The sequence below is a fragment of the Mus musculus genome, chromosome 7 (assembly GCF_000001635.26).
Source record: "Mus musculus strain C57BL/6J chromosome 7, GRCm38.p6 C57BL/6J".
Taxonomy (NCBI): domain Eukaryota; kingdom Metazoa; phylum Chordata; class Mammalia; order Rodentia; family Muridae; genus Mus; species Mus musculus.
The window spans coordinates 18332030-18404118 of NC_000073.6; the positions used below are offsets into that span (position 1 = coordinate 18332030).

Sequence of the window (72089 nt, forward strand, 5' to 3'; positions counted from 1 at the left end):
CAAGTGATGAGACACATGGACAGGCTGACAAAGACAAAGACCAGAGTCAGAATCAGAGATGTGCAGTGAGACAGAAGGATAAACCAGGGTAGAGGTGAACTGTGGGGGAGGATGGGTGACAGGATAAGGACGTGATAATTGGATAACATTCAAAGGAAGAAAAGACAAGGAGGAAGAACAAAGGAAAAGGGGGGAGGGGAGGGGAAAGGGAGAAAGAACATTGTACATTGTCTGAGATCTCCATTACAGTCAGGAAAACAGGAGCAAAGAGAGGTAAATAAAAAAGACTAGAGCCTGACAAGGTGGCACATGCTGATAATGCTAGCACTTGGGAATGATAAGCAGAAAGAACAGGAAGCCAGGAAATTAAAAAGATAAGAGATAAGAAAGAAACTTGAATAAAATACTGATCACAGTAGTCAGGGAAACTACAGAGCCTAGTAAGACAGAACCGGGTAACCACAGAGAGCCTTTGGCTGAAACATCAATGTGTTTACTGTAAAGAAAAAGAACATTGGGCAAGAGACTGCAAGAAGAAGAAGAAGAAGAAGAAGAAGAAGAAGAAGAAGAAGAAGAAGAAGAAGAAGAAGAAGAAGAAGAAGAAGAAGAAGAAGAAGAAGAAAAAGGAGAAGAAGGAGAAGAAGGAGAAGGAGGAGAAGGAGGAGAAGGAGGAGAAGGAGGAGAAGGAGGAGAAGGAGGAGAAGGAGGAGAAGGAGGAGAAGGAGGAGAAGGAGGAGAAGGAGGAGGAGGAGGAGGAGGAGGAGAAGGAGAAGGAGAAGGAGAAGGAGAAGGAGAAGGAGAAGGAGAAGGAGAAGAGAAGAGGAGGAGGAGGAGGAGGAGGAGGAGGAGGAGGAGGAGAAGGAGAAGGAGAAGGAGAAGGAGAAGGAGAAGGAGAAGGAGAAGGAGAAGGAGAAGGAGAAGGAGAAGGAGAAGGAGAAGGAGAAGGAGAAGGAGAAGGAGAAGGAGAAGGAGAAGAAGGCCAACCCTCGGGACCAAACCCATCCACCTGTTCATGGCTGAGTGTAAAGGGATAGCAAAATGGGTGCTAACACAGAAGCTGGGTCCTTGGAAGAGGCTGGTGGCCTACCTGTCAAAGAAGCTAGATACAGTAGCAGCTGTTGCAGTGTTGGTCCTGCATAACCCATTACCAGACTTTGTTGCTCAGCTCCAATAGAGTCACTTTTGCCCTTCTGCAAGTCTGAACTCAGCTAAGAGTTTGAATCTTTCAGTGTACACTGTTTCCTAAGTAGAAAGTATTTTATTAGCTAATGCCTCTCAAGGGAAGTTTTACTTTAATTCTTTGCTCTCACACAATGAGATTTAAAGTTCTGTGGAGTAGCTGTTGCTCCAGAAAAGATTCAGAGGCAATATCTTTATAATATTTAGGGGTTTAGTTATACTAGAAAATTGTGGTACAGAAAATCTAAGAACAAAAAATTGATTTGCTTAAAATTTTATTTTCAAAAGCTTCCAGGAGATGTTAATTGGCTAAGGCCTCACCTTAAGGTCTTAAAGTGACCTAAACCTTTGTCAGATGTTATCTTGAGAGACACAAATTAACTGGCTAAGAACAAAAGGCTTTGTAGAAAATAAAGGAAGCTTTTATAATTGCTATCAATTATAATCAATGGTAATTAAATGTTAGCTGCTTATTTTAGTTGTGGTTATTAAATGTGCCCACAGTAATTCTTTGGCAAGAGAAAACATTAATGTAAAATCATCTTTCTTTGCCTCAAAGCAAAGTTTTAACATCCTATTAAGGCTGCTGTGGTGCTAATAAATAAATAAATATATAAATTCATATATTTTAGAAACACTATAACAAAAATTGTGTCTTAAAAACCTGACAAAGTGTCTGTTCCTTGTTTTAAACAGCAATTAATTTGGTTACTGCAGAATATTGATATTTGGCCCATTGCATACCATTATTTTAAATAAAATTGATAATCATTATCCTAAAGATAAGTTAAAAATTGTTTTTATGCATGCTTTCGTATCTTCTATAAATTCATTCATGCATGCATCCCATTTACTGTGTTTAAAAACAGCCCTTCTAGGGGAGAAAAGTATATGTGAATTGGATCACATGCTTATTCTTTTGAGTTTCCTCCTGCTTCAGCACAGATAATTAAATTGTGTGCTGTAGATGGTCTTTTAAAATGTTGAATAATCAAGCTTTAATTTGTATATTAATTGTCAATATTATATCTCAGAGCTTATAATTGCTTAAAATTGTTCATCCCTCAGATACTATAAATTCTCAAATTTGCAATGGTTTATGCATATATAACTCATGAGAAAAAATGCTGTTCTTTTAAGAAGACTGGTTTTGGACATTTCAAAATTTGTCCTGGATTGCCTGGACAAGACCCCTTAAGGCAATGCTATGCTGGATTTATATCTCAGGCCTTACATAAAAATGATCTTGTTCTTTATATAATCAAAACAGTAATGGCTTAAGATAATATTTTGGTATTTTTAGAGAATGTGCATGTCAAATTGAAAAAAATTTTGTTCTTGGTGTCCTCAGATTCTACTTTTTCCACATAATGGTATTAATTCTTGAGGACTTATACTTAATAAAGTGCTGCAAATGAATGCTCTTATTTCTGATTAATAAATAAATAAATTATACACATGTGACTATTAATAACTTTTCAAGCCTTCTAGTTACAACCTCTCTTCAAGAGAAACAACTGAAAGTGTAATTAGTCACTGCCCATGTTATATTAAAACTGGCTATAACAGTCAAGTATTTGAGATGTTTTGTCAACAATTTTATAATTCTCAAAGACAAGGTATTAAACTATAGCTTCTTAAAAAACAAAGAAGGGGAGGAATTATATCCCCGTGCACATTATTTAAATCATATTTTTATTTTAATAATTTTGAAATTTGGATGCCAAAGAACTTAATAAATGCCTTATAGTATCTTAAAACTAGACATAATCTAGTCTATGTGAAATGAAAAGGATCTATTTATTGACATATGGTTTGATCCTGAATAGCTACCCTATTAGGGAAAGGGGAAAGCTTAGGTTCTCTCCACAGAATGCTGCAGAAGCATGACAACTGTCAGAATGATTCGTGTGACAAGCTGACCTGTGAGTTCACTGAGTGCCCTGACTGTGGTGACAAGAAAGCTGAATTGGGTATATGTTTTTTACTCACCTTTGCTTGCCTTTGTCCCAGATTGGACAAGCTAAGGTGCCTTGCTTCAACCTTTTTAAACTTTTTGGACATAGAACATTAGAGACCGTGGAATCTGACTTAGAAAGACTAGTCATAAGAAAGAGTTATAATGATTCTTCTCTTTCCTTCATTGTGACCAGTTATTCTAACTCAATCTTGGACTGGTCTAGTAATAATTCCAATATTAGAGATTCCTATTGAAGAGAGCTAAAAATCTTAACTACCTAGCAAAGTTAATTTGGAGCACAGCCTCCACTTTCAGAGAATCTCCTGCTTTTCTGCTAATTCTCAAAGCCAGCTCCCCCACCCTGGGAGGTCAGATTCTGAGCTTGATCATTGCTAATTTGCAACTGAATAAAGTACCTGGGCTTTCACAAAGAAACTTTTATCCTGTTGCTTTTCATTGTCTCAACTTTGTTTTTCAAAAGGTCAGTCAACGCCTCACAGCTTGATTTCAGCAAGCAAGTGTGCAGCCTCGCTTCCAGCAAGCATGGGTGGCAGAAATTAATCAATATGAAGAAGCATATTCGGTATATATTGTGACGTTGATCTGATTTGGGAATAAGGCGTGCTATGAGGGTCGGACAGTCAATTACGGGCAACGAGATTTTGGAGCCATATTAATCTAAGACAGAGGTATATGCTGAGAGGCTGTGGTTTGTTAATAATACACCACAGAGCCTTGTTTGTGCAAAATAAACACAAACAAGCTGCATATATTCTCCTTGATGGATAAGAATGGGTTGGGAAAATCTGAGATCCTAAAACAGGCACGGCCACCAGCTACCATAAGTCCCAGGCAGGACTATGGAGCATAACTAAATTTTATGTCTTGGTCCAGCTATTTTTATTATATATTTAGGGAGGAATTGTAGCCTCCCCCAGCCTGAAGCAGGCTGGTACAAACCTTGTCACCACCGAGGTGGGGCCACCTGTGTGCAGCTTTCCAAATTGGCTGGCTTCTTTTTTAGTGACAACAGACCTGAGATTTTGCTACCTACAGAGAGGCTGAACCTGTCTTCCTGAGACGTTCCTGAATAAGCAACCAGCCTGATGACTGACTGCTCACAGAATGGCTCCAGGCACCAAGAGTAGACTGGTGGGGGGAGGAGGGGATGGGCCTTCTCCCTTATAAGCATGGACCCTTAATAAACTCGTGGGCCTAGAACAGAAACCTGTCTTGGTCTCCGTTAATTTCTCTCACAGTCTAAGTCTCTTTCATCCCAAGCCTGCCTCCCAGGTGTACCCCGTTCATGTAGGCTGTGGGCCAGCATACAACAGATGGGCCTATATTTGTGTCCCAAGTTAGCTAATATTTTGGGGATTGATTACAAATGTCATTGTGCTTAGACTCCCCAGAGTTCAAGACAAGAATAAGCAGAACACTAAAAGAGACCTTAACTAAGTTGACATTAGAGACTTACAGTGACTGGGTGACTCTTCTCCCCTTCATCCTTTATAGCGTACAGAACTACTCATGCTAGATATGACTCACCCCTTTTAAAGTTATGTTTGGCTTTCCTACTGACAGAAATTATTACAGAAGCAGATGATTGCTAACTTTCACATGATCTCGAGGGTATATAATGGGTACATAAATGTGTTTGGCTTAAATTTTCTGCTTTCCATAAAACAGGTCCACCTTCAGAGCTCTAGCAACTTTAGCCAGAGATTGGGCCCTAGTCAAGAGACACTGACAGGGGTCATTATAGCTTCCTAGGAAAGCATCCCAGTGCTACAGATTTGCAGCATGGATCCACCTTACATCTGTTTGCAATTGAAGAAGACCCTGGCCAGCAGGAAAAGAATTCAGCCTCAAAGCAAAGGAAGAATCAGAAAAGCCCTTCATAGCTTTGTTCTCTGGTTTAGTCTCATGAAGACCATTTTAAACAAGAATAGCAAGCTGAGAAAGGAAAAATATAAATATATATTTTTAAGATATTAAAGAGGCACTAGGAAGTGAAATGGAATTGAATCCTATGTTCTAGAAGATAACAGATTAAGGGATTTGGGGACAAGATCCATCCCAGCTAAATTTAGATCCTGGCATAGTGGTACACAACTTTAATCCCATGATACAAAGCAAAACAATCTTTGAGTTCAAGGCCAGCCCAGACAAAGCAGGCTGTAGATGAAGAAAAGCTTAAATCCTGGCATGGTGGTACACACCTTTAATCCCTGCATTACAGGATAAGAGAGCCATTCAGATTTCTGTTTTCAAGGTCATCTACAGTGCCATTTCCAGGAAAGACTAACTGAGGCAGAGAGAGAGTCAGAAAAGAGAAAGCTAGTAATAGAAAAAGGAGACCATGTTCCAACTCCAGCAAGCAGCAGAACATGGCAGGTTTGGCCATGTGGCACTGGCTTTAGTGTGAAAAATAGAAGGGACTATTGATACAATTGATGCAGGTTAGCAGGAATTAAGAAATTAGCAGTGATTAAGAAGAAACCAGCATCACTGAGGTAAAATTTTCAGTTAAGTGTTTTCTGAGAGCACAAAGAAGCTTTGTTCCACAGATAGCCAAGGTTGTACCATGTGCTGCAGATGTAATTGGTAATAGTTAAGAGTCACCCAGGTGGTACTGGTTTTGAAGGCATGAAAGAGTCATGAAGAGCATCTGAGGCTTGTCACTGTGAGAGGCAATAGAAGCCCATTCATAATGGTGCAGCCTCAGTTGCAGTTGTTGGCCCAGGACTGATGGGGTCATGTAAGAATTTGAGGCTTCACACCATGTAGAGAGCCTATGACAGTCTATTGATGGAGCCTAACTGCAGTGCAAGACCCCAATGAATTGGAGATGCCAGTACCATGAGATGATCAGCAAGAACAACAACAGCAGTAGAGTGGATCAACCTGAGCTTAAGTGCTACAGAGGGCAGAGCTGGAATCGTGATGCCAGCCCTTTGGTGGCGCTTAGAAGACCAAGTGTGGATCCCAGTCTTTAAAACAAGAAGCTTCAGTGAAGACCCCAAAATGTTTCAGATGCCACAGTCATGGGAAATATGCTAACAGGGAGTACATCCAGCCCATGAGAAAGAAGTTTGTTGCAGTCAACAAAGAAGGAAAAGGAGTGCAGATATGAAAATCTCTTTGACATCAGACGTGGAGATGCAGAGTTTAGAGTCTGCATGGCGTGTTTCCTGTCTTGTTTTGGAGATTACATTTAAGTGATAGGATGAAATTCAGGAGAAACTTTAACTTTGGACTTTTAACATTTGTTGAGACTCATATAGACTATGGGAACTTTGGAATTTGGTCTAAATGTACTTTTACTTATGCTGTGTATAGGTATAAACCTCATAGACTCATATGTTTAGACAAACCCATGGAGGCCAAAGAGTTGAATGTGATGGTTTAGATACAAGTGGGCCAGGGAGTGATACTATTGGAGGTGTGGCCTTGTTTGAGTAGATGTGTCACATTGGGTGTGGACTTTAATACCATAGCCCTAGCTGCCTGAAAGTGAGTATTCTGCTAGCAGCCTTTAAAGGGAGATGGAGTACTCTCAGCTCTGCTGTACCATGCCTGCCTGGACACTGCCATACTCCTTCCTGAATAATAATGGTCTGAATCTCTGACCTGTAAGCCAGCCACACTTGAATGTTGTCCTTTATAAGACTTGCAATGGGGCACAAGTCCCTTCCTGTCAGCACCAGCACCGGGTAACCTTGGGTGCAGAATCGACAGAAACCCCCACAGTCCCCAGAGGACTCTCCACATGATCTTAGGATCAGTGGAACACAACATCTGTTCCATACCAATTGTGACAGGACTGTGACAGCAGAAACAAGGACACCAGAGCCCTGACTGACCAGAGGCTTGTGTTCCTTCTGATTGGTACTGGTTTACCTTGCTTTTGAACAGACCAGACAATTCCACGGTCCTCAAAGAAGACATCACTTCCCAGCACTGAAACATGACAAGGATCTCAGGATAACAGGATCCCAGGATAACAGGAGCTTGGTCACACCAGTATTACAGGGTCTCAGAGGAAGTTTGAATGCCAAGAACTCTGACACACCCAGAATCTCAGGTTCACAGGAGCCCACAATCAAATGATCACAAAGAAAGCTGGACTCTGAGGAGTTCTGAATCAACTGGGATTATAGGAAGGACAGGCTCCAATCAGATATATTGAGGGCAGCAAGCACTTGAGATAATTAGATGGCAGGAGGCAAACTTAAGAACAGAAGCAACAGAAAACAAGGTTACATGGCATTATCAGAACCAAACTCTCCCACCATAGCAAGTTCTGGATACACCATCAGACCAGAGAAGCAAGGCATGGATCTAAAGTCACTTCTGATGATGATGATGATGATGATGATGATGATGATGATGATGATGATGATGATGATGGAGGACTGTAAAAAGGAAATACAGCAAAACACAGGTAAACAGCTAGAAGCCCTTAAAGAGTAAGCACAAAATCCCTTAAGGAGTTACAGGAAAACACTACCAAACAGGTGATGGAATTGAACAAAACCATCCAGGATCTAAAAATGGAAATAGAAACACTAAAGAAATCACAAAAGGAGAAAACTCTGGAGATAGAAATCTTTGGAAGGAATTCAGAAGACATAGATGCAAACATCAGCAACAGATTACAAGAGATGGAAGAAAGAATCTCAGGTGTGGAAGACTCCATAGAAAACATGGACACAACAATCAAAGAAAATGCAAAATGCAAAAATGTCCTAATTCAAAGCATCCAGGAAATCCAGGACACAAGGAGAAGACCAAATCTAAAATTGATAGCTATGGATGAGAATGAAGATTTTCAACTTAAAGGGCCAGTAAATATCTTCGACAAAATTATAGAAGAAAACTTTCTTACCTAAAGAAAGAGATGCCCATGAACATACAAGAAGCCTACAGAACTCAAAGTAGATTGGACCAGAAAAGAAATTCCTCCCAACACATAATAATCAGAAGAACAAATGCAGTAAAGAAAGATAGAATAATAAAAGCAGTAAGGGAAAAAGATCAAGTAACATATAAAAGCAGACCTATGAGAATTACACCAGACTTCTCACCAGAGACTATGAAAGCCAGACAATCCTAGACAGATGTTATACAGACTCCAAGAGAACACAAATGCCAGCCCAGGCTACTATACCCAGGAAAACTCTCAATTACCATGGATGGAGAAACCAAAGTATTCCATGACAAAACCAAATTCACACAATATCTTTCCATGAACACAGCCCTTCAAAGGATAATAAAGGAAAAATACCAATAAAGGACAGAAATTATGCCCTAGAAAAGGAAAGAAAGTAATCCTTCAACAAACCTAAAAGAAGACAGCAGCAAGAACAGAATCCCAACTTTAACAACAAAAATATCAGGAAGCAACAATTACTTTTTCTTAATATCTCTTAATATCAATGGACTCAATTTTCCAATAAAAAGACATAGACTACCAGACTGACTACTCAAACAGGACACAACATTTTGCTGCTTACAGGAAACCCACCTCAGGGACAAAGACAGACATTGCCTCAGAGTGAAAGCCTGGAAAACAATTTCCCAAGCAAATGGACCAAAGAAAAAAGCTGGAATAGACATTCTAATATTGAATAAAATAGACTTCCAACACAAAGTTATCAAAAAAGACAAGGAGGGGCACTTCATACTCATCAAAGGTAAAATCTTCCAAGAGGAACTCTCAATTCTGAATATCTATGCTCCAAATGCAAAAGCAGCCACATTCAGTAAAGAAACTTTAGTAAAGCACAAAGAGCACACTGCACCTCACACAATAATAGTGGGAGAATTCAACACCCCATTCTCATCAATGGACAGATCTTGGAAACAGAAACTAAACAGAGATAGAGTGAAACTAAGAGAAATTATGAAACAAATGGCTTTAACAGATATCTACAGAACATTTTATCCAAAACCAAAAGGATATACCTTCTTCTCAGCACTTCATGGTACCTCCTATATAATTGACCATATAATTGGTCACAAAACAGGCCTCAACATATACAAAAGTATTGAAATTGTCCCATGCATCCTATCAGATCACCATGGACTAAGTCTGACCTTCAATAACAACATAAATAATGCAAAGCCAACATTCATGTGAAAGCTGAAGAACACTCTCCTCAATTATACCTTGATCAAGAGAGAAATTAAAAAAAAATTAAAGACTTCTTAGAGTTTAATGAAAATGAAGCCACAAAATACCCAAAGTATGGTACACAATGAAAGCATTTCTAAGAGGAAAACTCATAGCTCTGAGTGACTCCAAAAAGAAACTAGAGAGTACATATACTAGTAGTTGGACAGCACACCTAAAAGCTCTAGAACAAAAAGAAGCAAATTCACCCAAGAGGAGTAGAAGGCAGGAAATAATCAAACTCAGGGCCAAAATCAACCTACTAGAAATAAAAAGAATGATTCAAAGAATCAACCAGACCAGGAGTTGGTTCTTTCAGAAAATCAGAAAGATAGATAAACCCTTAGCCAGACTCATTAGAAGGCACAGGGATAGCATACTAATTAACAAAATCAGAAATGAAAATGAAGACATAACAACAGATCCTGAGGAAATCCAAAACACCATCAGATCCTTCTGCAAAAGGCTATACTCAACAAAACTGGAAAACCTGGATGAAATGGAAAAATTTCTACACAGATACCAGGTTCCAAAGTTAAATCAGGATTAGAATAATGACCTAAACAGTCCCATAGCCCCTAAAGAAATAGAAGCAGTCATTAATAGTCTCCCAAACAAAAAATGCCAGGACCAGATTGGTTTAGTGAAGAGTTGTATCAGACCTTCAAAGAAGACCTAATTTCAGTTCTTCTCAAACTATTCCACAAAATAGAAACAGAAGAAATCCAATTCATTCTATGAAGCCACAATTATGCTGATAACTAAACCACATAAAGACCCAACAAAGATAGAGAACTTCAGACCAATTTCCCTTATGAATATTGATGCAAAAAATACTCAATAAAATTCTCGCTAACTGAATCCAAGAACACATCAAAACAATTATCCATCATGATTAAGTAGGCTTCATTCTAGGGATGCAGGGATGATTTAATATATGGAAATCCATCAACATAATCCACTTTATAAACAATCTCAAAGACAAAAACCACATGATCATCTCTTTAGATGCCGAGAAAGCATTTGAAAAAATCTAACACCCCTTCATGATAAAAGTCTTGGAAAGATCCGTAATTCAAGGCCCATACCTAAACATAATAAAAGCAGTCTACAGCAAACCAGTAGCCAACATCAAACTAAATGGAGAGAAGCTGAAAGCAATCCCACTAAAATTAGGGTCTAGACAAGGCTGCCTACTTTTTCCCTACCTATTCAATATAGGACTCAAAGTCCTAGCCAGAGCAATTATACAACAAAAGGAGGTCAAGGGGATACAAATTGGAAAGGAAGAAGTCAAAATATCACTATTTGCAGATGATATGATAATATATATGAATGATCCTCAAAATCCCACCAGAGAATTCATAAACCTGATAAACAGCTTCAGTGAAGTAGCTGGATATAAAATTAACTCAAACAAATCAATGGCCTTTCTCTACACAAAGGATATACAGGCTGAGAAAGAAATTAGGGAAACAACACCTTTCACAATAGTCACAAATAATATAAAATACTTTGGTGTGACTCCAAGGAAGTGAAAGTCTTGCATTGTGAGGAATTGCAGGCTGGTCTCCATTCGAGCTGAGGTCTGAACCCTGATGGTCATAATTCACCTATATGACATGGTAGACGTTTCCTCATGCTCCTCAAACTCTGACCCCTGCCTAAGTTACTCACCACCATAGCCCCCACAAGAGAAGCATGATCATTAGTCATGTAAGCAATGGCCCAAGCTTCTGACCTTCAGGCTAAACTCCTCCCCAGTTACCTAGCAACAGTGAAGACCATAAAAGGGGCTGTTAAGCCCACACCTCTTACTCTTACTCTTACTCCTTTGTTTCTTTACCTCTCACTTCTCTCTCCTCTTCCCTTTCTCTTTGTCTTCTTATTTCCTCTCCTCTCCTCTCTCCCTCTTTCTCTCTTTCTATTTAGCCTTCTCTCCCTCTCCCTCTTCCTCTCTCTCTTCTCTCTTCTCTCTCTTCCTCTTTCTCTTTCTCTCTCTCTCTCTCTCTCTCTCTCTCTCTCTCTCTCTCTCTCTCTCTCTCCTCTTTCTGCCTGCATTTCTATAATAAAGCTCTTAAACTGTAGAGAGTCTCTGCTTCTTCAAGACCCACTGCACACTCTGGTCAATGTTGGAAACTTTTTCCCCTATTCTCTCTCTCCTACAACCCTGGGCCTTTAGCATGGTAGCTCTTGGGGGGGGGGGGGTCGGGGCTTCCCCTTTTCCACTCCCCACTGGGTCAGGCATGCTCACCCTGGGCCCAGTGGAAAAGCATCTGGCAGCTAGCTCGGCCTGTGTCCTCCTTCCCAGTGCACAGGAACACTGGCCACTTTTCCTCCCCAACTACTCCCCAGGCCCTTCCACCACTCCCCCTTTATTTTGTTCCCAACACTGTATGATAAGAACCTCAAGTCTCTGAAGAAAGAAATCAAAGAAGATCTCAGAAGATGGAAAGATCTCCCATGCTCATGGATTGGCAGGATTAATATAGTAAAAATGGCTATCCTACCAAAAGCAATCTACAGATTCAATACAATTCCCATCAAAATCCAACACAATTCTTCACTGAATTAGAAATGGCAATTTGCAAATTCATCTGGAATAACAAAAAACCTAGGATAGTGAAAACTATTCTCAACAATAAAAGAACATTTAGGGCAATCCCTGAACTCAAGCTGTACTACAGAGCAATTGTTGTAAAAATGGCATGGTACTGGTACAGCAACATACAGATAGATCAATAAAATAGAATTGAAGACCCAGAAATGAACCCACACACATATGGTTACTTGATCAATATCCTTAATAATCAGGGAAATGCAACTTTAAACTACCCTGAGATTCCACCTCACACCAGTCAGAATGGCTAACATCAAATATTCAAGTGACAGCAGATGCTGGCAAGGATGTGGAGAAAGAGGGAAAATCTCCCATTGTTGGTGGGATTGCAAGCTGATACAACCACTCTGGAAATCAGTCTGGCAGTTCCTCAGAAAATTAGACACAGTACTACTGGAAGATCCAGCAATTCCTCTCCTGGTCATATGCCCAGAAGATGTTCCAACTGGTAAATGGATGTATCTAGAGGATTTTATCCTGAGTGAGGTAACCCAATCAGAAAAGAACACACATGGTATGCACTCACTGATAAGTGGTTATTAGTTCAGAAACTTAGAATATCCAAGATACAATTTGCAAAACACATGAAACTCAAGAAGAAGGAAGACCAGAGTGGATACTTCACTCCTTCTTATAATGGGGAAAAATATACCCATGTAAGGAGTTACAGAGGCAAAGTTCAGAGCTAAGATGGAAGGAAAGACCATCCAGAGACTGCCACACCCGAGGATCCATCCCATATACAACCACCAAACCCAGACACTATTGCATGTGCCAGAAAGACTTTGATGACAGTACCCTGATATAGCTCTCTGTTGTGAGGCCATGCCAGTGCCTGGCAAATACAGAAGTGGATGCTCATAGTCATCTATTGGATGGAACACAGGGCTCCCAATGGAGGAGCTAGAGAAAGTACCCAAGGAGCTAAAGGGGTCTGCAACCTTATAGCTGTAACAATATGAACTAACCAGTACCCCCAGAGCTTATGTTTCTACCTGCATATGTAGCAGAAGATGGCCTAGTCGGCCATCAATGGGAAGAGAGGCCCCTTGGACTTGCAAACTTTATATGCCACTGAACAATTTAACACCAGGGCCAAAAAGTGGGAGTGGGTGTGTAGGGGAGCAGGGTAGGGGAGAGGGTACAGGGGACATTCAGGATAACATTTGAAATGTAAATGAAGAAAATATCTAATGAATTTTGGGAAAAAAAAGACTTGCAATAGTCATGGTATCTCTTCACAGTAGTAAAACACTAAGATGAGTTCCCTCCATTATTTCAGCAAAGGCTTGAAAGTCTGTACATTAACAACAAATGAAAGATTTTCCCTTTGGGCTGCATTATCTACCAATACTGAGCAGAGCAGTGTGTGGAGGGTACCAGCAGCTTGAAAGAATGAACACAGACAATATGGGACCATGTAATATATTGCAACTATTAAAAACAAAGACATCATTAATTTGAAGGCAGTTGAATGGAACTTGAGAATATCATCCTTAGTGAAGTAACCCAGTACCAAAATGGAATGCATGGTATGTACTCTCTTATAAGTGGACATTAGCCATAAAATACAGAATACACACACTACACTACACAGATCCTAAGAAGATAAACAAGTTAGAAGGCCCAAGAGAGGATACTTGAATCTCACATAGAAGGGAGAAAAATGGTAGTAGGATGCAGATGGAGGGAGGTGACTGTGTAGGAGAAAGAATGTGGGAGAAAATGGAGGGATTCAGGATCAGGTGTGGAGAGGGATGGGAGAGATGGCAAATTGGCCATGACAATAAATGGAAATCTGTATTTTGTGTGTGTGGGTAGGTATGGATATCTCAATACAGAAATGCCCCCACCCTCCTATAGCATAAGAGGAGGGGTCACTCATTCATCACAGTCAGGCTGACTGGGAGACTGGTCTTTGAGCTGACTGGGTTGAAGGCCTCACACTGATACTCTCCAGCATCCTCCTTCCTCACAGTATGTATCCTGAGTTGGCATTTTGATGGGGACAGGGTCATCCTCTCTGTGAGCTGAAGACGCTGATTGTTGAAGAGCCAACGGATGGAGACCCCAGTGTTGTCTGAGAAGCAAGTGAAGACAACTGAGCTCTGTACTCGAACTGTGCTATCTGTGACTCTCATGGCAGGCTGTGTCACAAGCTCTGCAAAGAAACAGAGGTGGGGACCAAATGACATTCATCTTTCAGAAAGATCAACCTGCCCCTCTATAGCTCACACCTGATAAAGCATCCAGGGAGGAGAAATTGGAGCTGTGACTACACTCATATCTTGTGCTTTGCATTTGCCAACTATGTGCTGTGTGACCCTGATTCAGCCATTGAGGTTGATGTGCCTCAGTTTCCCTGCACTAGGGCAACTGTGCATGATCATTGCACTGCCTATGAGTTATAATTAGGTATGAGCAATGAATGTTCTGAACTGGAGGTGGGGAGCTGCTTACATCAGCAGCATATGTTCTACTTACCTTAGGCAGGATTCCTGAGGATAAGGTGGTGCCTGAAGAATGGCCATCTCTGTCCCTAGCCTTGGGGTCATTATTTTCCAGTGAATTTCCTAAGTCCATCAGAACATTTGGCTTCTGTCCTGGCACCTTTCCATTGAACCTCAGGAGAAGGAGGTGCACAGGTGACCTATATGACTGCAGATGTCATGGAAGTAAACAGTTGATCCTACACCATAGGGGACTTGGACACTCAGCCAACCCTTGTTCCCTGTCAGCTCTAACAGCAAGTCCAGTGCTAGCCCTGAGGTGAAATTCTCTGGGGACACTAGAATTGGGTGTGGATCCTTGGCTTCCTGATGCTCCTCTTTCTGACTGAGTAGTGATCTGGACCACTGAGGGAGGGGGAATACAAACTGAAAGGGAAGATAGAAGGGAAAGAGACAAATCCATCAATATTGAAATCTTTATCTTTGGTGAAAAGACTGGGTCCTGTGACCAGAGGAGCTTAGATCAATCACTTAGTGGAGGATGGTGGGAGTGTCTGCACAAGTCAGAGGGATTAAGCAAATGCCCTCCATCCCCTTTGTGGGCCTAACTGTCTGTTGCTTTCTCTGTGGGGAACTCTATCCTCATGTGTCTCCACCCTCACTGTCCTCACAAGTTTGCTCTCCCTCAGAAAGTGTGGGTTGCAGGCAAGAGATCTCTCACTTCTTCTTCTAGTGACCCCAGGTTGTTTTTTTTTTACCTCCCAACCTCCATTTTGGTCCAGCCAGCCTCTGACTTCACTTTGAGATGGCCTTCCTGATCTGTCTTCCAGCCCATTACATCTAGGGCCTTGTTAGAAAAAATATCTAATTTGATATTTCCAGAATATCCAGTACCTACAGAGTCTCAGATGTCTGTGGGTAGATAGGCAGATGTCGAAATTTCTTGCATATTTCAGAGTTAATGAAATTCTCATATTTGGAGCTACTGACACTGGTTAGAACTCCAGCCCATATTACCACACAGGGGCAGCAAGATTTGCAGGGAAGTACATTGTGGGCCACCAGGATTGCATCTGCCTGCTCTGCCCTCCCTCTGAGGAGAACAGAATTTGCTCCAGCACTGCCGACAAGCTCTGCAGTCTTCCTCGCTTTGAGTTCAGCCTCCACCCAGGCTGGAGGGTTTCCCAGGATGATGCTGACTGCTATCATGAATGATGGCAAGCACAAGACTGATAATCATCTCAGCACCCTGGGGCAGCAACAGCTCACCACAAGACTGCCCTTGCTGTGTTCTCCTAATGTGTTCTTTATAACACAGGATCCTAAGCTGTGCTTTCTTCTCAATGCTGTGGAATCTACTCCCTACAGGAAGGTGACGGAGATGCCTGTAAGGACTGGAAGAGGACGGCTGACTGATGTCTACAAAAGATGACCTGCTGACTGATGTCTAGCCCATGCTCACTGATCACCAGTCAGGGTGCATCATCATGAGACTCATGTTGCAGGAGTTCACCTAGACCCTAGAGAGGACATAAACCTAGGGAGAGTTTCAGGGGGGCTCTCAGCATCCTGTGCTGACAGAGAGTCACCTAGGGTCTGCCCATGTCCTCCCTGGGTGGCAGCTGTCCTCTGTCTAGTTGATTCGCTATGGGATATGCCAGGGAGAGTCAGGAACCTGGTAACATAGGATGCTCTGACAGAGTAATGTGCTTAGTAGGTCTGAAAGACTGCCCAAGAGAACTTGAGATCTGTAGTGTCAGGGATGGAGACAGGGTAAACCATACGTGCATTCTGGAATTATATTTCGAGTTTTCTGCCATTCTGAGTATGACAGGGGCCTCAAGAGATGGGGCAGACTCTGAGGTCTTGGGCTGAGTAACTTTGCCATCTAGGGAGCAGCAACGGAATTTCACCTCTTTCTGGATGCTCTTAAGGTGGCAACTCTGAAATGTTTGCCTGCAGGAAAGAATTCCAGAAGGTGGACATCAGAGGACATACACTTGCCAAAAGGACCTGTGTCCTTTGTCCATCACTATGGAGACACTGGCCTTCCTGTGAAGCCTAATAAGGCCATCCAAACAGCTAGTTAGGGGCCTGGGATCCCAGATTGTCCTCTCCAGCAATGCATTCCTGGGTGAGTCTCTGTGGAAGATGTCCAGGGTAACTATCATAACTGTGGCTCCTGACAGTGCACTGGATGTTGACACAAGTTAGACAGCCTTGTACCGTGTCAGCTCCAACAGGAATTCAAAGCCAAGCAAAAACAAAAATATTTCTAAGTTTCACAGAGATTTCCATCCAGGCCTCATAGTGCTCTGTGTGGGGACTCCACAGCTTCCTCAGCTAGAGCTTATGCTACCTCCACAGAGGGAGTCTATATTAGGGATATAGGCATGGTGAGAGTCCCAAGGGTCAATGCTGAGTCTCACATTCTTGGGCTGAGTTTTTCCAGCACATGATAGGTAACTCTGCATGAAAAGAAAGGTGAAGGGTTCTGACCTCATGGTGTTGGTACAGCCCATGTGTGCCCTGCAGCAAGTGCCCAAATACCAATGTGATGAAAAATGCAGTGGAGGAGATAGCAGGCACAACCAACTCCTTAGAGTTGACTTATTAGGTACAATAAGCCACACCCAGCAGTTGGAAGCCATAGAGAGTCACTTACGATGGATGTTGACTTGGACATGTGCTGTTACAACTCTCACATTGCTGTCTATTGTTATTAGTGTGTATAAGCCAGAGTCTTTCTCAGTGACATCCTGGAGCAGCAGGGATCCGTTGGTGTACCCTATCTCTCTTCTGCTGTGTGCACGGCCTCTGATGATGGACTTCGTTGCTATGCTATATTCTGCAATTTTAAAGTCCTGAGTACTAAGCACACCTTTGTACCAGGAAAAGGTTTGCACATCTTCTGGCAGATTATGGACCTGGAGAAGAACACTTCCTCCCTCAGCAGCGTGCCGTGGCACTGGATCAATGCTGAGTTGGGCAGAGTCGAGAGTGTCACAGCACAAGGAATGGGAGGCTGGAAGGGGAAGGAGAAAAATTATCAGAAGGGATCATTGTGCTAGGTGGAAAGATGGTGACCTGCATTCTGACAAGATGGAGTCTTCACTGTGAGCATTTCCACCTCTGGGCTCATGGTCCCATGTGCTATAAGACCAGGATGAGCAAGGTGTGACAGCCTAGACAGGTCTGTGGGTGTGTCTATCTCACCGGGAGGAAGTCAGCAACATGGCCTCTATTCCCTCAGTGCCATTGAATCTGTCATTTCCTCTGCATGGAGTTCTCTCCTCTGTGTCTACATGGCTGCCCCCTCACTGCCCTGGGTCAGACACTGCACACACTCATGCACACTGTGCTTTGAGATGATGCCTCCCTCTGACCATGGTCTCTGCACACCCTGAATATTCACTTCCTGACTTTTCTCATTTCCTTTGTACCTGCACTCAGCTTCTAACCTCACTTTCTACATGTTCTTCCTGCTCTGCCTGCAGCCCCCAGGACTAGGGCTGGGCGAGGCTTTGGAGTAGGCTGATATTCTTAGCAGGACCAGGATTATGCTGCCAGGCTTTGAGTCAACTTGACACAAGCCACAGTCATTTGAAGTAGGGAGCCTCAACTGAAAATACAAACATCAGAATGATTACTGGGCAGGTCTTCAGCACATCTTTTAACTGGTGATTGACATGGGAGGGACCAGTTCACTGTGAGCATTTCCACCTCTGGGCTCATGGTCCCATGTGCTATAAGACCAGGATGAGCAAGGTGTGAGGAGAAAGGCAAGAAACAGCACCCCTCCATTCTTCCTACAAAAACCCTAAGTTGGTTTGATATTTTTCTCTTGGGTTTTTTATTTGTTTTCTTTTCTTTTCTTTTTTTAATGAAACTCTGCTGTTTAGTAATCATAAATACACTGGTTTGACAGACAACCAAAAACTATTGTTCACTGTCTGCTCAGAGCAGGAGTGTCAAGTCCTGATAAATTGGAACCCAGGACATTTTTAGTCAAGCCTGGGACACACAAACGAAGCCACAGTTTCCTGGTGCTCACCATTCTATATGGACTCCACATTTTCTTCGAGTTCATTGCAAGAGCCTCAACAGACAGAGCAGTCTGGCATCTTAGGTCCTCTGATATACAAGCAGGGTATCAGAAAGCAGAGTCTGACCCATGGACATTTCTCTCCTACATGTGTGTCCTGCATAGAGTTGTCAAACCCCAACATGGGGATAAAAGTGCAGAGGGGAGGTAGTCACATGCCAGCAGTGACAGTGCTCTTGGTAGAAGCCCCTCCCAGCACTGAACGATCACAGAGAATCACTTACTGTCCACCTGAAGGTAAATGTGTGCGAATTCCATTTTCTGATATCGAGTCAGAGTTCGTAGGGTGTAGAATCCTGTGTCTTTCCAGGTGACATTCTGGAGCAGCAGTGATCCATTGCTATACACTGTCTCTCTACCGCTGTGGGCCGGACCAGGTTCCCCTGAATTCTTGGCTGTTCTGTATCGAGCAATCTCAACCTTGTTAAATGCAATCAGCCCTTTGTACCAGAAAAGCGATTGAAGATACTTTGGAATATTGTGAACAAGGAGAAGAATGCTTCCCCCTGCAGCAACGCTGGCTGGCACTAATTCAATAGTCGGAGATATAAGGGTAGTAGGACGCACACAGATGAAAAGAGAGGCTAGAAGGAAAGAGAGATCCATCAATATTTGGACTTCTGTATTTGGCGAAGATGGCGCCCTGTGTCCTGAGCAGCTGTTTATATTGCTCAATAGAGGTGTGTGGGTGTCTCCCTGCCCTACTTGGTGGAGGTCAGGGCATTAGCTCCATGTGCTCCATGAGCCTGGGTTGTCACATCCAATCTAGGGTGCTTAGAACTTTGGAGTCAACATGGTCCCACCTCTCTGTCTTCAGATCCCTGCTCACACTCAGTGTAGATGGTGTTGGAGTGCTGCCTCGTGACCTCTTCCCCAGCATCATATCTTCACTCTCTGAAGCTTTTCTTGTGTTTCTGTTCCTTTAATGCCCCCCCAACACCTGATTCACCTCTCCTCTGACACTCTGTAAACTGTGGACTCCTCACCCATGATCAGGAGGGCCTGACACGTGGCACAACCTTTGCAGAGAATAGAGTGGGGGCCTCCCTGAACTCTGTGGCCCTATGTGTCCTCTGTCTCTATCACATCTGTCCAGCCCAGCTCCCAAATACCTCCTCTACTCTCAGCCTCCTACTAGACATAAGAATCTTACAGAGGCCCATGGGCTGTAGGTAGCTCTGTGTTCTCTGCCCTGTACACTCTCAGGACTACCCACCTACACTCTCCTCTTGGCTCTTTCTGTTTAAGCCCTCCAAAGTACACAGTGACAAACAACTTTCTGAGCATCTCTGGACCCTGAGACAACATTAGATCACCCAGGGTAACCCTCAGTTGTGTACTCAACCTGGGTCAGTCAGCAACAAAGAGGGAGCCTCTGCACTCTCTGTGTGACACAGAAACACCTCTGGACAACCAGGTTGCCCTATCTTCTCGAAATGAAATTTGCTCTCAGGAGGAAGATGACAGATATGTGTGAGGGATCCTAAGGGACCAGCTGCATGGTGAGTGGGGAAAAGGACAGATCCATTCCACTGCAGGCAACAGTCAGGATTCTGAGGGAGTAAAAAGACGCAGGAGCAGATGTGTTAGGAGCCTGTGTCCTGAGTGTGTGGGAGGAGGTGACCTGGGTCCCAGAAGGATTGCTCTGGGCTCCATCATTCCAAGCAGGATTTCAAGATGGTGCTCACACTTCTTCTGCCTACTGAGCTGTGTCTCATGTGCTCCCTGTGCTCCCAGGCCTTGCTAAGATGCCTTGAAACTTCCTCAAGGTGATTCCCATGGGACACCCTTTCATTCCCAGAGAAAATGCATGTCTGGAATGTGAACATCATCCCCTGGCAGGGTAGCAGACACAGGAAGCAGCTAAGAGGTCTGAGAAGGCTCTGCCAGAGACCTCCAGGTATACAAAGAAGAGATAAAAGCAAGGATAGGTAAAATGTTGATAGAGAGATAGAAAAAAGTTGAGGTCCTGATTCAGGTATATAGGTTTATTAGTATTCCTTGAATGTCACCAGACTATGCCTGCTCTTCACTGTGGGAACTGCAGCTCATGTCTGGAGAACCGTCCACATCAGTGACGCCTGTTCTATTTGCTTATAGGTGAGAATGTGCCAGCCTCAAAAGAAGAGAATGTCAGTAGGATCTGTGTCCTTTCTCCCTTTCTAATGGGAAACTTGCTTTCCTAGAAGTCTCATAAGCCTAACAGGACAATGGCCTGAGAATCTGCCCTGCTGTGTTCTCCCTCTGGGTCACTAAGATGACCAGGAGACATACACTAATTCTGGATCTCATGGCAGTACACAGTTTGGTTCGACAAGGAGCAAGCCATTGTCTACAACAAGCACTCTTCTCTGCAGACAGAAAGTCAAGATCCAGCCCTAGCACAAAGCTTCTCAGGGCCCACAGGAGGTGAGGGTGGAACAGAGATATGGAGTCAGGGGTTTCTGGTACTCAGCTCTGTAAGATGCCCATGACTTCCACAGGCCCTTCTTTCTTCCCTCAAGACTTTCTCAAGGATGTTTCCCTATGAAGGACCCCAAGATCTAGACAGAGGCTGATGTCCTTGGCTGACTTGCCCACCCTGCATCCAGGTTTCTCCAAGGTGAAATCAAATGAGGAATTCTGCGCAATTGACGTTATTCTCCACCATGTGTGTCCTACATTAAATGCTCAGTCCCCAACATGGAGACACAATACAGAGGGAAAGGAGAGACAAGTCAGGCCTGATACTTCTGTGTGCCTAGTAAGAAGACCTAAACCAGATTTCACAAAGAATTACTTACAGTACACGTGCAAGTACAGGGATGTATTTGATACTATTTCTCCTCGTTTACTTATGGTTTGAAAAGTGTAATATCCTGTGTCCTCTTGTGTGACATTTTGGATCCACAGGGACCCGTTGATGTATAATATCTCTCTGCCGCTGTGATTCAGCCCCTTCACCATTACACTATAGTAGTACAGCCAATGCTGTGCAATTGCTTGCCACAAATTTGTCATTCCTCTGTACCAGCCAAACACTAGAAGATTCTCTGGCATATTGTCAACACGTAGAAGAACATTTTCTCCTTCATACACTTGGGGTGGTAAAGATTCAATGGTGACTCTGGCAGTGGTGGGCAGGAGCCAGCAGGTTAAGAGGGAGGCTAGAAGAGAACAGAGAGAAGCCACCAATAATGAGCAGGTGTCAGCATCCCTCAGCTTATGCCTATGTCTAGGGGTATGACCATAATGGAGATGAGCAACATAACCTCCATGACCTCAGAGCTTCAGAGGGTATCATGTCATCTCTGAGGAATCCTCTACTCAGGTGTCCTCACATCATTCTTCACATAAAGAGTGTCTGGTGTCAGGAGAAGTGGCTCTCTGACCTCCTCCTCCATGCAGTCCTCACATTCTGAATTGTTTTCTGTTCCATTAAACCAGTGACTTTTTCCTCTGTATACTCTTAATTCCCATCCACAAGTAAAGGCCTTTGTAATGACAATGATTGGAATTATCTTTTTGGAAATGTCAGTTCCTGAAAAGATCTCAGAGAATAATGGGGTTGAAAAGGAGGGGGGGACAAAGGAAACAAGAAAGAATGAAAGAATTAATGAAGGAAAGAAAGAAGGAAGGAGAGAAGGAAGGAAGCAAGGAAGAAAAAAAGAAAGGAAGAAGGAATGAAAGAAGGAAAGATGGAAGGAAAAAAGTAAAGAACAAAAGGATACGTCCATAGATTTATCTTCATAGTTCCCAAGTTTACAATAAATGGCAATCATTATATTTAAGGGTGGTTTAATAATTGTGTATTTAATGCACCAGTTTGGGAAGTCACATGTCTCGGTGTGCACATTGTGGGTACATGACACACACCTCTGTGTACAGAAAAGACCCTGCAGCACCCTGTATCTCCATCTACCCTGTGAGAGCTGAGGAATGAATTCAGACTGTTATGTCTCCACATACTGGGCCATCTTTGTAGAGTCACCCTGTCATGGTTAGGAACATTGATCTTCTGACCATGGTGGCCAATGTGACTAATTTTGAACAGGGACAGCTGAGGCTTTTCTTTCCCTCCTCAGTTCCTGTCTGCTCAGAGATTCCTGCTGCTGAGCCTCTGTCCCTCACTGCACCTTCTGCACCATGACTACAAACAGAAACCCAATTCTTCTCTAGACATCTTCAAATCAGAGGACTTTAGGCTTCTGAGTTTCCCTTCCCACACACAATCAGATAGTTGGAACATTTACCTGTGAGGAGAACCCTCTGCCAGGAGGTACACCCGTTGCTGAAAAGTTCAGATGACAACTCCATATCTCTTCTCACTATATTGGCCTTTCTCTGAGGAGAACACCTTCAGCTCCTGCAAGGCACCTGGCCTCTACTGTCCTTCCTCCTTCTGAGATGAGTGTTCTCTCAGGCAGGAGCACTTCCCAGAATCCTATGGGCTGTGTGCGGTGGGGTCTGTGTCCATAGAAGTGCTCAGTCACTTCCACTCTCAGTGCTGCACCTCATCTTTCTCACATTTTCTCTCTTTATGATTCTCCTCCAACAAGACCTTGAGCAACAAGGCTGATAAGCATCGACATGCCCTCAGAGAACAATGACTCATCCATGGGCTGACATCTGCTGACTCCTGGACATGAGTCTGTCAGCATCAAAAGGGAACTTCCATCTTTCCTACGTGTCCCTGTGACACACAGACCCAGCTGAGGTCCTAGTCTGTCTTGTGTCCTCAGAGCTCTGGGAAGCTGGGCTTTTGCAGCAGGAAGGAGACACAGATGTCTGTGATGTTTGGAAGGGACCAGCTCTGTGATGACTGGGGATGAAGATAAGCCATTTATCATTAATGTCACCAGTCAAGTTCCTGAATTGAAACAGAGTACTGAGAGCAGCTGTGTGGGGAATTTAATGTTCTTTGTAATGGGGAAGAAGTGACCTGTGTGTCCTGGAAAGGACTGTGGGCTCCTCACCTATGGACTGTTTCCAGGCAACCTTCTAGCATTATGGGTTGGTTGGACTGTGTGTTGGATGAGCCCAACTGCTCTCTAGTCTCCCTGTGTCACCTATGTCCTTTGTCTGGTTAATTTCTGCAGCAAGGGTTCTGTATTTCCCTTGGTAGATGCCAGGAGGGAGGGAAATTTCAGGATAACCAGAGAGATAGGGGTATCCATAAACACAAGAAACAGAGTATTTTCGAGAGAAAGAGAGAGAGAGAGAGAGAGAGAGAGAGAGAGAGAGAGAGAGAGAGAGAGAGAGAGATCCAGGTTAGTAGGAACAGGAATGGAAAGTAGTCTCCTAGGCAAGGTCATAGCTCAGGGAAACAACTGTCTTGGGGGTTGAGTGTGGAACCTTGTATCAGCCCTGGTCTTCTCTGGGAGAAATGGTGTCTCATGTCTAGGACTACAACAGGTCAAGACATCAAATATGACCTGCCCTGATCCAACCAGCATATGTAGGATACAGGGACCTTCATTCTGCTCACTGTGTTATACAAAACTCCTGTTTCCATCTGGTATGGGGTGGGTCTAGGCAGATTTTAAAATTCTCCCTGGGAAGTCCTGGAATAAAGTTGCATGAAATGTGCATGAAGAAGATGGGTCCCTTGGGTGGAACCTTTTGCTCAGAAAATGACAATGGAAAGATGTCATGGTACATTTCAGACTCAAAGGAGAAAACAGTAATGGAAAGGGGGTATACATGTACTCACTAGCCCATGTCTGGTGTCTCAATCCTTCCTTCTCTTGGCCCACTGGATACTGAGGGGTCTTCTACTGAGGACAGGGAACAGAGCAGTGATTCAAATGGAAGTGCCAACTGCTCTTCCCTGTACACTACTCTAGGTTCCTCTCTTCTACTGTGATAAAAACACTGTGGACAGAAGCAGTTCAGGAGAGCAGAGCATGCATTTCCTGTCCAGGTCTGGGTCATAGTGTAGCCCTGCAGGAAGTCAAGGCAGAAAACATGCTGCTTGCTGGCTCATTTGCTGCCTCATTCTCTGGCTCATGCTTAGCTAGCTCTCTTATTCAACGAAGGACCATCTGCCTAGGGATGGTGCTGCCGACAGTGCCCTGGCACTCCTGTATCAGTTTAGACAATTCCTCATAGACATGTCCACAGTCAGTGATGATAAAGAAGTTATTCAGTGTAGACTTTTCAACCAAGTGACTTTGGGCTGTGTCAAAGTTTCAGATAATACTAACAAGGATACTGTATCAAACGATCAAGTCTTCTTTTTCTGAAGGGAGACACCACAGGAAGTTCCCCATTCTAAAAATGAGTGTCCCTCTCTCTCCCTTCAGACATCATATGTGCTGGTGTCCAGTGCCCCACACAGCTGTACACTCAGAGTCAGGACACCAGTCAAGGTTATCCACATTTGGTTTACTTTTCAAAGGTCACTTAATCTGAGTTCAGAGATGCTCTGGTGAACACCAGTGACATTCTGAATAGTCAGTAAAAGGGCATCTTAAAAGCATAAATATCATCCTGACAAGGGATAGGACTCCCAGGCACATTAAGCCCCTGCCTCTTCTGGCTCCACTGGACCTAGAGCAGAAGTCAATCACCAGCTGAAACAATAAAGGAACTCAGAGCAGTTAGGGTAAAGGGACATGAGAATGATTACAAGTTCTGAGGGATCCTTCAGGGTCATGGGAATCACGAAAGCAAATGGAAGTGATGGGAAGGAATGAGTGGCACGAGAAAGAAAAACCGACATGATCTCAAGTTCACCTTCCCCCTTGGAAAGTTCCTCTTTCCTGAAAGAAACTCTCTCTCTCTCTTTCTCTTTCTCCTTTTCCTACACTTTCTCCTTCTCCTTCTCCATCTACCTCCCCCTCCCCCTCTCCCCCTCTCCCTGTCCCTCTCCCTCTCCCCGCCCCTCTCTCTCCCTCTTTCCCCATCTCTCTCTCCCAACACCAATTTTGGTTCATCCAGGAGTAATCAGAGAGGCAAGAAAAAATGGAAGAGACAGAGCTAGACGGCATGAGATGATTGGGAACTGTTTGTGCCTGTGGGCTTGGGCTGGGAATTAGTATCTGGATCTATTCATAAAGCCAAGGCTTCATCCCAAAGCTCAGTACTGACATTTCAATAATCCACTTACCAACACCTGTAAGTTTCTTTCCCTGTGGTCCTATTGATGCCAATGGTCAAGTTCTAGACAAGGGAAATATAGGATCCATTAGCAGTAGTAGTTTTGCTGGGAATAAAGAGCTCTTGGGAGGGAGACTGGGGCTTCCAGATGATAATCCAAGACTAAGATGCAAGGGGATGGGAGGCTTCATGGCAGGAGAGGTTGAGGTTTGACCCTGGATGTTAATGAACGTCTGAGGAGAATATCAGCAGGACATCTGAGCCATTGGAGCAAACAGAATAAAGTCACATGTGATGTCAGCAGAGAGAAAGGGAAATCCTGGTCTATAGAAGGATATAGTATCTGTGCTATAACCTTAAGCAGGTCCCAGCCAGAGCTAGTGTGCAGCTTTCTAAAAGAATACTCATAGCATGCACAAGCCCTAGCCTATCACTAGCATACACAGAGAAGATCAACACTAAATACTCATGTGTTCATTAACTTTGAGTTCAAGATATCCCCTGCACTCCATCACCATGACTCTCTCAAGGCAAGAGAAGTCCCTCCAACACGTTCTAGCTCAGTTTTGGGCCTGAATGCATGTCCTTGAGCTATGCCAGAATACCCTGGTCTTTATGAGGTGCAGAGGGTCTATGTCATGAACCGAGGAGCGACCAAGTGTACAGTTGTAGAAAGAATGGGATGGAAGTTATTAACATACTTAATTAATACAATTAACACTGTATTCCTCAGAGTTAATGGTCAGGGTGAGTGGGTCACTGTAGATGACACTCACTGAGTTCCACACTGTACATTTCTAAGGTCCTGTGTCAGGTGGGACATAAGTGATAGTCCTGGTGTCCTCTGACATCTTCAGCCAGTCACCTGCTGAGAGGCTGTGACCATTTACCCTTCACAGGTAGGTTTATTCTGAGTCTCAGGTTCATACTTTAAGGTTACCATCCTCACCCTCCCTGGGGTTAGAATTGTCACTTCTGATGGTGTAATTGGAGAGAACTGCTGTGAGACATAAGAGAGAATATGGCTCCTGTGGGGCCTCTGATGCTTACAAAGGCCTCATTCATCCACTGTTGGTCTCTGTAACCTCCACCCCTAACACATGTGCTTGGAGAATCAGGCAGAAGGACCGGAGTACTCCGACTCAGTGGGCCTCCTATGCTATGTGGGAGAAACAGTCTTTGTCACAGGGGAACTGAGTTGCAGAGCTTGATGGTACAGACCTATCACCTGTATTCATAGCCCCAGTGTCTCTCTTGGTCCTCAGTGACTCACTGCCTCCCTTCCACCATGAAGCTGTGTCCCTCCAGCTACACTGACCTCCACATCTGGGGTTGAACCAGCACCCTAAAAGACAATGCTTCTCAAAGCTGTGCTAGATATCAGATATAAGAAGAACACCCATTGAACTTCCCTTAGAAACATCCACAGCCTCTTTTCAGGGCTTGATGTCTGTTTAGAAATCTCACATGAGACAATAAGCAAGACTGGAATTCAGCTCTACCCAGGCTAGACCATCATAACATGTGCCAACCTTCCCAGGAGTTCCATGGTGACTGGTGTGAGGCACAGGACCACAAAAGACAAAGAATGAGCCTCAGAAGAATGGAGGGTATGAGAGTCAGGCAGGCAGGCTTGAGAGAAAACCACTTTCTTCCTTCACATGGAATGCCCTATACTCCACAGGTAAGGACCATGTAGATATAATTTGTGATATAGAGGTGACTGGTGGCTTTATTCTAATATTTTATGTATATTGTTATATCAGCAGCATGCATATCTGTGCATGCCAGCATGCCTTGTACCAACACAGGTCAGAAAGGGGCATTGGATCCTCTGAAACTGGAGTGACAAACAGTTATAAGCAGCCATGGATGTGCTAGGAACTGATCTTAGCTCCTCTATAAGAAATTCCACTTCTCTTAACCACAGAGAAATCTTTCCAGCCCTCCAGGATGAGTGTTTACAGAAATAGATCTGACTGACAAAAGTTAGAGAGCAAGCATGTGCTGGAACTATGGCTCTCAGGACACGTGTGTTTTGCATATATTCGGTAGGGATTTGAGATGCTAACTTTCTCAACATGAGAGTATTGTTACTAAAACTTTATCCTTTCAATGATGATGTCCTTAAAGAGCACAATCAGGTGATGAGAGGGAGATGGTAAAGTTGTGTGAAATCAATGACTCCTTAGCCAAGGGAGCGCTGTGTTAGATGCCGGATCAAATGGGAGGCTAAAGAAAAACCCTGGTGTTTCCAGAACTACGCAGGAAGTAGTCTGCACAGGTGAGAGTGTGGACTACAGATGCTAACAGCTTCTGGAAAAAGCAAGAGCCACAGAGCTTCCGAGGCAGCGCCATTTTCGGGCTCCAGACATCTGGCCACCTTGCCGGCCAGAGGACAGGTGTCTGCCTGGCCCGGGAGGCTTTCGCCTCAGGATCCGCTGAAGCCACCTTGGTTCCGGGACTCCACAGAAAGTCGACTGCACAAGTCAGAGTGTGGACTACTAAAACAACAGCTTCTGTGACAGGCCAAAGCAACACAGCTTCTGGGAAAGGACCTGTTTTGGGCCTTCATCTTCGGCCAGGAGGAGGTCCAAACACCAGATGACTGTGCACCTTCCCTGTAAGAGGAGTGCTTGCCTGCAGAGACTTCTCTGACCACTGAAACTCAGAAGAGAGAGCTAGACTCCCAGGTCTGCGTACAGGGGGTAACAACATCACCAGAGGAAAAATCTCTAAACAGAGAAAACTAAAACAACTAACTCCAGAGATTACAAGATGGCGAAAGGTAAACGTAATAATCTTACTAACAGAAACCAAGACCACTCACCATCATCAGAACCCAGCACTCCCACTTCACTCAGTCCAGGGCAACCCAACACAACCGAAAAGCTGGACCCGGATTTAAAAGCATATCTCATGATGATGGTAGAGAACATCAAGAAGAACTTAAATAACTCACTTAAAGAAATACAGGAGAACACTGCTAAAAAGGTAGAAGACATTAAAGAGGAAGCACAAAAATCCTGTAAAGAATTGCAGGAAAACACAAGGAAATAGGTGATGGAATTGAATAAAAACATCCAAGACCTAAAAAGGGAAGTAGGCACAATAAAGAAAACCCAAAGTGAGGCAACGCTGGAGATAGAAACCCTAGGATAGAAATCTGGAACCATAGATGCGAACATCAGCAACAGAATACAAGTGATGGAATAGAGAATCTCGGGTGCAGGAGATTCCATAGAGAACATCGGCACAACAATCAAAGAAAATGGAAAATGCAAAAAGATCCTAACTCAAAACATCCAGGAAATCCAGGACACAATGAGAAGTCGAAACCTACAGATAATAGGAGTGGATGAGAATGAAGATTTTCAACTCAAAGGACCAGCAAATATCTTCAACAAAATTATAGAAGAAAACTTCCCAAATCTAAACAAAGAGATGCCCATGAACATACAAGAAGCCTACAGAACTGGACTAGAAAAGAAATTCCTCCTGTCACATAATAATCAGAACATCAAATGCACTAAATAAAGATAGAATACTAAAAGCAGTAAGGGGAAATGGTCAAGTAACATATAAAGGTAAGCCTATTAGAATTACACCAGATTTTTCACCAGAGACTATGAAAGCCAGAAGAGCCTGAACAGATGTTATACAGACACTAAGAGAACACAAATTCCACCCCAGGCTCCTATACCCAGCCAAATTCTCAATTACCATAGATGGAGAAACCAAAGTATTACACGACAAAACCAAATTCACACATTATCTTTCCACAAATCCAGCCCTTCAAAGGATAAAAACAGAAAAAAAACAATACAAAACAGAAACCATGCCCTAGAAAAAGCAAGAAGGTAATCCCTCAACAAACCAAAAAGAAGACAGCCACAAGAACAGAATGCCAAATTTAACAACAAAAATGACAGGAAGCAACAACTGCTTTTCCTTAATATCTCTTAATATCAATGGGCTCAACTCCCCAATAAAAAGACATAGACTAACAAACTGGCTACACAAACAACAACCAACATTTTGCTGCTTACAGGAAACTCATCTCAGAGAAAAAGATAGACACTACCTCAGAATGAAAGGCTGGAAAACAAATTTCCAAGCAAATGATAGGAAGAAACAAGCTGGAGTAGCCATGCTAATATCTAATAAAATCAACTTCCAACCCAAAGTCATCAAAAAAGACTAGGAGGGACACTTCATACTCATCAAAGGTAAAATCCTCCAAGAGGAACTATCAATTCTGAATATCTATGCTCCAAATACTAGGGCAGGAACATTCATTAAAGAAACTTTAGTAAAGCTCAAAGCACACATTGCACCTCACACAATAATAGTGGGAGATTTCAACACACCACTTTCACCAATGGACAGATCATGGAAACACAAACTAAACAGGGATACAGTGAAACTAACAGAAGTTATGAAACAAATGGATCTGAAAGATATCTACAGAACATTTTATCCTAAAACAAAAGGATATACCTTCTTCTCAGCACCTCATGGTACCTTCTCCAAAATTGACCACATAATTGGTCACAAAACAAGCCTCAACAGATACAAAAATATTGAAATTGTCCCATGCATCCTATCAGATCACCATGGACTAAGGCTGATCTTCAATAACAAAATAAATAATAGGAAGCAAACATTCACTTGGAAACTGAACAACACTCTTCTCAATGATACCTTGGTCAAGGAAGGAAAAAAGAAAGAAATTAAGAACTTTTTGAGTTTAATGAAAATGAAGCCACAACATACCCAAACTTATGGGACACAATGAAAGCATTTCTAAGAGGAAAACTCATAGCTCTGAGTAATTTTCAAAAAGAAACTAGAGAGAGCACACATTAGCAGCTTGACAACACACCTTAAAGATCTAGAACAAAAGGAAGCAAATTCACCCAAGAGGAGTAGATGGCAGGAAATAATCAAACTCAGGGGTGAAATCAACCAAGTGGAAACAAGAAGAACTATTCAAAGAATCAACCAATCGAGGAGCTGGTTCTTTGAGAAAATCAACAAGATAGATAAACCCTTAGCCAGACTCACTAGAAGGCACAGGGGAAGCATCCTTATTAACAAAATCAAAAATGAAAAGGGAGACATAACAACAGATACTGAAGAAATCCAAAACACAATCAGATCCTACTACAAAAGGCTATACTCAACAAAACTGGAGATCCTGGATGAAATGGACAAATTTCTAGACAGATACCTGGTACCAAAGTTAAATCAAGATCAGGTTAATGATCTTAAAAGTCCTATATCCCCTAATGAAATAGAAGCAGTCATTAATAGTCTCTCAACCAAAAAAAGCCCAGGACCAGATGGCTTTAGTGCAGAGTTCTATCAGACCTTCAAAGAAGATCAAATCCCAGTTCTTCACAAACTATTCCACAAAATAGAAACAGAAGATACTCTACCCAACTCATTCTATGAAACCACAATTACTCTGATACCTAAACCACAAAAAGACCCAACAAAGATAGAGAACTTCAGACCAATTTCCCTTATGAATATCAATGCACAAATCATCAATAAAGTTCTCTCTAACCAAATCCAAGAACACATCTCAACAATCATCCATCCTGACCAAGTAGGTTACATCCCAAGGATGCAGGGATGGTTCAATATACGGAAATCTATCAACGTAATCTAGTATATAAACAAACTGAAAGACAAAAACCACATGATCATCTCCTTAGAAGCTGAGAGAGCATTTGACAAAATCCAACACCCATTCATGATAAAAGTCTTGGAAAGATCAGGTATTCAAGGCCCATACCTAACCATAATAAAAGCAATCTACAGAAACCAGTAGCCAACATAAAAGTAAAGGGTGAGAAGCTGGAAGCAATCCCACTAAATTCAGGGACCAGACAAGGCTGTCCACTCTCTCCTTACCTACTCAACATTGTACTTGAAATCCTAGTCAGAGCAATTAGACAACAAAAGGAGATCAAAGAAATACAAATTGGAAAGGAAGAAATCAAAATATCACTTTTTGCAGATGATATGATAGTATACATAAGTGACCCTAAAAATTCCACCAGAGAACTTCTAAGCCTGATAAACAGCTTCAATGAAGTAGCTGGATATAAAATTAACTTAAACAAGTCAATGGTCTTTCTGTACACAAAGGATAAACAGGCTGAGAAAGAAATTAGAGAAACAACACCCTTCTTAATAGTCACAAATAATATAAAATATTTGGCATGACTCTACGGAAGTGAAAGATCTGTATGATAAGAACTTCAAGTCTCTGAAGAAAAAAATTAAAGAAGATCTCAGAAGATGGAAAGATCTCCCATGCTCATGGATTGGCAAGATCAATATAGTAAAAATGGCTATCTTGCCAAAAGCAATCTACAGATTCAATGCAATCCCCATCAAAATTCCAACTCAATTCTTCAACGAATTAGAAAGGGCAATCGGCAGATTCATCTGGAATAACAAAAAACCTAAGATAGCAAAAACTCTTCTCAAGGATAAAAGAAACTCTGGTGGAATCACCATGCCTGACCTAAAGCTGTACTACAGAGCAATTGTGATAAAAACTGCATGGTACTGGTATAACGACAGACAAGTACACCAATAGAACAGAATTGAAGACCCAGAGATGAACCCACACACCTATGGTCACTTGATTTTTGACAAGGGAGCTAAAATCATCCAGTGGAAAAAAGACTGCATTTTCAACAAATGGTGCTGGCACAACTGGCATTTATCATGTAGAAGAATGCGAATTGATCCATTTCTATCTCCTTGTACTAAGGTCAAATCTAAGTGGATAAAGGAACTCCACATAAAACCAGAGACACTGAAACTTATAGAGGAGAAAGTACGGGAAAGCCTTGAAGATATGGGTACAGGGGAAAAATTCCTGAATAGAACAGCAATTTTTTGTGCTGTAAGATCGAGAATTGATAAATGGGACCTCATAAAATTGCAAAGCTTCTGCAAGGCAAAAGACACCATCAATAAGACAAAAAAACCACCAACAGATTGGAAAAGGATCTTTACCTATCCCAAATCAGATAGGGGACTAATATCCAATATATATATATATATAAAGAACTCAAGAAGGTGGACTCCAGAAAATCAAATAACCCCATTAAAAAATGGGGCTCAAAGCTGAACAAAGAATTCTCACCTGAGGAATACCGAATGGCAGAGAAGCACCTGAAAAAATGTTCAACATCCTTAATCATCAGGGAAATGCAACTCAAAACAACCCTGAGATTACACCTCACACCAGTCAGAATGGCTAAGATCAAAAATTCAGGTGACAGCAGATGCTGGCGAGGATGTGGAGAAAGAGGAACACTCCTTCATTGTTGGTGGGATTGCAAGCTTGTAAAACAACTCTGGAAATCAGTCTGGCGGTTCCTCAGAAAATTGGACATAGTACTACCAGAGGATCCAGCAATACCTCTCCTGGGCATATATCCAGATGAGGTCCCAACCGGTAAGAAGGACACATGCTCCACTATGTTCATAGCTGCCTTACTTTTCATAGCCAGAAGATGGAAAGAACCTGGAAAGAACCCAGATGCCCCTAAACAGAGGAATGGATACAGAAAATGTGGTACATTTACACAATGGAGTACTACTCTGCTATTAAAAAATGAGTTTATGAAATTCCTAGGCAAATGGATGGACCTGGAGGGCATCATCCTGAGTGAGGTAACCCAATCACAAAGGAACTCACACAATCTGTACTCACTGATAAGTGGATATTAGCCCAGAAACTTAGGATACCCAAGATATAAGATACAATTTGCTAAATGCATGAAACTCAAGAAGAACAAAGACCAAAGTGTGGACACTTAGCCCCTTCTTAGAAATGGGAACAAAACATCCATGGAAGGAGTTACAGAGACAAAATTTGGAGCTTTGACCAAATGATGGACCATCTAGTGATTGCCATATCCAGGGATCCATCCCATAATCAGCTTCCAAATGCTTTGCATACACGAGCAAGATTTTGCTGAAAGGACCCAGATATAGATGTCTCTTGTGAGACAATGACGGGGCCTAGCAAACACAGAAGTGGATGCTCACATCTAGTGATTGCCATATCCAGGGATCCATCCCATAATCAGCTTCCAGCTTTGCATACACGAGCAAGATTTTGCTGAAAGGACCCAGATATAGATGTCTCTTTTGAGACAATGACGGGGCCTAGCAAACACAGAAGTGGATGCTCACAGTCAGCAATTGGATGGATCACAGAGCCCCCAATGGAGGAGCTAGAGAAAGTACACAAGGAGCTAAGGGGAACTGCAACCCAATAGGTGGAACAACAATATGAACTAACCAGTACCCCAGAGCTCTTGTCTCTAGCTGCATATGTATCAAAAGATGGCCTAGTCGGCCATCACTGGAAAGAGAGGCCCATTGGACTTGCAAACTTTATATGCCCCAGTACAGGGGAACGCCAGGGCCAAAAAGTGGGAGTGGGTGGGTAGGGGAGTGGGGGTGGGTGGGTATAGGAGACTTTTTGGATAGCATTGGAAATGTAAACGAGGAAAATACCTAAAAAATTTTTTTTTAAAAAAGAAAAGAAAAACCCTGTTCATTGTGTTCCAGGAGGTTCAACTGTTGGACAGGAGAGGTCACATGATTGCCTGTCTAGTACATGGGCTCAGGAGTTTTGTAATCCTTCACAAATTTTACAAAAACAAGTGTCTTACTTCTGGATTCTCATCTGACTGTCCAATTGTTTCTTGGACAAGATGTCCCCTTAAGCAGCTGATGACCAAGATTAACATCAGCTTCTCCCTGATTCAAACACCTGAGAAGGCCTCCAGGGTGGAGACACTGGATATGTGCTTAGAGAACTTGTGCTTCACATCTGTCACCTGTGTCCTATGCAAGAGAAATGTGGCCTCTGAGTTCCCTGTGCCTCAGTTTCCCTGCAACACCACTCTTGGGTTACAAATGTTGCAGGGTCTACAAGATCGCCTTAAATATGAACAACAGCCTACACTGGGGCAGGACAGCTGTTCAGATCAGCAATGTCTGTTACCATATGCCTGAAGGAAAGGGTTCATTAGACTTACTCCCTCAGGACATGAATCATGAAGAGCACCTATTGTTTGTCCCTCTCATGGAAACAATGACAGTCCTGTAAAGTCTCCTAAGCCATCAGAACTGGTGGCTGATTGCCAAGGCAACTCTATAGCTGTGCTCTCCATACTGAGATGCAGAAGGAGATGCGCAGTGACCTAGCCTACCTGTAGCTTTCATAGCAGTGCACTGTCTGGTTCCCTGAGCTGGGACATTCAGACAGAAAATGAATCATTCTGCTCTGTTAACTCTTGCAGCTAAGGTCCCAAGACTGCACACACTACCTAAGGGCACCTAAAGTCAGTATTCACGGACATTCATACGAAGCCAGGACTTCCTCATTGGCCCTCTTCTACTATGAGTCCATTGATTCTGCAGCCAGACTCTCAGGCCCAAAGATCTTTCTGAGGATGTGTTAATGGTGAGAGTCAAAAGTGAGGGCTTATCATGATTCTATGACAGAGCTTCACGGAGACAAACATATGCACACTTACACACAGGACGTATACATACACAGAGAGACATGTATATACACACACACTCTGTCTCTCTCACTATCTCTCTCTCCTCTCCACACTCTCTCTCTCTCTCTCTCTCTCTCATGTGTGTGCGCGTGCACACACACACACATCCTGCCATGAATAGGGTAAAATATTCTGATATTTCAGTTTGTCTACACAGGCTCTGTATTCAAATAAATTCTATAACTCAAAAGTGGCACAAATTTCTGACAGGATGAAGCTGATTGTTTTCTAATGCTAACCTCGTCCCCTAAAAATGTTTGCACAAGAGGGTCTGTGAGTAGCTTCTGAAAAACTGCACTCAGTTAATTCTAATTGGTAAAAATGTTGCCAGGAACTCAGTCAATAGCTGGAGAAAAGAGGGAGGCAAGGCTTTAGGTTGCCTGGGCTCTAGACCAGGGAGGAGTGAGAGCTGCCATGCCAGAGGAGGCATGCAGTTGGTAGAAACAGATTACCTTTTTAAAGGAGAAGAAGAACACAGCTCACAGAGCAGATTGATTGGGTCAAGAGTAGCCAAGATAGAACATAGAATTTAGTAACTAGTAACTCAGAGTTATCAGTGGGAGGTAGAAGATCCTAACAGCATGGAGTTTGGACAGTTGCCCAACTCTTGTGCTGCTTAAGGTATATAGAAATATAAAGGTGGCACCCAGAGCTGATGCTGTACCACAGTGCTCCATAAGGAAATACTGGCAGGAGAAAGCTGGTCTCCCAGGACAGCTGGCACACCTGTGAACACAGAGAAGACCACCACTTATTTTCTGAAGGACCTGCCCAGAGCCATGAGGACACAGGAACCAAGAAACATCAGGGTACAAGATACTTCCGGTTTCTGTCTGCCCCCAAAGCTGATTCTGTACCACAGCTCTCCATACCCAAATTTCTCTCAGAAAAAACTGGTCTCCCAGGAATACTAATACACAGGCTTGCAGGAGGGAAAAGTCACAGTCAGAGAGAGCAAGACCAGCTAACAACAGAGATATCCAGATTGTGAGAGGCAAGGGCAAGAAGACAAGCAACAGAAACCAAGGCTACTCACCATCATCAGAACCAAGTCATCTCACCACAGTGAGCCCTAGGTAATCCAACACACCAGAAAAGCAAGACTCTGATTCAAAATCAGATCTCATGATGATGAAAGGGACATAAATAAATCCCTTGAAGAAATACAGGACACAGGTAAACAGCTAGAAGACCTTAAAGAGGAAACACAAAAATCCATTAAAGAATTACAGAAAAATACAAACATCAGGTGTAGGAATTGAACAAAACTATCCAAGATGTAAAAAATGGAAATAGGATCAATAAAGAAATCACAAAGGAAGACAACCTTGGAGATTAAAAAAAATTAGGAAAGAGATCAGGAGTCATAAACACAAGCATCACCAACAGAATACAAGAGATAGAAGAGAGAATCTCAGGTGCAGAAGATACCATTGAAAACATTGACACAACAGTCAAAGATAATGCAAAATGCAATAACTCCTAACACAAAACATCCAAGAAACTTAAGACACAATGAGAAACCCAAACCTAAGGATAATAGGTATTGAAGAGTGAAAGCTCCCAACTTAAAAGGCCAGTAAAAATTTGCAACAAAATTATAGAAGAAAAGTTCCCTAGCCTGAAGAAATAGACCCATGAACATACAAGAAGCCTACAGAACTCTAAATAAACTGGACCAGAAAAGGAATTGCCCCCATCACATAATAGTCAAAACATCACTTTGAGCCTGTCACTGTACCAACTTTGCCTCAGGCCCTTCTCCATTTCCATCCCTGTAATTCTTTCAGACAGGAACAATTATGGGTAAAAGTTGTGGCAGTGGGAAGGCAACCCCATCCCTCACTTGATATCCTGTCTTCCTTCTTTAAGTGGGATCTATAAGTTCCCTCTCCCTATGGTTAGGCATTTCATCTAAGTTCCCTCCCTCCCTTTCATTCCTGACAGTCTCATACTTCCCAGGTCACTGGTACATTCTAGAGGGTTTCCCCAACCTCTAATTGCCTGAGGTTGCCTGTTTCCATTCTTTCTAACCCTCGCTTTCTTCTCCTTCCCAAGTGGGACTGAGACATCCTCACTCAGGCACTTCAGCTTGCTGATCTTTTTGAGTTCTGTGGACTGTATCTTGTGTATTCTGTACTTTTTTTTGGCTAACATCCACTAATTAATGAGTATATACCATGCATGTCCTTTAAGATCTGAGTTACCTCACTCAGGATATTTTCTAGTTCCATCATTTGACTGTAAAACTCAGCACGTCCTAGTTCTTAATAGCTGAGTAGTATTCCTTTGTGTAAATGAACGACATTTTCTGTATCCATTCTTCTGTCATAGGACATCTTGATTGTTTCCACCTTCTGGCTATCACAAATAAACCCACTCTGAACTAGTGCCCCTCTAGCACAGTGGGACATTTTTGCCTGTATTCCCAAGAGAGCGATTATGGCAGGGTATCTTTTGGGCATATTCCAGATTTCAGTGAAATTGCTTCAAGCATGTCTCCATTTAATTTGACATACAGTAGAGGACTGCCCAGTCTGTGTTTATTCAAAGATGATGCACCTAACCCTCAAAATACTAGAGTCCCCAGGGAGTTTAGATGTCAAGTGGTGTGTGTGTGGGGGGGGGGGGGGGGTGATAGTAGGGACATCCACCTGGAGACAGGGGTTGGGAAAGAGGTATGGGATGTGGAACAGTTGAGGGAGGATGTGAAGGGGGAAAATAAAATATGGACTGTCAAGAAGAAAGAAAGAAAGAATAATGGATTATTCAACTTCTCCAGAAAGAATTAAATCAATATCCCTCAGGATAGCTGGAATAATAACGCAAGACATTACTTGTTAATAATTTTCAAATATATATACTGACTAGTGAGCTAAGAATATTTACTCATACCTGGGAATGGTGGCACACACCTTTAATCCCAGCACTTTCGAGGCACAGGCAGAGGCAGAGGCAAGCAGATTTCTGAGTTTGAGGCAAGCCTGGTCTACAGAGTGAGTTCTAGGACATCCAGGGCTACACAGAGAATCCCTGTCTTGGAAAAAAACAAAACAAAACAAAAGAGTATTTACTCAGTGGCCCAGGGATACTTAGCTGTATCTCAAATTTCTACAATCCTCTTTTATTACCAGGAAATAACAGTTGCCAGAGGTAGCCTGGTGTCCTCGTGAACTTTTAATACTTACTCTGGAAACTAGATCATCTTGTTTACTCAATAATATTTTCCTATCATAATCAGAATGAATCTCACAGTTATTAGAGTGACTGACAGAACACTGAGTGATCCCTTTCACAGCTACATCTCCTGTCATTTTCCTCTGACCGTTCCTTCTTTACTCTGCAACATAACAAAAGTCTCCTTGTTGTTTAATAGCAGGCCAAACTCACAGCATGCAGCAATTATCCTTCTCTTCTCATGCCTTGTAGCAATTTCCCTCCACATAGAACTGTGGTTCAAATTCCACTTAACGTATGAACTCCTAAATGGCAGTTCATGCAAAGACTGTAACACTCTGAATTTCCCATTGAGAGACACTTAACTTTAGGTAGGTCACAGATTCCTCTGAGAATCTGGTGGAAACTCAGAAATCTCAGAAGAACACATAATTGTGTTATTTCCTCATTGCCATGAAAAGAACACAAGAAGGAACTTAAAGATTTATGTTGGCTTCCAGATTGAGGGGGAAAGTCCTGGGAAGGTATAGCAGCTGTCCTGCTGCATCTGTAGGAAGCAGGGTGAGCCAATTGCTCACTCTCTGTTTACTTTTCCATTTATAGCATATGGGTCCTCAGCCCAAAGGAATCTATTGCCCACATTCGGAATGGGTCTTCACTCTTCTGATAAATCTTTCTGAAAACATACTCAGAGGTGGATTTCTACAGTAATTGAAAATCCAGTCAAGTATACAGTTAAAATTAATCATTGCAGTGATTATGAATACATATCAAATGTTGGGTGTAGCTTTGTAGCTACTGGTTGCCTGGAGTTCATGGGGGTTTTTTTATGTCTTATTTGTATGATTTTTGATACTGGGTCTTTCTACATAGTTCAGGTTGACCTCAAACTCAGGATCCTCTTGCCTCAGCCTTCTGAATACAGCTAAATATTTTCTTGTGATGGAGTTCCATATTGAGAGTATACCATAAATCCTGGCAGATCAAGAGCCAGGGAGCAGCATCCTGGGCTGTTAAAAGTTCCAACTTCTCTAGGTACCACTTCTACAGTCAACTCTATCTTCCATTGAGCATCTCCTCACATAGGTAACAAATCCTTAATGTTGATCAAGAAAAGAAAAGAAAAGAAAAGAAAAGAAAAGAAAAGAAAAGAAAAGAAAAGAAAAGAAAAGAAAAGAAAAGGGAAAGATGTCTAGGTTTGTGAAACTCTTCAGGTTATTGCCTAAGCTTATTAGATTATGACTTCTGTGTTCTCCAGGCACTTCCTAAATTTAGACAAGCTGAAGAGGTAACAATACTTCTAGCTCAGAACTTCTAAACTTTTCTACAAACATGACCTCTTTGTTTGAGAAATTTTACTTTGGCTTTAAGTATGCAGGTATATAGAAGAGGTTTTCAAATAAAAGATTTACCAATAATAAATCATAAAGAAATGTATCTTTTTTTGTAATTTAATTGCTAATAAAAAAGAGAAAACACCAAATGCACAAAGCAGAGACAGATTATTAAAAGCAGTAAGAGAAAAAAGGACAAATAACAAATAAATAACATACAAGCAGACCTATCAGAATTATACCAGACATCACACCAGAGACTTTGAAATTTGGAAAATCCTGAGCAAATGTCAAACAGCTTTAAGAGAACAAAAATGCCAGCCCTACTACTATACCCATCAAAACTCTCATTTCCCATAGATGGAAAAACCAAGATAATCCATGACAAAATCAAATTAAATAATATCTTTCCACAAATCCAGCCCTAAAAAGGATAATAGATGGAAAACTCTAATACAAGAATGGAAACTACACCCAAGAAATAGCAAGAAAGTAATATACTTTCAACAAACCTAAAAGAAGATAGACACACAAACATAAAAAATAACACCAAAAATAACAGGAAGCAGCAATCACTATTCCTTAATATCTATTAACATCAATGGACTCAATTCCCCAATAAAAACAATAGACTAACTGACTGGGTACAGAAACAGGACACAGCATTTTGTTGCATAAAAGAAACGCACTTCAGTGACAAAGGCAGACTCAGAATAAAGACCTGGAAAACAATTTTTCCAAGCACATAATCCCAAGAGACAAGCTGTAGGAGCCATGCTAATAGTGAATAAAATTGACTTTCAACCAAAAGTTATTTTTAAAAAATTAAGAAGGACACTCATCAAAGGCAAAATCTACCAAGAAGAATTCTCTTTCCTGAACATCTATGCTCCAAATGCAAGGGCACCCACAATCATTAAAGAAACTTTACTAAAGCTCAAAGCCCACATTACACCCCACACAATAATAGTGGGAGACATCAACACCCCACTATTGTCAGTGGACAGATCATGGAAACAAAAAGTAAACAGAGACACAATAAAACTTACAGAAGGGATGGACCAACTGGTTTTTAACAGATATCTACAGAACATTTCTTAGCACCTCATGGTATCTTCCCCAAAATTGACCATATCACAAAATAGGTCTCAACTGATACAAGTAGACTGAAATAATTCCATGCATCCGATCAGATCACCATGGACTAAGCCTGGTCTTCAACAACAATAAAAACAATGGAAGCCCACAAATATATGGAAGCTGAACAACACTCTACTCAATGATTACTTGGTCAAGGTAGATGTAAATTAAGTCTTTTTAGAATGTAATGAAAATGAAGATGCAATATACCCAAACTTATGGGACACAATAAAAGCAGTGCTAAGAGGAAAATTCATAGGTCTGGGTGCCTCCAAACAGAAAGTGGAGAGGGCATACACTAGCAGCTTAACAGCACACCTGAAAGCTCTAGAACAAAAACAAGCAAACACAGTCCAGAGGAGTAGAAGGCAGTAAATAATCAAACTCAGGGATGAAATGAACCAAGTACAAAAAAAAAAAGAACTATACAAAGAATCAACAAAACCATGAGCTGGTTCTTTAAGAAAATCAATCTCTCTCTCTCTCTCTCTCTCTCTCTCTCTCTCTCTCTCTCTCTCTCTCTCTCTCTCTCTCTCTCTCTCTCTCTCCTTCCTTCCTTCCTTCCTTCTTTCCTTCCTACCTTCTTTCTTTCTTTCTTTTGTTCTTTCTTACTTTCTTTCTTTCTACCTATCTTTCTTTTATTTTCTTTCTCTCTTTCTTTCTTTTTTCTTTCTTTCTTTCTTTCTTTTGTTTGTTTTTTTTTTTAGTCAAATATAGTCTAGCAGGAGTCAAACTGAAAAAGGATGTTGGGGCCCAAAAGCCCACAGCATCTCAGCCTCCAGCTTCTCCCTGAAACTAACTAACTAACACTCTTTTGTTTCTTCTACTATCTTGCTTCTGTTCCCGTAATTGACTCAGAACATTTTATGATAGGGGCACTCAGGACATTTAACAATAGTTAGTTTTATGGACATTTTATAATGGGGACATTCCATTGATGTCAAAGTGTTACCAAGTGATAAAACTAGTATGTCCTGTGCACGTTGGCAAGTACTGTTTGTGGTTTGCAGTTTTATAAGCCCTCTGTTTACCAACAGTAAATGAGACTAGATTAGATTTTTGTCTTGTCTCCTTTCTTTTTATCTCCTGTCCCTTCCATTCTCACTCTCTCCCTTGAAACCCTTGCTGCTTAGTCCTGCAGGTCAGGGCAACTGGTGCCTAACGTGGGGCTTGAGGATGAGGCCTTCAGTGAAGAACACTGTGGTGTTTCTGTTCAGACAATGTTGTGTGGAAGATGTCCTGCACAGGAGACTGCCTTCTTGACTAGGGATCCTGGTAATTCCTCAGTGATCATGGGACAGGCACTTAGTAGCCATGAACTCTTTGGGGAAGGTTTGAAAAAGGCTTTAATGGCACGGGGGATAAAGTTTAAAATACATGACTTACTTGCATTTTTTGATTTTGTAAAAGAGATTTGTCTATGGTTCCCTCTTAAAGGTACCATTGGTCTTTGTTTTTTTGTTTTTTTTTTTTTGTTTTTTGTTTTTTTTTTTTAGTTTGAAGTCATTTAATTAAAAGACCAAGTGGTAAGAAGCTCGTTTGTTACAGTACATTCCATATGGCTCTTGTACAGATTAAAACAGACACCAGGAGTCAACTGTTCCCACCAGCGCTGGACTCAGGTGATCAGAGAAGCAAGGCTTTAATTGCTGGCACTGAGACTAACTCACATGCAGAGTGCTCTTTGGTAAAGTGTCCATGTGAGATTTAAACAGCACATAAAGTCAGACTTCTAAGTTTTTAAAATACTATCTTAAAACTTGCCAAATAGCTTTGTTTTGTTTTGTTTTTGTTTTTGTTTTGTTTTGCTTTGTTTTGTTTTGTTGGGTTTTTGGGTTTTTGTTTGTTTGTTTGTTTGTTTCTCTGTACAGCCCTGGCTGTCCTGGAACTCACGTTGTAGACCAGGCTGGCCTCGAACTCAGAAATCTGCCTGCCTTGCCTCCCAAGTGCTGGGATTAAAGGCGTGCACCACCACTGCCCAGTGCCAAATAGTATTAAGATATAGTAGAGTAACAGTAAGGTTTAAAGATGTCTTCTGTGATGTTTGTGATCAATATACAAATGGAAATTAGGCTGAAAATTATGGATTATTTTTTGAGTTCCTAGATGACAGCTACTACTTTGTCCCTTCAACCCCCAAAGCACATATATAAGGCATTGTTTCCTAATTGCTGTTGAAAATATGCTAATTACAATGTCAGCAGCAAAAAACTACTACTATGCCATAATTAGCTCAAGACAATGCTTTTTACTATATTAAATATCACAAAACTTGGAGAAACTGAGAAAGGAATATTTGGATCAGACACAAACCTCAAAGCAAGTGCTCTCAGGGGCAACAGCAGGTCGCCTTGATTTTCTCCCCTCCTGGAGATCTGACCAGGTGCTCAAGGTTTTAAGACATTTTTAAATGAAAAACTTGCTCCCAGTGTGAATACAGGACTGCAGTACTTTAGTATTCTTTGGGTGACTTAAGATTAGTGTCATACTTTAATTATGAATGAGATCATCTTCATTGTCACTTGCACTGCTATGTTTCTAAACTCATCTAAGAGAGATTTGAAATAAATACAGCATCTGAAGGATTCTCCAATAGATGGGTTTTAAACGCAGAAGGCTTTCTACCCATTAGGTGCTGGAATGTCAGGTTCCTGGCAATGATGCCCCAGGCCTAGTCCTTTCATACAACAGTTTGGACATGAGTCACACACTGTACAGGAGAGCTGGCTCTCTCTGAAGAGGAGGTTGAGAGGTTGGAAATTTCTCGCTGGAGTTCCTCTACTTTTCTTTGAAGCTCTGCTCTTTTGACAAGAAGTTCTTTGTATCTGCTGTGGATAGGTTCCTGAGGTTCTACCTTACATAATATCCCACCCAGAGTTCTAGGTGGGGCATGCTGGCTACTGGGTAAAGGATATGATTGAAGTAGCTTCCATAAAGAGGTTAGTAAAGTCTTTCAGCTGGCTATTTATATAGGACCACATTGACACTGTCTTCTTAGGAAGATTCACTTTTCCCCTCTGCTGTTCGCTGTTACAAAGGAATGTTCCAAATAAACAGATGTACAAGTGGTCCAGGATGGTAATGAGGAAATATTCATTGAATTCAAATGCAGTAGGGAACTGTCTTGTCATTTGCCAGACACAGTCAATAAACTAAAGGAAAACAGGTGATCTGTCTGCATCAGCATGGTTCTTATCTCCATGGCCAACTCTTAGTTGGAATCTATGTCCAAAGCTCAGCCATTCTTCCTCCACAAGGACTTCAAGTCCTTTTATGTTTCGGTAGTATCCATTCAACGTGAGCATGCCCAGGGACGTGAGCTGAGTTGTGCAATGACATCCATCACTGCAGTGCACCACCACAGACATCTTCCCAGACTCGACCTTGTCAGCAATCCTAAGAGCCCCTGCAAGAATGAGCTTAATGTGTTCCAACCAGTGTGTAGATTCTAAGTTAGACAACCAGTGAGTTTCTTCAATGTTGGGGTACACAGTCTCCTTAAGCTTCCATAATGATTTTCTCATAACATGGATATTATGAATATCCAGAAAAATGAGTTCTGCATTTTGATAGGCATCTTTACTTTCATAATCTCTCCCCTTTGCCTTATTGGCAACAGCACTGACACTTGGCCAAGCATCAAATATAAATATTTTGTGAGACTGGGCATTGGAGTCCATGATAGCCTGAAGGTACTTCTCATCCTCTTTAATGTGCTTCCTGCTCGCTCCAACCATGGGCTGGCTGCAGCGAGTGACTGTGGCTTGACTTTCAGGATGAATCCAAGATGCAACTGGGGTCTGGCCCAGTGACCTAAAGGATGCCACTCTCTTTAGCTTCTCATCAGGAATGTTTGCTGGCACAACCAAGAGGGCAGGATATGTGTCACAGAGTTCATAATGTGCATTTATCTTTGTTATTCTCCAGCTTTCTTTTGGAATTCCCTGACTTCTGTACTCTAAAAGAGGGTCATACAGTTTTCACCCATTTTCAGGGAACACTTCTTTATGCTCAAAAGCAAAAAGAGGCAAGACACAGGAAATGCATATTTCATTAGATTCTCAAATATGGATCTTCTTGTTCGCCCCTCCGGTTTAAGAGCAAATCCTAAGTTCCTGATATCCTTGCACACAGTTTCAAGGCCATAAGAGTTTTCACCTCGGCTAGATGCACTACCATTTTTTCTACTGTACTTATCACTCCAAGAGAAGCATCTAGAACAAATGGGGTGTCCTGCTCCATGCTCTTGAAACATAATCTGTAATTTGTGACAGTCAGCATTCCTCGTACAAAACCAGTGAATGGACATATGTAAGTCACATCTTTGGCCATATCTTTAATGTTCTCTCCTGGAAGCAGGGCTGGTTCCTCCGTTGCTACTAACTTGTTTGACTCCCTCAGGACCCTCAAATCACGAGAAAAGTTGTCTGCAGAAGATGAAATGGAATCTGATGATATAGCAGAAGCTGATTTGGTATGCACCTCCCGAGTTTTCAAATGAGAAGTGGAAGCAATTATAATTTTTGAGATGTTTTATCTTCACTTCTGGTGATCTTCAAATGCCAATGGTTCTTAACACATTAACTGGACAGTGAGTCCTCGCTGGGCAGCCTTGCCGCCTGGAGCCTAGACTCTCACAGCTGGAGCTCTTCTCCATGGTGCGAGATCTAGAGGCCACTGTGCCCTCCAGAGCGAGATGCAGAGGGAGGAGCGCACAGGGCTTCAGCCTTGGTCAGCCCCATGCCAGGCAGGCTCCCCCATTGGTCTTAAAAGATGGGAATGTGTGGGTAGCACTTTCCAAGATTATTACAAAGATTTGGGGCAGCAGTAAATAAACCTTATAAAAGGACAATTAATGATGAAATGTGTTGTGTGTATGTGTTTAGAGCTATGCTAAAATCTAGAAAAGCAAAGGTAATCCTCATAGGTGCATTTAGTCTTTGGACCCAGACTAGAGATAGTTTACACCTGAGACATGAGAGAATGGGTTTGAGAAAAGAAGTCCTCTCCAACTATCTGGGGATGCTTTAGCAAATGAGAAAGTAAATGAACATAAACTGTTGCAGAGTTCTTCTAAGGACAGGAGGAGATTGGGAGACATCCTGCCTAAACTCTGGCTCCTACTAGAGGAATGTTTGGATCTGAGTCTCTTAGGTAGGATATCTGGGTACCTTTGGGATGTCTAATCCTCTCCTCTCTCTGTCTATTGTCTGTTCTTGGCATACCAATCCATCCATGTCTGTTGTATGCTGGCCCTCGGCCTACATGAACCAGGTACACCTGGGAGGCAGGCTGGGGCTGAAAGAGGCTTAGACTGCGAGAGAAATTAATGGAAACCAAGACACGTTTCTGTTCAAGGCCTGCAAGTTTACTAAGAGACAGTGCTTATAAGGGGGAAGGCCCATTCCCCACACCCCCCACACCCCCTCGCCCTCCCACCCCCCATGCCTCACCCCCCCATCCCCTGTCCCCCACCCCCCACCCCCACCAGTCCATTCTTGGTGTCTAGAGCCAGCCTGCAGGTGACATGCAGGATATGATGTTCCTCTGCAAAATCTCAGGGGCCTCTCAGCAGGTAGCAGTGTCTTGGAGGAGAGCAGTGGGAGGAGACAGAACAATAGAGCAATCTAGGTCAGAAAGTTCCACCCTAGGTAACCTCATTCTTAGTGGCAGCAAGGTCAAAGTCTGGATCAGCCTGCTTCAAGGCTGAGTGAGGCTACACATGTCCATTAAAACTGACTGTTTTATGTTATGTCACACATAAACTGTGTTTTCATTTTATGGTTTGATTGTTGTTATGTGTTTCACGTTCAAGAGAAAAAAATGTTAAAACTTTATCTGCTGGTTGTTCAGCCATTGCTTTAGTTTGAACTTGTTTTTTTTTTAAGACAAAGAGAGAGAGAGAGAGAGAGAGAGAGAGAGAGAGAGAGAGAGAAATAACAGTCTCAATTGGCCTCTAGAGCCCTGCACCTGTCTATTACAGCTGGAGAAGCCCTGCTAGGAGCTGATTGTCTGTAAAAGCCACTCTCAAAGGGGCCAGCAGCTTCTCAAGTTCTATGGTAAGTGAACCGATAGCTGTTTTTTCCTAGAAAGGTCTCTGTGCTTGTGATTATTGGGCTCAGCATGTGACAGGGAGCTCCTCTCTTGAAATTACATCTAGAAAAATTAAGAATTTTGTCTGGTTTTAATAAGTAAATGTATGCGGTCATTTCATTGTTGTGTCTGACTGGTTTTTAAAGTATAAACATGTTCTGCATGTCTTGGATATAGATTATTGGTTTATAAGATATTGGGTATGATTAAGAATTTGTAACATTGGTAACATAAAGTTGGCTTAAAACTAACTCCAGTTTGGAGTAATTCAGAACTACAGCATGTGGCATGAGCCAACCCATGGAAACAGGTCTTTAAAAATATTCTTAAATTGGGTAATATTCTATGTAATTCTTATCTTAAAAATCCAGACTTTTAAAAGATAGGATTTAGGGCAATGTCTGTCTCTTTGAGGTATTGGAGGCTGCACCATCTTGCATTTGTGTTAGAACAAGCAGCCAAACTTTGTAGCCTCTGGGTGATTCACTTGGTGTTTTTGGAGAAACTGAATATTGGAGGTTGAGTTATGATTTCTGAATTTCTAAAGTACTTTGGGCCACCATATCAGAATGACCCAGCCTCACTAACTGCAGTTCAGATGTAGGGAGACCCTTAAAAACTTTGTAATGTGAAAGTAATGCTATTGGTGTTGGGTTTGTTTGTTTTTTGTTTTTTGTTTTTTTTTTTCCCCTGTGATTTGCCTTTTCTCTGCATGGGTTCACTGGTTTCATCACTAAGAGCTAGGGTGCTTTTAAGACTCTTGCTTTGGGATTATTGTGAGTGAAGAGTGGAAAATTCCTAGCTACCAGTCAGGTTCATAAACACTTGAGTCATAAACACTTGGTCCTTGGGCCTCAGCCACTCCCGGAACATACCTTACCTTTCCTGGAACAATCATAATGTTCCAACGACCTCTGTGAAATGTCTCAATGCCCCAGAAGCGTTGCCTAAGGTAGCACATGACCTAGCTGTTAAGAAAATTTATGATTTTCCCCCTTTTCCTCCCCCTGGTTTGTGGTTTTTTTCCTTTAAAAGCTCTGTAAAACTTCAGGCCGGGGTCAAAACTCCTCTACTTCTTGCTCGGAGTATGAGTCTCGACCCCAGCATGCTGGCCTGAGCTCTCGTTCTGTCTCGCTTTCAATAAAAATTTCTCATGTGATCACAAAGTCTGGTCTCAGTGTCCTACTGGGTGCGTGACGTTCCCGAGACTTGAATGAGGGTCTCCCTTCGGGGGTCTTTCATTTGTGGGCTTGTCCGGAATCTGCGGGACCACCCAGGGGTCCTAGACCCACTTAGAGGTAAGATTCTCTGTTTTGTCTCAGTACTGTGTCTGTATTCTGTTTAGAAATCTGGTGTGATCGCAGTTTCGGTTTTGCGGACGTTCAGCGAGACTGTGCTCCGGGAGGAAGAGCGGTGTGGATAAGGGTAGACGTACCCAAGTGTCCACCGTCCGTTCGCCCTGGGAGACGTCCCAGGAGGACAGGGGGAGGACCAGGGACGCTTGGTGGACGCCCGTGGGAATAGTCAGGAGATAGTCCTTCTCCTTGAAGATCTGTGTCAGTGTCCTGATTCTAGGCCGACTGACTCTTTTCAGTGCCTCTGGTCGACACGAAGTCGACATCGGTTTTGGTTTCTTTTTTCTCTTGTGTTTGTGTCTGCTTTTATTATGTGTGTTGTTGAGCTCGAAATGGGACAGACAGTGATGACCCCTTTGACTTTGACTCTTGATCACTGGACTGAAGTAAGGACTAGGGCCCACAATCTGTCAGTAGACGTCAAGGAGGGACCCTGGCAGACTTTTTGTTCCTCCAAATGGCCGACCTTCAGAGTAGGTTGGCCACCAGACGGAGCCTTTAACCTGTCTCTTATTTTTGCTGTCAAGTGCCTTGTTTTTCAGGAAGTAGGAGGACATCCTGACCAGGTCCCCTATGTCATCGTCTGGCAGGACCTGGTCCAGAATCCCCCGCCTTGGGTTTAGTCTTGGGCCGTGGGGCCTTCCGGGATGGCGGTGGCAGTCGCAGAAACCAAACCCAAGCCGGCCCAACCTTTCGGCTGTTCCTTCGGCACCCCCAAAGATCTACCCCAAGATCAAGGACCTTCCGTGGGCAGAGTCACAGCCTCCCCCTTACCCTCTGCCGCAGCCGCCGTCTGCACCCCCTGCCCAGGCCCCTGTTGAGAGAGATGGAGCAGTAGGGCCTGCGGCAGGGACACAGAGTCAAAGGGGCCGCAGTCCAGAGGGGGGACATGGACCCAACTCCACCGTTACCTTACCTCTCCGTGCCTATGTTGGTGGCCCCCTGCCAGGCCCCGATGAACTTGCCCCTTTGCAGTACTGGCCTTTTTAATCAGCTGATCTGTACAACTGGAAGACTAATCACCCTTCCTTTTCAGAGAATCCCTCGGGCTTGACTGGGCTCCTCGAGTCCCTCATGTTTTCTCACCAGCCCACTTGGGATGATTGCCAGCAACTTTTGCAGGTCCTCTTCACCACGGAGGAGAGAGAAAGGATCCTGCTGGGAGCGAGGAAGAATGCTCCAGGACCAGATGGGACCCCCACTAATCTTCCCAATCTTATAGATGAATCCTTCCCCTTGGCCCGTCCTAACTGGGACTACAACACTGCGGAAGGTAGGGAGCGTCTCGCGGTCTACCGCTGGACTCTAGTGGCGGGGCTCAAAGGGGCCGCATGGCGACCCACCAATTTGGCCAAGGTTATAGTGGTTCTTCAGGGTCCAGTGGAGCCACCCTCTGTTTTCTTAGAACGACTAATGGAGGCTTACAGGAGGTATACACTGTTTGATCCCTCCTCAGAGGGACAGCAAGCGGCTGTGGCTATGGCTTTCATTGGTCAGTCCGCCTCTGATATCAAGAAAAAGTTACAGAGATTGGAGGGGCTCCAAGATTATACTTTACAGGATTTAGTGAAGGAAGCTGAGAAAGTGTATCACAAGAGAGAAACAGAGGAAGAGAAGCAAGAGAGAGAAAAGAAAGAGATAGAAGATAGAGAGAATCGTCGTGATCGCCGCCAGGAAAGGAACTTGACTAGGATTTTGGCCGCAGTAGTAGGTGAAAGAAAGTCAGAGAAAGGACAGTTAGGGTACCTGGGCAACAGGGCAAGAAGACCTCCAGGAGAACAGAGACTTCCACTTGAAAAAGATCAGTGTGCATACTGTAAAGAAAAAGGACATTGGGCCAGAAATTGCCCCAAAAAGAAATCGAGAGGACCCAAGGTATTGACCTTTGAAGAAGACTAGGAGAGTCTGGGCTCGGTCCCTCTCCCGAGCCTAGGGTAACACTCTCTGTGGAGGGGACTCCTGTTAATGTTCTAATAGATACGGGAGCAGAACATTCAGTCTTGACTAAACCGTTAGGACAATTAGGAAACAAGAAGACTATGGTGATGGGAGCCACTGGCAGTAAATTTTACCCTTGGACCACTAAGCGAGTTTTAGAAATAGGAAAAAGTCAAGCGACTCACTCTTTTCTCGTGATTCCTGAGTGCCCTGCGCCCCTTCTGGGACGAGACTTGTTGACCAAACTTAAGGCTCAAGTTCACTTCACCTCAAAGGGACCAGAAGTTACCTGGGGAGAGACCCCTGTAGCATGTTTGGTTCTAAATTTAGAAGAAGAGTATTGCCTCCATGAGCAGGGTCCCAAGCAATTGCCACCCCCTGAATGGCTGTCCGCTTTTTCTGGAGTCTGGGCCGAGCAGGCAGGGATGGAATTAGCCAAACAAGTGCCACCGGTTGTAGTAGAACTAAAAGCTGATGCCTCCCCCGTCTCGGTCAGACAATACCCTATGAATAAGGAAGCTAAAGAAGGCATCCGGCCACATATTCAGAGACTGTTGAAACAAGGGATTTTAGTGCCTTGCCAATCCCCTTGGAACACTCCTCTCTTGCCAGTGCGGAAGCCTGGGACTAATGATTATCGACCAGTGCAAGATTTAAGAGAAGTTAATAAAAGGGTACAGGACATCCACCCTACCGTTCCAAATCCTTACAACCTACTAAGTTCCCTCCCTCCAGAGCAGACTTGGTACACTGTCCTAGACTTAAAAGATGCCTTTTTCTACCTTTGATTACACCCTAACAGCCAGCCACTGTTCGCTTTTGAGTGGAGGGACCCAGAAGGAGGACACACGGGCCAGCTAACCTGGACAAGGTTGCCCCAGAGATTCAAGAACTCCCCTACTCTTTTTGATGAAGCGCTCCACCGAGACCTTGCACCTTTTAGGGCGCAGAACCCTCAGATTTCTCTCTTGCAGTATGTAGATGACTTACTGGTTGCAGCCTCAACTCAGGAACTGTGCCTTGACGGAACCAAGAAGCTCTTGCATGAACTGGGTGAGTTGGGGTACCGGGTATCGGCTAAGAAAGCTCAGCTATGTCGCACCGAGGTGACCTACCTAGGATACACCCTCCGACAAGGGAAGCGGTGGCTCACCGAGGCCCGAAAGAAGACTGTGATGCTGATCCCAACCCCCACCACCCCGCGCCAAGTACGTGAGTTTCTGGGGACGGCGGACTTTTGCAGACTCTGGATACCGGGGTTCGCAACATTGGTGGCCCCTCTGTAGCCACTTACTAAGGAAAAAGTCCCATTCACCTGGACTGAGGAACACCAAAAAGCATAAAGGCAGCCCTGCTTGCAGCCCCTGCTCTGGCCTTGCCAGATTTGACTAAGCCTTTCACCCTATATGTTGATGAGTGGGCTGGAGTAGCCCGCGGAGTCTTGACTCAGACTCTGGGGCCCTGGAAGTGGCCAGTGGCCTACCTATCTAAAAAGCTAGACCCAGTCGCCAGCGGTTGGCCCTCCTGCCTGAAAGCCATTGCCGCAGTAGCCCTGCTTGTTAAAGACGCTGACAAGCTTACTCTGGGTCAGCATGTGACTATAATTGCTCCCCATGCTCTGGAGAGTATTGTACGACAGCCCCTGACCGGTGGATGACTAATGCCCGGATGACCCACTACCAGAGCTTGTTGCTAAATGATCGAGTGACTTTTGCTCCACCTGCCATCCTCAATCCTGCCACCCTCCTCCCCTTGGCGGATGACTCCACTCCTGTACATCAATGTGCTGATGTCCTGGCTGAAGAAACTGGGACGAGAAAGGATCTGACTGATCGGCCTTGGCCAGGTGTGCCTGACTGGTACACAGATGGTAGCAGCTTTGTGGTGGAGGGAAAAAGAAGAGCAGGAGCGGCAGTGGTAGATGGAAAACAGGTAATTTGGGCAAGTAGTCTTCCAGAAGGAACTTCGGCTCAGAAGGCTGAGCTCCTGGCACTAACTCAAGCCCTGCGGCTGGCTGAAGGTAAGGCGGTCAACATTTACACTGACAGCCGCTATGCTTTCACCACAGCCCATATTCATGGGGCCATCTACAGACAGAGGGGGCTACTTACCTCTGCAGGTAAGGACATTAAAAACAAAGAAGAAATTCTGGCCCTCCTAGAGGCTATACATATGCCAAAAAAAAGTGGCTATTATCCACTGTCTGGGTCACCAGAGAGGACAGGATCCTGTGGCCCGAGGAAACCAGATGGCTGATGTAGCAGCAAAGCAGGCAGCTCAGGGGGTAACAATCATGGTAGGACAAGACAGGCCCCTGCCAGAGCCCTCACCAGCAACCAGTCCTAACTATGCCTACTCTGACGGAGACTTCAGGCTATTAGAATCCATGATTTGTCACAAACAGGCTCAAGAATTTAACTTCCGGGGGCTGGCACAGACTATGGATGGGCGCATTATTCTGCCCACAAAAGAAGGAAAAAGTTATGTTCAAAAATTACACCAGTTGACTCATCTGGGATCTGAAAAACTCATACAGCTAATAAAAAGTTCTAATTATTATATTCTAAAACTTAACTCAATAGTTAAACAAGTACTTGAATCCTGTCAGGCTTGTGCCTTCACCAATGTGGTCCGACCTTACAAAGAACAAGGAAAGAGACAATGGGGAGATCGCCCAGGGGTCTACTGGGAAGTAGACTTTACTGAAATCAAGCCAGGGATGTATGGTAACAAGTACCTGCTGGTATTCATAGACACTTTCTCTGGATGGGTAGAGGCTTTCCCCACTAAGTCTGAAACTGCTCAGGTGGTAACCAAGAAGATCCTTGAAGAGATTCTACCCCGGTTTGGGATCCCCAAGGTAATTGGCTCGGACAACGGGCCAGCATTTGTTGCCCAGGTAAGTCAGGGATTGGCCTCGCAATTGGGGACTGATTGGAAGTTACATTGTGCTTATAGACCCCAGAGCTCAGGACAGGTAGAAAGAATGAACAGGACTCTAAAAGAGACCCTAAATTAGCTATTGAGACCGGCGGTAAAGACTGGGTGACCCTCCTTCCCTTTGCGCTCCTTAGAGTCCGAAACACACCTGGACGTTTCGGCCTTACCCCTTATGAAATTCTACATGGGGGACCACCCCCCTTGACTGAGTCTGGCGGGATATTGGATCCCTGTGCTGACTCTTCCTCACCCTCTGCTCTGTTTACCCATTTAAAGGCCTTAGAAGTTGTCAGAACACAGATCTAGGACCAGATCAAAAAAGCCTATGCACCAGGGACCACAGCAGTGCCCCACCGGTTCCAGGTTGGAGACTCGGTCCTTGTCAGACGACATCGCGCTGGCACGCTTGAGCCTCGGTGGAAAGGACCTTATCTGGTGCTGTTAACAACCCCCACGGCAGTAGACGGAATCACTGCCTGGATTCACGCCTCCCACATCAAGAAGGCTCCTAGCCAGGATAAAGGCAACCATGAAGACAACTGGACGGTGGCAGCCACTGACAATCCTCTTAAGCTTCGCTTGTGTCGCAGGAGTCACCCTGGGCCTAAAGAACCACAACCCACACCAGCCTCTGATTCTAACTTGGCAAGTTCTCGGTCCTGATTCGGATCAGGTCTTGTTTACCACCTCCAAAACAGCGCCACCAGGGACATGGTGGCCAGATCTAGCCTTCTGCCTCAAACAGATTATTCCAGCTGCTAGAAGCACTCCCCCTAATCTAGTAAGAAGCTATGGATCCTATTGCTGCCCAGAGCACAGTAAGCGGTCCTTATGTGGAGGGCCAGCCTCCTATTATTGTGGCCAATGGAATTGTGTTACTTCCAATGATGGTGATTGGAAATGGGCTAGCAGTCATGTTCCTGACAGGGCTGAGTTCTCTTTCCAGAACTCAGGGCCTGGAAAGCATGCCATAATGGAACTGTATAGGACTGACTGTCGCTCTAGTGATTTAGACAGAGTACTGATCAAATTTACAGACACAGGAAAAAATTATGACACCAAGGCATGGATAAGGGGCATGCGATGAGGATTAGTTTTTTTATGACTATAGTGAAAAGCCTGGGTCATCAGTCATGGTTCGTTTGAGCCTCAGTAGCCCCCCAACCCAACCAGTAGGACCTAACCCTGTTCTAGTTGAAAAGCCCTCATTACCGCTTCCCAGACCTACCATCCCTGGGTCTCCATCAGACAATCCGGCCAAGGCTCACACTCCCTTCTTGGATCGGGTTCTAACCACTCCCATGCCCCCGGACACTGAGAATCGCCTGTTTAGCCTAATACAAGAGGCATTCCTGGTCCTTAATCGTACTAATCCCAACATTACTCGGTCTTGCTGGTTGTGCTATGCCTCTAGCCCCCCTTATTATGAAGGAATTGCTCAGATCAGGACTTATAATAAAACTTCAGACCCCTCTCAATGCCCTTGGGGGGGAAACAGAAAGTTGACTCTGGCAGCAGTCTCAGGAAGTGGACTTTGTTTAGGCCGGGTACCTCATGACAGACGGCACCTCTGTAATCAGACCCAGGATGTCCAGTCTAGTGAAGGTGATCAGTATCTAGTGCCCCCCATAGACACAGTATGGGCTTGCAACACAGGTCTAACTCCTTGTGTGTCTACTTCTGTTTTTAATGGTTCCAAAGATTTCTGCATTCTGGTTCAACTTGTTCCTAGACTCCTGTATCATGATGATAGCTCCTTTGTAGATGAGTTTGATCACCAGGTCCGCTGGAAGAGAGAACCCATCACCTTAACCTTGGCAGTACTTTTAGGACTAGGAATAGTGGCTGGAGTAGGTACAGGTACCGCTGCCTTGATTCAGACCCCCCAATATTATAAAGAATTACGTGCAGCTATGGATACTGATATTGGAGCTATAGAACAGTCTATAAACAAATTAGAAGAATCTTTAACTTCCCTGTCCGAAGTAGTGTTACAAAACAGGAGGGGACTGGACTTATTCCTCAAAGAAAGAGGACTCTGTGCTGCCCTAAAGGAAGAATGTTGCTTTTATGTTGATCATTCAGGAGTAATAAGGGATTCTATGGCCAAGCTTAGGGAACGCTTAGATATACGTAAAAAAGAAAGAGAGGACAGACAAGGATGGTTTGAAAGTTGGTTTAATAAGTCTCCATGGTTTACTACCCTTCTCTCTACCCTAGCTGGGCCCTTAATAATTCTTATGCTCTTACTTAACTTTGGGCCGTGTATTCTCAATAGGCTGGTGACTTTTGTAAAAGAAAGGGTGAGTGCTGTTCAGGTAATGGTCCTGCGGCAGCAGTACCAGGATCTACAAGAAGCTGAAGAATCGCTCTAAGATTACAGCTACTTACAAGAAGAAGAGGGGAATGAAGAGTGGAAAATTCCTAGCAACCTGTCAGGTTCATAAACACTTGAGTCATAAACACTTGGTCCTTGGGCCTCAGCCACTCCCGGAACATACCTTACCTTTCCTGGAACAATCATAATGTTCCAACGACCTCTGAAATGTCTCAATGCCCCAGAAGCGTTGCCTAAGGTAGCACATGACCTAGCTGTTAAGAAAATTTATGATTTTCCCCCTTTTCCTCCCCCTGGTTTGTGGTTTTTTCCTTTAAAAGCTCTGTAAAACTTCAGGCCGGGGTCAAAACTCCTCTACTTCTTGCTCGGAGTGTGAGTCTCGACCCCAGCATGCTGGCCTGAGCTCTCGTTCTGTCTCGCTTTCAATAAAAATTTCTCGTGTGATCACAAAGTCTGGTCTCAGTGTCCTACTGGGTGCGTGACGTTCCCGAGACTTGAGTGAGGGTCTCCCTTCGGGGGTCTTTCACTAAGTCTACAGGAAGTTGCATAGGCAGTACAAAACTGCCTACTTCCCTTTTTAGGTCTTGGATGGTTTTATTCAAATCCATCATCTGTTTGGTCTGGTTTTCCTGCAATTCTTTAAGGGATTTTGTGCTTCCTCTTTAATGTCTTCTACCTTTTTAGCAGTGTTCTCCTGTATTTCTTTAAGTGTGTTATTAAAGCCCTTCTTGATGTCTTCTACCATCATCATGAGATATGCTTTTAGATCCAGTTCTAGCTTCTCCAGTGTGTTGGGGTGCCCTGGACTGGGCGAAGTGGGAGTGCTGGGTTCTGTTGATGGTGAGTGGTCTTGGTTTCTGTTAGTAAGATTATTATGCTTACCTTTCGCCATCTGGTAATCTCTGGAGTTAGTTGTTATAGTTGTCTCTGTTTAGAGATTGTTCTTCTGGTGATTCTGTTAGCCTCTATCAGCAGACCTGGGAGACAGGCTCTCTCCTCTGAGTTTCAGTGGTCAGAGCACTCTCTGCAGGCAAGCTCTCCTCTTACAGGGAAGGAGCACAGCTATCTGGTGTTTGGACCCCCTCCTGGCCGAAGATGAAGGACCAAAACAGGACCTTTCCCAGAAGCTGTGTTGTTTGGCATGTCACTGAAGATGTCAGCTTGTGTGGTGCACACTCTCACCTGTGCAGACTATGTTCGGTGGAGCCCCGGAACTAAGATGGCTACCGCCAATCTAGAGGCAAAAGCCTTCCAGACTGGGTGGACACCTGTCCTCTGGCCTGGAGGGTGGCCAGATCTCTGGGGCCCGAAAAGGGTGCTGCCTCAGTAGTTCTGTGGCTCCCGCCTGTCCTAGAAGCTGTCAGCTTCTGTGGTGCATACTTTCACCTGTCCAGACTGAGTTCATCGGAGTCCCAGAACCAAGATGGCTCCCACCGATCCTGAGGCAAAGGGCTCCCTGGACGGTTGGACACCTGTCCTCTGGCCTGGTGGGTGGCCGGATGTCTAGAGCCCGAAAAGGGCGCTGTCTCAAAGGCTCTGTGGCTCCTGCCTGTCCCACAAGCTGTCAGGTTCTGTGGTGCACACTCTCACCTGTGTAGACTAAGTTCCTAAGTTTGGCGGAGTCCCGGAACCAAGATGGCTCCTGCAGATCCTGAGGCAAAGGGCTCCTGGCCGGGCGGAGACTTGTCCTCTGGCCGGGAGGGTGGCCAGATCACATGAAGTCTTAAGATCCCGTAGCTGGTGTTGTGAGTAGCTGGTGGGTGTCAGCCGACTCTGTGTCCTAGCTACCCTGGTGCTGGTCGGACCGGAAGAGACTTGTGCCCCTACTCAAGCCACATTTTCTGCTTCCCTAACTAATGCAGTCTCAGACCCGCGCGATTGGATTGGAGCAGACGCTGTGTTCCACTCACCAGAAGTCTTAAGATCCCGTGGCGGGTGTTGTGCATAGCTGGCGGGTGTCAGCCGACTCTGGGCCATAGGTACCCCGATGCTGGTCCTTGGTGTTGGTTTTAAAGAGAATGGATTGATTACACTTTTAAAATGTGGTTGTGCTGAAAGCCTCTGAAAGGAGCCCCTCACCAGGCCTCAGGACAATAGCGGACACCCAAGAACTCACAATAGACTGAGCTTGTTGCAAACCACATGAGACTTTATTCGGGGAAAGCCAGAGCTCTGGGGATGACTCATATCCCACGCAGGGGTAGTGGAGTCGACCTCGAGGGGAAAGAGGTCCCAGTTTTTATAGGCCCTCATGGGGGAAAGGAAAAGGGGGAGAGTAGGGGATTTCCAGATCTAAACAATGTCTATTCTCAAGAAATGGGTATGGGAGGGGTACAAGGAAAGATTCTTGTGTAGGTGTAGCAACTCAGGATTGGCCAGGCTGTGGTTGCTGGGGAGATTTTCTGACAATTTCTCAGCAACCAATATCACAAACACCTGGCAATGGGCTTCATCAGTGGGCACATGCATGGGTCAAGGAACAGTCAAAACATTGGCAGACACACAGGTTCAAGGAGTGGCCAGAGCATTGTGCACCTCTATTTTTCTGAATCAGTGAAGCTAGTTCTGCTAACACTGACATCTATCTTGCCAATTTCAGGGCTTCTGTGTCCTTTTACATTCTGTCAGGATCTTTCAGTACTCTGGTGCTACAAGAGAAACTTAAAAATTACAGTTAAACTCCCAGTGTTCCATTGGCTGCAGTTGGCAGTTCAATCACAGGCTCAGGATTTTTAACTCATATTTGTAATTAAGATGGCTGCTAGAGTAATTAAAGTTAAAAACTGCTACAACCACTCCAGTAGTGACTTGCTTAGCAGGCCTAAAAGCCTGGAAGCAGTCATGAGGCAGAGTTTCACGGAAAATTAGTCTCGTGGAACCTTGGCATTCCCATAGCTAGATGCCCCAGATTTGTCTCTGCAATATTGTGGAGGGTCTTGAATGCTTTCTTACTGGATAACAGTTAGAAATCTCAGGGCAAGCTTGGCAAAGTACACTTAGAATCTTCATTACAGTCAGGTAGAGCAGACTACATTGCATATTAGAAGAATGTTGGTGAATTCTTCTGACAAATGGAGATTCCCTACGGACACTTAAAAGAATAGGCAAGTTATTCTCATATGCAAGTATTTACCAAGGCCTAGGAAAAAGGGGGGTTGTGGTATTGCATTATTCATAATAAGGTCTGTTAGAGCAGAACCGCGTGGTGTTAGCTTTCACAAGACTCAAAGGAGTAGCATAAATTGTGACTAGCTTGTGAAATCCTTACCTGTCTTTAGCTGACTCTAGGCAGGGCTGTTTTATCTTGACTATTAACATTGCCTGGGCTGGGGCCTAGCAAACACAGAAGTGGATGCTCACAGTCAGCTATTGGATGGATCACAGGGCTTCCAATGGAGGAGCTAGAGAAAGTACCCAAGGAGCTAAAGGGAACTGCAACCCTATAGGTGGAACAACATTATGAACTAACCAGTACCCTGGAACTCTTGACTCTAGCTGCATATGTATCAAAAGATGGCCTAGTCGGCCATCACTGGAAAGAGAGGCCCATTGGACATGCAAACTTTTTATGCCCCAGTACAGGGGAACACCAGGGCCAAAAAAAAAAAAAATGGGAATGGGTGGGTAGGGAAAAGTGGAGGGTATGGTAGACTTTTGGGATAGCATTGTAAATGTAATTCAGGAAAATATGTAATAAAAAATATTTTTAAAAATTGCCTGGTTCCTGCCAGTCCTTTTAAGGCATTCCTCTGTTTTGTGTCAGATACTTCAATGAACCTGGCCTGCTGTGACACCCTACTCCTTTGTTTTCTGTATTATATAAGACTTGTGATAAGACTTGTGTTCACTTTGTGAAAAATTACATCCAGATACAGCACTCCCTCGTGTCTGTGTCTGTTTCTCATTCATTTCTGGCTGATATCTTGCCTGCCTGTAATAGGAACCCCGAAATTTCCCACAGATTGAGAGAGGCCGACTGGGGCCAGTCCATGGCAAAAAAAATAAAAAATAAAAAAACAAACAAACAAACAAACAAAATGCAGGTGACATGCAGGATAGGATGTTCCTCTGCAATATCTCAGAGGCCTCTCAGCAGGTAGCAGTGTCTTGGAGGAGAGTAGTGAGAGGAGACAGAACAATAGAGCAATCTAGGTGGGAAGGCTCCACCCTAGGTAACCTCCTTCTTAGTGGCAGCAAGGTCAAAGTCTGGATCAGCCTGCTTCAAGGCTGAGTGAGGCTACACATGTCCATTAAAACTGGCTGTTTTATGTTACGTCCGTGTTTTCATTTTGTGGTTTGATTGATTGTTGTTTATGTGTTTCACGTTCAAGAGAAAAAAATGTTAAAACTTTATCTGCTGGTTGTTCAGCCCTTGGTTTAGTTTTAACTCGTTTTTTTTTTAAGAGAAAGAAAGAAAGAAAGAAAGAAAGAAAGAAAGAAAGAAAGAAAGAAAGAAAGAAAGAAAGAAAGAGGGAGAGAGGGAGGGAGGGAGGGAGGGAGGGAGGGAGGGAGGGAGGGAGGGAAAGAAAGAAAGAAAGAACAGTCTCAATTGGCCTCTAGAGCCCTGCACCTGTAGTTAGGAGTCTATCACAGCTGGAGAAGCCCTGCTAGGAGCTGATTGTCTGTAAAAGCCACTCTCAAAAGGGCCAGCAGCTTCTCAAGTTCTATGGGAAGCGAACCATTGGCTGTTTTTTCCTAGAAAGGTCTCTGTGCTTGTGATTATTGGGCTCAGCAGGTGACAAGGAGCTCCTCTCTTGAAATTACAACTAGAAAAATTAAGAATTTTGTCTGGTTTTAATAAGTAAATGTATGCGGTCATTTCATTGTTGTGTCTGACTGGTTTTTAAAGTATAAACATGTTCTGCATGTCTTGGATATAGATTATTGGTTTATAAGATATTGGGTATGATTAAAAATTTGTAACATTGGTAACATAAAGTTGGCTTAAAACTAACTCCAGGTTGGAGTAATTCAGAACTACAGCATGTGGCATGAGCCAACCCATGGAAACAGGTCTTTAAAAATATTCTTAAATTGGGTAATATTCTATGTAATTCTTATCTTAAAAATCCAGACTTTTAAAAGATAGGATTTAGGGCAATGTCTGTCTCTTTGAGGTATTGGAGGCTGCACCATCTTGCATTCATGTGTAGGAACAAGCAGCCAAACTTTGTAGCATCTGGGTGATTCACTTGGTGTTTTTGGAGAAACTGAATTTTGGAGGTTGAGTTTTGCTTTCCGAATTTCTAGAGTACTTTGGGCCACCATCTCAGAATGACCCAGCCTCACTAACTGCAGTTCAGATGTAGGGAGACCCTTAAAAACTTTGTAATGTGAAAGTAATGCTATTGGTGTTGGGTTTTTTTTGTTTGTTTTTTGTTTTTTTCCCCTGTGATTTGCCTTTTCTCTGCATGGGTTCACTGGTTTCATCACTAAGGGCTAGGGTGCTTTTAAGACTCTTGCTTTGGGATTATTGTAAGTCTACTGGAAGTTGCATAGGCAGTACAAAAGGCCCTGAGTTCATGAAGGCAGATTCCTACACTCACCTTCCTGCAGTGACCACCACACATATGTTAAGCCAAGAAGGAAATGCTGGTGTGTCCTGTGAGGCTGGAGGCCATCATGTCACATCTGTAGACTCACAGACACTACTCCACCCAAGCTGCAGAACTACCCTGAGTTCCAAGACTTCTGAAGATGACTTCCTGCTCCCCCACCCCACCCTAAGTAGCAACAGTTCACCTCCCGGCCATCGCTAATGGCCATCATCATGTTACATGTGGCCTTTTGAAACAGGCTCTTCTCACTCGACATATGTCCTTGACACTCATTCAAGTGTGTGAAAGTCTGTGCTTTTTCACCACAGAGTACCATCTCATGGCATGCTGCTCCATGGGTGGGTTACCTACCAAAGGACAGTTTGGTATTTTCAGTTCCAAGATATGAATAAAATTGCTATGGATAATTGGGTCCAAAGTTTTGTGTAAACCTTCATTTTCATGTCTCTGGAATAAATATCCTGCATGCTGGTCTTTCCTGTTAAGTATGCTGAATATTTTTAATATGGTATTTTAATTAATCTTAAAATAATCTCATACATGCATACAGTGTATTTTTATTCACCCCCAACTCCTTCTCCTGACTCTTTTCAGATCTACCCCTCCCAAGTTTATGTCCTTTATTTTTTCTTTATAGCCTATGGCATCTGATTTGTGCTGCCCGTACACTCAAGAGTGTAAGGCCATCCACTGGGGATTCATCGGTCTGTCAGGGGACATACCCTTAAAGAGCACTGACTTTGCCTTCACAGAAGCCATCAGCTGTGGGTGGGGCTTCTCATATACCACACTTTCCATGAGGTAATGCTGACAGGGTTGGCTTGGTCATGGCTGGCACACACAGCTGCTGAGAGTTCATGAATATGGCTGTCCTGTCCTGTTCAGAACACACCATTTCTCTGGTCCTCCTTGGACTCTGGCTCTTAGAGTCTGTTTAATTTTAGGATTATTATTTATTTAAACATTTAAATTGTTTTTATATTATTATTATTATTATTATTATTATTATTATTATTATTATTATTATTATTTAAAAATTAAACTACCAGACTGTTTTCAAGGGTAGCTTCCAGCCAGACAAGGAGACACAGCCTTATAGTACCAAGACTTGGAAGGCTAAGGTAGGAGGATTTCTGTAAGTCACAAAGCATTCTGGGCTACATAGCAAGAATTAGGTCAGCTAGGATGACATAGGAGGACCCTGTCTCAAAGAATCTCCAGCTGTCACAATAAAAAGGTAACTGTGTGATCCCACAGGATGAGGAAGATCTAGTGTGTGTCTCTCTCTCCAGCATTTGCTATCAATATCACTAATTATTATTTGCTGTTGCAACAATAATGTTTCATGCTGGTCTCATTTGCACATCTTACTGGCCAAACTTATAACCTCCATATGTCCTCTTTGAGGACATGTTACAATGTTTTTTCCCTGTTTTCTACTTAAATTATCGTTTTTCTTTTTCTTTTTAGAATTAATTTTTATTAGGTATTTTCCTCATTTACATTTCCAATGCTATCCAAAAAGTCCCGAATACACCCCCCCACACACACTCCCCAACCCACCCACTCCCACTTTTTGGCCCTGGCGTTTCCCTGTACTGGGGCATATAAAGTTTGCAAGTCCAATGGGCCTCTCTTTCCAGTGATGGCTGACTAGGCCATCTTTTGATACATATGCAGCTGGAGTCAAGAGCTCCAGGGTACTGGTTAGTTCATAATGTTGTTGTACCTACAGGGATGCAGATCCCTTTAGCTCCTTGGGTACTTTCTCTAGCTCCTCCATTGGGGACCCTGTGATCCATCCAATAGCTGACTGTGAGCATCCACTTCTGTGTTTGCTAGGCCCCAGCATTGTCTCACAAGAGACAGCTATATCTGGGTCCTTTCAGCAAAATCTTGCTGGTGTATGCAATGGTATCATCGTTTGGAAGCTGATTATGGGATGGATTCCTGGATATGGCAGTGTTTAGATGGTCCATCTTTTGGTCACAGCTCCAAACTTTATCTCTGTAACTCTTTACATGGGTGTTTTGTTCCCAATTCTAAGAAGGGGCACAGTGTCCACACTTCGGTCTTTGTTCTCCTTGAGTTTCATGTGTTTAACAAATTGTATCTTATATCTTGGGTATCCTAAGTTTTTGGGTTACTATCCACTTATCAGTAAGTACATATTGTGTGAGTTCCTTTGTGATTGTGTTACCTCACTCAGGATGATGCCCTCCAGGTCCATCCATTTGCCTAGGAATTTCATAAATTCATTCCTTTTAATATCTGAGCAGTACGCCATTGTGTAAATGTACCACATTTTCTGTATCCATTCCTCTGTTGAGGGGCATCTGGGTTCTTTCCAGCTTCTGGCTATTATAAATAAGGCTTCTATGAACATAGTGGAGCATGTGTCCTTCTTACCGGTTGGGACCTCATCTGGATATATGCCCAGGAGAGGTATTTCTGGATCCTCTGGTAGTACTATGTCCAATTTTCTGAGGAACCTCCAAACTGATTTCCAGAGTGGTTGTACAAGCTTGCAATCCCACCAACAATGAAGGAGTGTTCCTCTTTCTCCACATCCTCACCAGCATCTGCTGTCACCTGAATTTTTGATCTTAGCCATTCTGACTGGTGTGAGGTGCAATCTCAGGTTCGTTTTGAGTTGCATTTCCCTGATGATTAAGGATGTTGAACATTTTTTCAGGTGCTTCTCTGCCATTCGGTATTCCTCAGGTGAGAATTCTTTGTTTAGCTCAGAGCCCCATTTTTTTAATGGGGTTATTTGATTTTCTGGAGTCCACCTTCTTGAGTTCTTTATATATATTGAATATTAGTCTCCTATCTGATTTAGGATAGGTAAAGATCCTTTCCCAATCTGTTGGTGGTCTTTTTCTCTTATTGACTGTGTCTTTTGCCTTACAGAAGCTTTGCAACTTCATGAGGTCCCATTTATCGATTCTCGATCTTACAGCACAAGCCATTGCTGTTCTATTCAGGAATTTTTCCCCTCTACCCATATATCAAGGCTTTTCCCTACTTTCTCCTCTATAAGTTTCAGTGTCTCTGTTTTTATGTGGAGTTCCTTAATCCACTTAGATTTGACCTTAGTACAAGGAGATAGGAATGGATTGATTCGCATTCTTCTACATGATAACCGCCAGTTGTGCCAGCACCATTTGTTGAAAATGCTGTCTTTTTTCCACTGGATGATTTTTGCTCCCTTGTCAAAGATCAAGTGACCATAGGTGTGTGGGTTCATCTCAGGCTCATCAATTCTGTTCCATTGGTCTACTTCTCTGTCGTTATACCAGTACCATGCACTTTTTATCACAATTGCTCTATAGTACAGGTTTAGGTCAGGCATGGTGATTCCACCCCTGTCCTGAGCTATTGTTCCAGCCCGCAGGAATGCACATGGGACACAAGATCCTTTCGTAGCTAATCTTTATTATATGTTGATGAGGAAGACAAAGAAGGCTCAGAAACGTGTTGCTTAAATACCCCCTGGTGTGAAGGGTCTATACCCAACTGGCAGCTTCACCCAAGATCTCATACACCCCGGGGATGGGCTAGTGACTTGGCGGGCTTTTGCTCCCTACACATTCGCACAACACAGCTTGATCTAAACAAAGAGATCGGTTTGGCACAATGGAGGTTTAGCGCCATCTAGTGACGTCAAGTATCATTGTGGCTTTCTACAATTCCCCCTTTTAAGTTTTATAAAATGCAAGCCACTCTTTAATGGATGAAGATAGAGGTAGAATCCCTAGTGTGCAGAAATAGGGGCTATGTACAGGATTAACTCTTAGGCTCACAGGTCTTTTCCCAGAGCAACCCTGACCTGCTCCCATGCCGTTTTTCGTAGGGGAGGGACACTTGGCCACTCAACCCTCATGCAAATCAACGTGTCTTCTAGGAGCACTCTAATCTCTGAGCAACTCCTATGCAGTGCTTAGCCCAGCAATCCATAAGAGTCAGAAACCTACTCACTCTTTCCTGTGCAATGAGTCTAGCCTCTAGGAGTACAAGAGCTGAGCAGTCTAGTGCTTGCAAGGTCATCTTAGCATAAATAACCAGATTTTAGGGGAGGTGCCTTGCTCTATGGCAGCAAGTGCTTGAGCAATCATCACCTTGTCACATCTCTGTTGAGATTTGAGTTTGCAAACCAGCCATAGTATAAGCACTAATCCACAACATAGGGCTGTGCCAAACAGAGCCACCCCCACCCATTCTTTGAAGTAAGAAAAATGCAGAGGTAAGCCAAGAGGTGAAGTCTCCAAGGGTCACTGGTTCCACTCTGGTTCCATTAAGGTTCAGGATCTGTATCTGCAGCTTTGTCTGCAACCTTTCCAGCTCCTGAGACCAGTTCCTCTTCAGATAATTCAATAAATCTGTACTTTTAATAAAAGAATTATTAGTATACCTAACAGGAATAATGCACATATGTAAAGTTGATGCCACGCAACTCATTTGTATGATATCTATCATCTGTTCCACGTTATGTTGTAAAATATCTACTCTTTGATTCACTAATATTAATCCTGATGCAATATGAGAATCCACCCTTTGAAGGGTAAGCAATGCCTCAGACGTTTTTTTCTGTTATCTGACTTATGGTATCAGCAGTATTGACTTGACAGGCCATAGTAATTCCTGCAGTAGCCGCGGATGCTGCGGACACTGCAATGGCAGTGATTCCAAAATCTCTCCTCCGCCGGACAAGACTCATGATTGGGAACTTCTTTGGATCTACCTCAACAGGCACAGAGACAAAGGTTGGTAAATGTACCACTAAGGCTAAGAAATTAGTTTCATTCCAGCATTGTGTCAAAAAAACAAGTGACATTTGTACAATCTAACCATTCTGTACTATATTGAAATTCAGCCAATATAAAGAAAAATGGAAAATTGAAACAGACTTCTATTGGAGGAGTAGTCATATTTCTGATAACTCTATTAGATGTCACATTATCCAAATGAGTAGAGATATTGGAAAGTGTGGCAGAAACATTCAATATCTCATCAAAGTTTCCAGTCAACAGTGCAAAGGTTGACAAACTGGTACTAGCATCTGCCTCATTACTTAAAATCCATTGGTAATATAGTCAAATATTTTCTTTCCCTGTAGCATCTCCTTTACCATACATCACAGCATAATCTAATGGTGATGACAAAACGAAACCCTTTGCTAATTCTTTTTGAGGAAAAACATTTGATTGACAAGGTGAAAAAACTATAGGAAATGCGAGGTCTGGATGACACCAAGGCATGCTGCATATAGCAGTAGCATTGCCAACAGGCTATCGTGATCTTTTGGGAATAGTCACATTTCCCTTTATCATGATAGTGGTGATGTTTATAGATGAAGTTACATTATTTTCAGCATCACCTGATCTTGGTTTTGCTCCTTGAGCAATTTGTGTTAAAGCATTAAATAACACTCCAGAGCTCACTTTATTTTGGCTAATGGGATCTTCCCAGCTAGCGATAATCTTTTTCTTTAAAAATATACAGGGTATAAAAGGTTTATCCACATTATGCACAAAGCATAGTGTATAATTTAAATGAAAACTAGTACTCTTATACACCCATGGCTCTTGAGGAGTTTGTCGTGCATAAGGCACATCTAAAAAACATTCCTTTGCAAAAAATAAAGGCTAGGTAGAAGAATTGGAATGTACCAGTAAAGGTACTAGCCATGATCTTACTATGGCCCACAGGGGTATACTTATCCCGGTCTCAATCATCAGGAGTAAGAGTAACAGGATCATCTTGGGATTCATATTGCTCTTTCACGGTCCTTGTCAGTCTCGTCGGGACCCAAAGTGAATTTTCTTCACCCTGTGGAAAAACACAAATAGCTCCCCGGGATCTGATTAAGATAGGATCTGGGCCATACCATTTATTATCAAGGAAATTTTTCCATTTGACCATTTCATTGGGCGATTGAGGCCATGGTCCGTGCCTTTCAGCGGGTGATCTCCCAGCATCAATCAATTTTAAGAAATAAAGGAAATATTGCAAGGGATAGCGCCACCTTTGGTGTCATAGCCTCTATTCCTCCTATTTGTTTTTGTAAATATTGTTTTAAAGTATGATGAGCTCTTTTAGTCATGTCTTGACCCTGTGGATTATAGGGCAATCTAGTAATATGTTTCACTTGCATTTGTTTGCAAAATTGACTGAATTTAAAAGAAGTATATGTAGGACCATTGTCTGTCTTTAGCACTAGGGGCTTGCCCCATGTAGCCCAAGCCTCTAAGCAGTGGGATATGACATGAACTGCTTTTTATGCTGTCAAGGGATAGGCATATAGGACACCAGAGCTGGTATCGATGGACACATGTACATATTGTAAGTCACATCCATCTGCCAAACATCTAAGGGTCGCAATCCACGAGGATTAACGCCCACGGAAGGTGCATTAATAAATTCTACACATTTACCACACTGTAGGACAATATCTCGAGCTTCTGTTCGTGTGAGCTTAAACTTCTGTCGTAATGTAGAAGCATGGACATGATAAAGTTGATGAAAATTCTTAGCACCTCTATAGAACTTTATAATAGGAAAACCATATCTCTGGTGGCTGAATCAGCAATTGCATTTCTCTTAACTATACATTTAGGAAAAGATGTATGTGCTGTAATATGTTGAATATAAACGGGATGCTCATGCATTAAAATATAATCTTGTATTTTCATCAAAATTTTAGATACTGAACTAGACTGCTTAAAATTTTTGGCAGTCTCTAATGCTAATACAGCATTAACTACATAAACAGAATTGGAGATAATATTTATGGGCATAAGGAACCTTTTAAAAACTTTTAAAACGACCAAACATTCTACCAGTTGAGGGACTCCTGGTGTAAATTGCAACCTCACAGCTTTTTCATTGATTACATAACTTCCAATTCCTGTTTTGGATCCATCTGAATAAATATCAATAGCTCCCTTTATAGGGGTATTAGCCATCACCTTTGGAAAGATAATAAAGTATGTTTAGGATAATGATTATTTATTAAACCAGAATAACTGTATCTAAGAATGGTCCATTCATCTATAGTACCACACAATATTTGCATTTGTGCAGCAGCATATGGAATAATTATGCTACCAGGCATTTTTCCAAAGTGAGTAATAGAACTTTTAATACCTTTATGGGCCATATTTGCCACCATGGAGGGATAATGCTCTATAGTCTTATTAGGGGATAAATGTGGATGTATCCATACTAAAGGACCATCTTGCCATAACATAGCAGTTGGCAAATTTATGGTTTGTAATATGCATAGGCACGAAGGTTCTTGCTCATTTATATGACTCAACTGTGCCTTTGGATAGCTGTTTCCACCTTCCTAAGAGTTTTAGAAGCCTCAGGTGTTAGTTGTCTCAATGAGGTAATATGTGATTCTCCTTTTAAAATTTGAAATAAAGGTTTTAATTCTGAAGTAGGGATCCTTAAATGAGGTCTAATCCTATTCATATCTCCTTTATAATTTTTAAAAATCATTTAATGTCTTTAAATGATCTTTTCTTATACTAATCTTTTGTGGGGTGACACACTGTAAAGTAATGGTGGCTCCTAAAAAAATGACTAACATTAGACTGTTGTACTTTTCTGGTGTAATAATCAAGCCATTATTTTTAAAGTTTCATTAAACAAACCATAAGCTTGCTGTATATTTTCTTCTTTAGGTCCACAATTTACAATATCATTCATATAGTGACATACCTTTAAAGAGGGGAAACCATCTCCAACTGGTTGCAAAGCCTTTCCCACATATAACTGACATATGGCAGGGCCACCCACCATTCCTTGGGGTAATACTCACCATTGATACCCTTCATCAGGCTCTGCATAATTAAAAGAAGGCAAGGTAAATGCAAATCTAGGTTCATCTTTTCCACTTAATGGAATGGAAAAGAAGCAATTCTCAACATCCACCACTATAATTCTCCAATCCTTAGGTAAAGCTGAGAGTAGGGAGAGTCCTCTCTGTACAGGATCCATAACTTGCATTTGTGCATTACTGGCTCTTACTTAGGTCATATAACAATCTCTATTTACCTGACTTCTTCTTTACAACGAAAATAGGGGAATTCCAGGGTGATTGCGTGCGTTCCACATGTCCCAGGTCTAATTGTTCTAGTACTAATTCTTTAGCTGCTTTTTTAACTGGAGAAACTCTACCTTGTAAGTTGTTTCCAAGACCTAGTTCAGGTATATATCCATTTCTCTCATGATTTTCTTGCTTTTCTGAGAGTAATCATTAGTCAGTTAACTGGAGAAACTCTACCTTGTAAGTTGTTTCCAAGACCTAGTAGCACATAAGGTTGAAAAGACCCTGTCCTTTCTTCTTTACCTTTTCATTGTAAGGATGTTGTATTTATGGTTAGGGTAGCCTCATATTCTAATCCTTGTAAGCTATGTGATGATTGATTAACAGGCCACCAGTTACTGGATACAATGCTTTTATCAGCTTCTGTATCTGTTATACCTTGAAAGGTTTTTTCTTTCTATTTGTAATTGTAAAGTGGGAGGATTATCCAAATCTAAAGATATGTAGATCACATTAGTTCCTGTAGAAACAAATCCCTTATCCCCTCTGGGATTCTGGCCACTAAAGAACATGTTATGCAAACTAGGAGGAATGAACAACTGAGCAATGCAATCTTCAGGAGAAATGGCCATAATATCTCGGGGTGCAGAACACATAATCTTAACTTGTCTCTCATAATCTGAGTCTATAACTCTGGGTTGTATCTCAAAGCAGAAGAGGACCTACCCAGCTACTAGTAGGCCCACTGTAAGGGACCTCTAAAATCTGAGGGAATAGGTTGGCACCCCACTGTGGTGTAAGAATTACTCTGGAGTTGGCACAGATGTCCAATCCTGCTGAACCTGGAGTGGCTCTCCTAGGTCTTTGGGTGGCCTCATGGACACTGTAGTCTGAAATGCTCCATGCATTTGCGTTTTTTGGCTGTTGCACTTTTTAATCTGAGGTATTGGCCTTTCTGTTACAACTCTGGTTGATCTGTAAATATCTACCCAATATCTTCCTTTTCCACATTTTGAGCAAATGCCTGGTAATTTCTTTTTAAACCTATTCTTTCCATCCTTTGTACACTGCTTATGCACACGACCTGTTTTCTTGTTGTTTAGAATGACTCCAACCCGTGTTCCCAATCTTGAGCTAACTTTCTGTTACAAGCAAAAGGCTGCCTGCCCCTTTAAGAGCTCCATTTGCAGTTGGCCCTCAGCAGGGCTTTTTTCAGCTGTAGCCACAGCGCTTCCTGCTGTATAAATTGAGACTGCGTTTTAAACAAGTTAAAGGATGGACAGCCAGCAGATAAAGTTTTATTTTTCAACATGAAACACAGAACAACAATCATTCAACCATCCAAACAAAAACAAATATGAATCGACAGACACATGGACAATTTGGTGCAACAAAAATAGACAATAGACAGACAGAGAATATAACTTGGTGTCTCAAAGGGACACAGAAATCCTATCCAGAGCTAAGCTGCACAGTGGCTGCTTACTCTCCTTCAGCTGCTCCACCCACTGGTCTAGCTTCTTGGTGAATGCCTTGTAGTCCATGGCAGTGAGCAGTGCGTCCCCGCCGCCTCCCCCGCCACCTGCCCCTGGCGGGACCACCAAGCTGTGGACAGCCCAGCCCACTCCCCGCCCAAGCCCAGCGGGCAGCCGCGGGTCCCCGCCACTCGCCTCTAATTCTCCCGAGCTCCTCGGGGGTGGCGGTGGCATTGGTGGCTGTGGCAGTCAGGCCTCACGTGCCGCGGTAACATGGCAGAGCAGGGGAGGGAGTGGGGAGGGCTGTTCCGCAGCTGTGGTGGAAGTGTGCCTGGCGGCCCCACCCCCGGCCCCGCCCAAGCGCCTCCACTACCCTGCCCCCTGCTCGCCCCTTCCACGCGCCATAGCGGGAGGGAGGGGGGAATGACGTGCGGATAGAGGAGTTTTCACTGCGCGCGCCTCCAGCACGGCTGGACACGCACTGCTCGCCTTTCTTTTTAACTCCCCTGGTGCTCCTTTCCTTTGGACAGAAGCCCTCAATGGGCAGATGTTTAGCAGCTCAGGGCGGGGCTGTCTGAGAAAAGGAAACTCTTAAAGTGATAGCAGTTAATAACAGACAGGATGCAAGGGGCAGGGGATTGAAAAGCAGCCAGGGAACCTGTAATGCAGGCTCTTAGGAGCAGCAAACAGGTGAGCACAAAGGAAGTGCAGGCAAGAACCCGTGCACAAACTCTGAGAAGAGCCAAATGACGGGTCCCTCCCACCGGTTCTGTCTCAGAGGCTGCCGGCACTCGCAGCCTGCACTCTCCGCCGCACTTGCCATAAGCTTAAAATGTAATAAAGAATGTTTGAAGTTTTCACCGCTCCCTCCCCCCCCCCCACATTAAAGCTATTTCTTCTTTTGTCCCACCCACCCTTTCTCCCCAACATCCGCAGGAGCAGCTGCTCACCCGTGGGGCTCTGAAAGGTACCTCTCCGCATAGGGCAGAGGTGCACTAGGACCCAGAGGTCGAGGGCCCTGAGAATGTGCCACAATCAGACTTTGTCGCCAGCTACTCTTATACTTTCTCCTTCTTCTTTTTCTCTCCCAGGGGCATCTCTTTCCCCTATCTCTCTTTTCCACGGGCTCAAGGCCCGTGGAAAGACCTGTTTTCTTGTTAAGTGCACTTTTCCCTTTTTTGAGCTCTTCATCCCACTCTGTTTCTGGCATGTTGTACATGTCTGTCAGAGTTTACCTTTTCCTGCTACAGTTCTGAATCTTCTCCGCTGGGTGGTGGGCCTTCTCTCTGGCGCTAGCCGGTGGTGAGGCAGTCCCGGGTTTCAGAGCCATTTGTCCTGAGCTATTCTTACCGCCCGCAGGAACGCACACGGGACACAAGATCTTTCCATAGCTAATCTTTTACATGTTGATGAGGAAGACAAAGAAGGCTCAGAAACGTGTTGCTTAAATACCCCCTTGTGTGACATGTCTATACCCGACTGGCAGCTTCACTCATGAT

General features: G+C 43.3%; 1 protein-coding gene and 1 pseudogene across 4 annotated transcripts; both read right to left on the reverse strand.

Annotated features, from left to right (window-relative positions):
• Positions 1–13714: 13714 nt before the first annotated feature.
• On the reverse strand, positions 13715–23009 carry Psg18 (pregnancy specific glycoprotein 18). Of its 4 annotated transcripts, none has more exons than XM_006540003.4 (5): positions 22725–23009; positions 21276–21638; positions 18717–19076; positions 17269–17412; positions 13715–14098 (listed from the first exon to the last, which is right to left on the reverse strand). In XM_006540003.4, exons 1-5 carry the CDS (start codon positions 22786–22788, stop codon positions 13815–13817), a joined length of 1215 nt encoding a protein of 404 aa, XP_006540066.1. In that variant the 5' UTR covers positions 22789–23009; the 3' UTR covers positions 13715–13814. The 4 variants fall into 4 exon arrangements, with proteins under 4 accessions (XP_006540066.1, XP_006540069.1, NP_036093.2 ...); NM_011963.2 differs by having other exon boundaries at positions 13779–14098; positions 17053–17412; positions 22725–22978; XM_006540006.4 differs by lacking the exon at positions 21276–21638 and having other exon boundaries at positions 17053–17412; positions 22725–23008.
• Positions 42332–45593, reverse strand: Gm5997 (predicted gene 5997; annotated as a pseudogene).

Coding starts and splice junctions, on each gene's coding strand:
- Psg18 (NM_011963.2), bottom strand. CDS start 22,788: ATGGAGTTGTCATCTGAACTTTTCAGCAACGGGTGTACCTCCTGGCAG. Junction 21,639..22,724: donor GCAGAGGGTTCTCCTCACAG/GTAAATGTTCCA, acceptor GTTCTCTTCTAG/CCTCCCTCTTAACCTGCTGG. Junction 14,099..17,052: donor TGTCCAAGTCAACATCCATC/GTAAGTGACTCT, acceptor GTTTCTTTGCAG/AGCTTGTGACACAGCCTGCC.